General features: G+C 38.3%; 1 protein-coding gene across 2 annotated transcripts; it reads left to right on the top strand.

Annotated features, from left to right (window-relative positions):
* The first annotated feature begins 54,551 nt into the window (after positions 1 to 54,551).
* On the top strand, positions 54,552 to 70,636 carry LOC140256119 (phospholipid scramblase family member 5-like). 2 transcript variants are annotated; one of them, XM_072344404.1, is made up of 12 exons: positions 54,552 to 54,710; positions 56,133 to 56,267; positions 56,371 to 56,465; positions 59,360 to 59,945; positions 60,514 to 60,740; positions 62,603 to 62,754; positions 66,077 to 66,119; positions 66,840 to 67,060; positions 68,042 to 68,203; positions 69,044 to 69,205; positions 69,685 to 69,763; positions 69,850 to 70,636. In XM_072344404.1, exons 5-11 carry the CDS (start codon positions 60,728 to 60,730, stop codon positions 69,721 to 69,723), a joined length of 792 nt encoding a protein of 263 aa, XP_072200505.1. In that variant the 5' UTR covers positions 54,552 to 54,710; positions 56,133 to 56,267; positions 56,371 to 56,465; positions 59,360 to 59,945; positions 60,514 to 60,727; the 3' UTR covers positions 69,724 to 69,763; positions 69,850 to 70,636. The 2 variants fall into 2 exon arrangements, with proteins under 2 accessions (XP_072200505.1, XP_072200507.1); XM_072344406.1 differs by lacking the exons at positions 54,552 to 54,710; positions 56,133 to 56,267; positions 56,371 to 56,465; positions 59,360 to 59,945; positions 60,514 to 60,740 and adding an exon at positions 62,450 to 62,477.
* The last annotated feature ends 1,453 nt before the right edge of the window (positions 70,637 to 72,089 follow it).

Below are 72,089 nucleotides of genomic sequence, written 5' to 3'. Positions count from 1 at the left end.
AAACTTGTTTTGGTTCTTGCTAATTATGAAATGTGGGCTTAATGTGCGCCTCTAGAAGAATGCTATCCTTTGACAGGCTTATTTTACATATCTCTGCACTGTAAATTTTATTTCAGCCGTAGTCTGATCCTGTGTTGCACAAGACTCCTTCTGTGGAATGCAAAATAAAATAAATCTCAAATTCTGTTGCATTAAGAATTTGGATCACCTCAATAAATTCTGCTCATTGCTCTTATTGATGCTTCTTAGACTAAATATTACTGTGGGAGGAATGTGAACAGCCAATTGCTGGCTGTTCAGACTCACTAAGTGTAAGTGAATTTATAGAATTCTGGACCTTGGGAGATTTAGTCCCATGTACTTGAGGGATTTCAACAACAAAATCTTAGGCTTTTGATCCTGCTAGTATATGCTTATCTTAAATACACGAGTAATTCTACTGACTGATCTAGGACTGCTCAAGCCCCTAAAATTGATAGTATATTTGCAGGATTGTTGCCTGAATACAGGGGGAAATATTTTTATAGGGATTTTGTACTTCAGTTCAGAAGCATTATACTTGTAAGTCCTTGTGAATGAAACTAAGTCTCTATCACCAGGTTTATGGCACTGCTTCCCCTTACTGTTGCTATCATAAATAAAAAAAGAAAACAAACAAAAAACCCACAGATTAATATTGTTCCGTTGTGCATGTTTTACACATTCTTTCCTAAGAAAGTGTTTGCGATAAGCCGTTTTTTCTCTTTTTCCCATAAAAGTTTTTGTGACATGACTTCCAAATTTTAATGCTTAATATGATCTTTGAAAAGCAATAAACTCTAACAGACTTTAAACAAAGTGAGTGAATGAATTGCCAGAGAGTCTGTGGTTTGATCCCAGGAAATCCTGATTAATAGCCTTTAGTTTTAGTTAGACCACCCTGAATGCATTGTGAAAAACAGTTGACTCATTTTATGGCCATTTAGATTGGAATTTAACATACTAAATTTATAACATTTCTTTTAAAAACACTAGATGAAGACATAAGAATTTATATTTCTTCATATAAGACCATATGCCAAACACATTTCTTTGTCTATTTAATTCAGTCTTATAAATGTGTAATTTTGTGTATTTGCTAACCACAAAATCTATTTTTAATATAAAAGGCTTAATCCAAAAACAGTGCAGTTAATGTGAAAGTAATTGGGTTCAGAATATCTTCAGTGATTTTTATAGCTCAGGACTCCTGAATTTAAAAGTTGAACACTTTTGCACGTCTGTTTTAGAAACTCTGCCGATAACATCCTTGTTAGGACTTGGAAAAGTGTAAAATATTTTTGGACAATAATTAGACCATCTTTTTTCCTCTTTTATTTATTATGTAGTTTATATAAAGATTATTTTAAGAACACAAAAATCACATTATTTTCTTTTTTTAGTTGTAGTATTAACTAACGGAAATCTGTACTTACTGTTGGCCTGAATCTTGACTGTGTACTAGTCAAGGTTAAGGCTTAGTGCTAAATATCCTCCTTTTGTTTAAATGCCCTGGAGATCTTCAGTGCTGATCATCTTACGGAAAGTTAATTCCTTTGTAGGCTAGGTTTCCAGAAACTTGAATGGGTTGATCCTAGCACGCGTGTGAGAGAAGGTGATAAAATATGGGCCATGGTATGTAGGAGCTGTATAAAAAGCCTCTCTCTGTACGAAAGAGGTCTGTGGTGGTTATGTGCACATACTAAAAGGACTTTTAATAAGAAAAACAAAATTATGATTCTTATGGGGAGGTCACAGTATTAACAACAATGTGGATTGCTAGCGTCTTTTCTTTTGTATCTATGGTGCTGTGGTGGGAGGCTCATTATTGAAAAAATAATTTGCATATTGTACAAAATCTAACAAGTCATATTGAGTAAAAAGTAAACAAAGCATACACATAGAAACCTCTGATATGTTAAGAAGCAATGAATAGAATTTATTTGCACTGTCTTTGCAATGTGTTTGGGTATTCTTCTTTTCTGGAAAAAATAATTTTCTAAATAGAAACAGCAAACTCAATTTTGTACTTAAATGCTCTTAACATAGGAAAAGGAAACATATTTTAAAATTAGTGCTTATCACAGCATCACCATCCCCCCATCAAGCTTTCTACTCTAGAATAAAAAGGGAACAATTCTATTGTTTTCCTGGATTCACTTTGCTTGTAGTGATTGATGTAGAATTTTACTGCCATCCAATGGCAAGGACCTATTATAGCCTAAGTTAATGTCTAATGCTTTTTGATCAAATTGCAGTCTAGGGAATTTAACTTATGTACTACGCTTAGAACTTACATCAATACATCTCTGTTCGTTACACAGTGAGGAAGAAATATGACTACAGTTTCAATTTATTCAGTGTTTCCTAATTCAATTTAACTCTGAATTACTAATATTGTGGTACATAATTACCTAAATGAATAAATCAACCTAAGCTCCTTACTAAAAAGAACATTAGAATATAATATTAATTTTTGCATGTACCTTGTCATGTTAGTTTAAAAGATATCTTTCTCTAAATTAAGAGCATTTTCCAAGTCAGCAAACTATCCTTTTACTGAAGTACTATTCTCCATTTTACTTATTGTGTCTGGAGGCTGTACAATTGTTATTGCAGACTAAATAATTACTTTATGACTCTCAAATGTTTTTTTTTTTTTTTCTCTCTCTCCCCATTTGTTTTCTTTCTCTCATATACAAACAGAACTTAGAAATACAATTGAATAGAGAGTTGATAACCCCAGAATGTCTGGATTTAAATAGTTTTTCCTCTATGGGTTTCAGACACAGCTTCAGCCTGCAGTCCAGCCTAATGGTCACTTACAGTTCTAAAAAGCAGTCTAGTATTAATACATTTCATTCTTTTCAAGTATTTATTTGCAAGAGGAAACATTGCATGTATATTTAAAGGAAATAATCTTAAGGTTAGGGACAAGAATATAAAGTCAAGACTCCATCTTGTACTGTTAAGAAATATTTCAGTTATTTAGTCTGTTAAAGGAACTAGACCAACAATAACACAAAGGGGAAAAAATAAATTTAATGTGAAAGAGAAAAATTAAATAACATAGATGAATGAAACAGAAATATACTTCTACCTGGGAGGCTCCCAGTATCATCACTTCATTGGCTTTACTCTCCATTGTCTGCTATGGCCAACAGATACATTCCCAGTAGCTGAGCTGGAACATGTCCCAGACAAAAGCGTTTCGGACTACAACTACCTGTTGTCCTAAAGTATATTTCTTTTCAGATGTTTGCAAAATGTTTTTGTTTCTTGTGAAAATGCAACAAGTGTTCAGCATCACACCTTTTAGAAATACTTTTCAGATGTTTTGTTGAACTCTTGCTAATAATTTAACTCTTTTACAATTCTTTGGCTGCTGTCTTTGACCATTCCTATAGTCAGAAAGAATAATCTCACTACAGAACTTACTTGGAGGTACAAGAAGATAAAGAATGTAGGAGAAAGTCACTGAAGACTCAGAATTCTGTTGTATGTATTCATGCCTTAGAAAAATGCTACACTAAAGAAAACAACTGTGTAATTAGAACTTTTCTGTTATCATGGGAGATGTGTGGTTTCTGCATTATTTTGCAGTTAATATTAAGGCTTTACAGCTGCACTTGGAAAAAAACAAACTTGCTCTTCTCAGTATTGTCATATTGAACAATTACTTGCAAAATGAATTAAAATTTCTCTCTACTTTTCAGTTGAAAAATAAATTTTCATGTGATGTTGATGTTTTTGAGCTTAGAATTGGTTGAAAGAAAGTTGGTTTGTCATGATAACGTGACTTACAGATGTGTTCCCCTCAGATGCCAACTCGTAATTTAGGCTAATTTCAAAGACCATCAGCCTCAGTAAAGCAGTGTAGTTTAGTCCAGCACACATTCTTCCTAGGGAATAGCCATTTATTGTTAGCTAAGCTGCTAACTGGTTTTCTAAAATGTTTGTTTCCCTGTAGTTCTCAATCTTTTTGCAGCAGATGCTTATGCAAATTTATCCAGTGAATTTGGTTTTGTTTGTTTTTAAAGCTACACTACTCCTCTTTAACTTCACGCTTTAATGCTCCAAGTCAGTACAACTTTCACAGGGCAGATACTTTCTCCTGTGCCTCAAAATTCACTTGATTGATTTCTAGAAATGGATGGAGGGAAAAAAAGTAATTTCAAGCAATTCTTCCATGTTTTTAATAGTAGATGCTTTTCTTTGCCCCCTCTGGTCGTTGAAGGAAAGGTCTTTGTGACAGCTAATAAAGCTGCCCTGCATTTGTAGCCCTTGTTTTACTAGATGTGAGAAGAAATGATCTCTGTGTGGGTCTTGGTGACTTCAATGGGCTGCAGTCCTTAGGAAGTGGGGCATTCTGACCTGTTCTGCACACAGGTGTGCACAGAGCTGGGCAAGATGTACTTGGTCTGCTCCACTGCTCTGCCCAGCACAAGCAGAGCTGGTAGAACAGGGACTGTGGAGAATGCAGTACTCAGTGTTTGCCCTTTGCCCCCGCGTGTGAAATATGGTGTGTTTCCCACCCATGACTTCTGTTCAGGAGTGGAGCAATGGCTGTCTGGTGACACTAGGCCATGCACATGTCTGGGAGGACTTTGTGTTGACACAGCCCTCCTTTCACTCTCCCCATCCATTAAGGCATATTCAAACTATGCACCAAAATACCTGGGAAGCACACATCCCCAGAATTGCCACTGTAATTTCTGAATAAGCCACTCACAGGCGATGGACTTTTCCCGCATTTAATTTTCTCTGCACACATTTCTGTGCTCTGTATGCTCAGCAACAATCCCTTCTGTGAAGCTGCATTTCATTTCCTCTGACCACTAAAACAGTGATCTGCTTTTCTCTCCTGAAACACGTGCCATGCACAGATTTTAATTATTTAGTCATGATTTAGCATGCATGATATATGGGTATCATTATCAGTGGCTGCAATCTCTCTTCTCTTCTTTTGGCTATTTAACACGAGGAAGATGCTCTTTGTTATTAACATCTGTTCATCAGGGACACAGACCTTCTCAGCATTGCTAGCACCTTCTGTTTTTGTCAGGAGAGGGGAAAGTGATCAAGAGCCTCATCAGAGCCTAATTTGGCACTGATGTGTTTTCCTTTCTCTTAGCATAGCCTAGATCTAAATTGTCCCTTAAATTGCAGAAGCTTTTAAAATAGTGCTCAATAACTAGATCTGACTAGGCGTAGACAGAGATGGTACAGATACAAATGTAACATTATTTAAATGTTATGGTTGTGTGTGAGCTACAAGATGAAAAATAAGTTAATAAAAGATGTGGTAGAATTAGAAAATAAGATTAGTGAATTGCTTTAGCCGTGAAACCATCTTCTAGCTATGAAAAAATGGCTAATCTTATTTTTCCCCCACTAAGCTCATTCTGGTTTTTCCACAGCCCAGTGAAGGCGACACAGCAGAAATGTCCCCTGTACTTTACCTTGTTATTACAGCAGGCATTTTATTAAGCCTTTCAAGGCTGGATTTTAGGCTTGCAGTAAAACAAGGCTCTGGTTCTGCTCTGGCCTTCACAGTAAAGGTAAATGAAAAAGGGATTTCCACATAAGCATTCAATTCTGAGAGCTTTGCCAGTAGCCACCAAATGTAACAACGTTTGTGCTCCAGACCAGGATCTTATTTCTGCCTTAAAGAAAGCATCAAAATCTGATCATGTAGATAAAAGAGGAAACTTCTCATGAATATACTCTACTTGATTAAAACTCCAGCTCCCTATGGTTTAGACCTGGAAGACATTTTAATTATCTATCTAACATCTTGCTATTGCTGGAATTTTGACTGCAAATGTTTCTGACATAGTGTTTCATGGAGTATCCTTTCCTCATACTGTGCTTTTTTTATATTCCAGATGTACAGTAAACAACAAAAGCTTGTTTTATCTTTTATTCGCCATCAGATGAAAGTGAAAGATAACAACAACAACAAAAAAAAGCTTTTAAAGAATATATTTTAATCACAGATCCTGCATATAAACTAAAAGTCCTATAACAATCTCAGATATGCTTAACCAAATAGACTCCGGTTATACATGTATGAAAAATGTGAATGTTAACATTACTTCAAATAACATTAAAAAATATCAGCAAATGAGTGCCTTTGAATCATTCTCAAATTGCCAGGGAACAGTATTTAGATTTTTGAATGCAACTGCAATTTCTTTATCAGTTTTTGGCAAATTTCAGCCAAAAATGAGCAGCACCACAAAAAAAATTCTTGCAGTTAAAAAAAAACAAACATGAGTGTTTTGGTTCTGACTAATATGTGGGAGCAACTTAGTCACCAGTGTGACTTTCCAAGTGTAACTTTCTAAGAGTACTTTTCTACTGGTTACTATTCCCACTAAAAATACTTGTGAGAACCCGAGTGAAGCATCTGAAAAGTAGATATCAAACTCTTACAGTAAAGTGTCTTTAAAGCTGATGTCAGTGACCATATAAAGAGAGCTTTTAAAGCATGGTGTTACATGTATTTTGAATGAGAAAGATGAACTTGGTCAAACACGGTCTGTGCTGAATGTTTGTGCTAAAATTACCTTATCCTTATGCTCTAACAGCAGTGTAATGACTTAGTGAATCTAGAAAGTCATCAAAAGTTATTAAACCATATTAATGGGAAAAAGGCATATTTTTATTGTTTTCATTGTCAACTAATGTATGCCATAATTTTATTATTTTTGTTGCCAATCAATGTGTGCATGCTGATAACTATGAGAAATTATATCTACATCTACTGGCTGTTGCCTCTTTTCACTTGAGATGAAATGGATTTTGAAGGCCAAGTGGATAGATCTTAGTGAGCTAGATTGTGAATCATTTCTGCCTTGGATGCACCAACAGGTCAGAACTCAGGTGTGACATGACAAAAACTGCTCAGGAGTAGACAGTACAACTGTTTCCCTACTACATACATCTGCTAGAATCAACGTAGCTATATCTGTGCTCAGCTCCAGGATGTGTTGGAGCCATTCAGATCCAACAGACATCTTCTAAGTCCCAACTCAGGTTGTGCCCATTGAACTGAACACATAAAAACTCTTTTTCAGTAGATACCAGATTTCAGGATAGTTATTTCAGGCAGATATGCAGCAGTATAAATGTATGTACCTATTGAGGTCTAGGAATGACTTTGGTTTAATAAACCCTTGGAACTTAGGTGCTTAGAGCAATGATGTGGAGACCCCAAATAGCTTTGGAGGAGACAGCTTTAATACAACAAAGTTTTGGAGCTAATTAGCTAGTCAAACTGCATAAAGTCTGATTTCTTATGGAGAAGCTGTGAGAAACGTGTACCACTCCGGGTTTTAATTTTATAATCCTTTTCTTCTCTGGGCATTTGTATTAACTATAGTCAAGTTGCTCTTTCTCAGAGAATGAAGAGGTGACTCTGGCACACGCACACATGGCATGCAGCCCACCAGGAGCTGATGCTGAACTAATCAAATCAGCATGATCTAGGGTAAGGATATGTTTTTTAAATGTCTTACACATTCAAGTTTAGTTTGATCCATGCATGACAGCTCAGAAGTTATCTGCAACTATGCAAATTTTGTCAACTAGGGCAACATCATAAAGTATTCTGAATGACCATCTCTGTGCATTCATTTGCATGTAGAAGTCATCATGCAGTGTGGTGTTCTCTGACATGATAACAAATCATTGGGTTATCAGAACTCATTGCTCTCTCAGCACAACATCCTTAGGTCAGAAAGAGTGAATGCAGAGAAATTAATTTCAAAAGGCTTTTTTTCCAGGTGTGCATGAAGATTTGTACTAATAAAACAGCCAGCTATTGTAGCACTCAAAATTTCATTCACGCTTTTAATTCAATGTGCTCACTTCTGAATGAGGCTGAAGCAGGTACTTAGCTCTCAGCCTCTTAATTCCACCCACAGTTAATGGCAGCACTTACCCAGAAAGCTGAGTACTAGTGAGGACCAGCACCACCAATGCAGAGAGCTATAACTGCTACAGCCTGGGGTCACTCAACTGCTTGCTGGAAGAGAAGGTGTGGGGTAGCTCTTTGTTGGTCAGGAAACTGCTGATTAAGAGACTTGCGCTGGTTTGGCTTGCTCAGAGACAGGAGAGGTTGACTGGAAGTGGTAAATAGTTCATGTGAGCGCTATAGTCAGGAAGCCATATTGGATAATAGGAAAGCGGTGCTGTTTTAAAGAGTGATGGTAATGTTCAAGAGTCATTTCTGAGGGAGTTTTGGGTTAGTCTGTTGAGACAGCAATTTCTGTGGTTCCCAGCTTCTTTGGCATTAAGGACGCTGAGGTGGTCTGTCAGGCAGAATGAAGGTGATTCAGTGTGAATAAGAATAGATAAGTGTACCAGAATCTAGGTGGTTGATTCTTTGAAACAGAAATATCCAGAAGTGAAGGATTGTACATTATTGAATTACAGCCAACCATTTGAGAAAAATGAGGCAAAATGTTCCAAGTAGCTACTGTGAATATAGTAGTGATGTGGAAATGTAGACTTTAATTTAAGGAAGTACTTACTTTGGATGATACAAGAATAGTGAGTACGATGTAAATTGCTACCTTGTTCGACTCTAATTTCTGTACATTTACAGTATTTTAGTTAGGTGGACTGATTGAACTCTTGTGATGGGAGACTCATTTTCTGATGTTGGATGATGAAACTTGTCTGTTTTTTTGTTTTTTTTTTGTTTTTTTTTTTTTGTTTTTATTATTATTATTATTTAATATGAGTTATGAAGAATCCTAGAGTGTTGGTAAGAAAAGAAAAATGTGTGAAATGTGCACAGTAGTAGGACAAGTGTCCAGATACAGGCTTGCAAGTTTTTTCTCTCTCCTCTGGAAACAGCTTCCGGGCTTGAAAGTTAGTGCAGTTTCCATAACCACTGACAATCCAAGAATTCAGTACTTAGAAAAATGATTATCTATGCCATGAAGCTGCTCAAAAGGATAGAATGTCTCATGTGCCAACATGGGAAGTTTCCCTTGGGGTTCTATTGGGGCTAAATTTAAATGGATTTGAGTCTGGCTAATTCCAGGCCAGTTAGCATCAACTATACTGAACCTGGGAAATTGCCTCTTTCAGGAAGTGGACAGATTCATGCTAGAAAATCCCACTTGTATTCTGCTCCAGGGGCTGGGTATAAATCTTTAGTGTTCTCATTAATCTTTTAAGCTGGTGAACATAAACATCTGGAAGCTTGCACATTCAAAGTTCTGTAACAATGTCTCCAACTGGTTATTTCACTTCTTTTGTGTATAATAATGTCCCACTTCACTCTGTATGTATTATTCATATACACCTTAAATTTAATCACCAACCCACTAAAGTTAAAACTGCACTACACCTGAAATATAAACACCATCACATTGGATTTGAAGACGTATTATGGTTTATACATAATTACTGTCATGCTGAGGTTAGATTCTCTCTCTCTTTTTTTTTTTTTTAAATTAATTTATTTATTTTGTGAAGTCACAAAGGCTTTTCTGGCTTTTGGTGACTTTTCATACCTGAGAAACAAATCCAGCCTTTTGCAATTCTCTCTCCTCCTCACCCAGGGAAATTTTTCACATCTAGCCTTCTGGCTAGATGGTTTTGCTATGGATTGGATATGTAGGGACATGTAGCCTCCAACTGCAAGAATCACTCCGGGTGTCTTTTGTGTTCCCCAGCAGAAGCAATGGGAGACATTACGGGAACATCTCCAGCAATTAACCAGTGCAATGTCCTCCTTTCCCTAAGGCAGCTCGTCGTGGCTGGCAGTCTGTCTGCATTTGCTCCCTTGACAATTTGGTGATTTCAGAGGTGAATAAATACTCAAATATTGGCCAAGTATCCAAGTATTTCTACAGGCAGGTATTTTGTGTAGTTGGGATGTAGGCTATAATAGTGTTCCCATACAATAGTACAGCATATAGTGGTAGACAGGCAGTGTGCCTGTGTTTGCATGAAAAAGGGATTTTGTCAGAGTCAGAAACATCCCTACTAGAAGGGCACCATGTCACTAAAGCTGGTCTGCTATGTTGGGCTTTTTGTTTAATTACTTGATCTAATCTGGAAGTCTGTGGACCACTTAAAATTTTACCTGCTCTGAGTCTCAGATTTCCTCGGATATTTACTGTTATTTTTTTCCCTGTATGTTTTCTGAGCAGCATCATTCTTCTTTTTTTTTTTTCCCCTCTTGATTCTGTAGTCTGCTCATGCCACTGGCTGAGCATTAGCTTTGCTTTAGGATGGCTGTGAATGATATGGTTTATTACCAATACACGTATTACCCAGCCATCTTGAATTCTGAGGTTCCACCCTTACATTCTTTTCAAAGCAATGAATTGGGAAGACAATGCTCACAGGATTGTGCTGCTTGTACGTTTTGTCAGACCACCTAACATAACTTGAGAGAGGGAAAAAGGGCTCAAAGCTTCTTACCGGAGGTAATTGCTTTTAAGTCTCCTAAAACTACTTAGCAGCAATGTTTACTCAGTGCGAATCTAATGAGCATCAAATATATCTTCAACTGAAAAGTGTATCAAATATATCTTCAACTGAAAAGTGCTGTAAGTTTGTACTTGGAACATTTTTAAAGTCAGTTATTTTATGGAAATCAGAAACAAGTTGCACAATACAAAAAAAACACCCTAGAATGGGCTTATGTCTGTTACACATTAACATGTTGATGCTTGGTTCATTTTCCCAGTATTTTCTCATGCTTTATATGAAAGTAACGTGTACTCTTGGTGCTTTATACAAAAGCTGAACTTTTCTCTGACCTTTGCGGTACCTGAGGTCAACAGTGCATAAATGGAGTGAAAAAAATTTATTTGAATTTGTTGTCTCGCTATAATTAAAACCACTAATGTTGTTCTAATGCTGCCTTTGTTACGGGATTCACAGCGGTGAGTGCTACATCTCACCTTATGTTATCTTCAAGAAGCCTTTCATGCTTATGTATTTAATTATCTAGCTTTCTTTTAATGTATTTGTCAAGCAATCTTAAATATATTATTGCAATACCATATCTGCAATAGTATCTTCACATAAACAAATGTGCTTTTTAACTACAGCATTGAGAACTCCCTCTGGTTGGATTCCCAAACTGCTCTGCAGGTTGCTGGCTACAGCAGACTACCAAAACAAATCTCTTACCATGATCAAGGTCAGAGCCAGGTCAGTCATTCACAGAATATTACATTTCTTCTTGGAAGCAGGAAGCATTTGATATTTGATTTCCCTGTGCACCACTCTTTGATGGATTTTCCTTTTCTTTCCTGCAGAGGGAAGAATCTGTTATGTTAAAACTGTTATGTGTATTTACATATAGTGACTGATATATATTTAATACTGATAGTGTCCTGGAAAAGCATTAAGGAAATGCATCTTCTGGATCTGCAAAAGTACGTAGTAGGCTATTTTGCTGGAGGTGAAGGTAATTATTTATGGAAAAGTACATGCACATGAAGACAATGGTTGTACTGACTCATATTCACATTAGGTATCACAGAAAATAGTTAATTCCTAACTAAACTTCTCCAATGATCTATGAATGATCTAAGAGAGGAACACTGCTATCATTGTAGCTGACTGAGTTACATGTCTAATTTTGCAGGTTAACTTGCCAGGGTAAGACTTAAGACTTTCATTGTCTATGTATACATATATAGCTGTGGAAAACTAGCTGGCTAATGTTGGGGATTCAAAGTGAGTGATAGGGGTGTGCATCTCCAAAATCCTTGCATTCTAGAGTTTTGATAGCAAAAGTACCAAGAGGTTTACTAAACTTTTAAGAGTTCTCCTATGTTATATTGCATGAACTTCTCACATTTTTTTAGTTCATTGTTGAAATGCTTATTTTGCAGAGATTTGTGGTGTTGGATTTTTTTTTTTTTTCTTTTGCTTGTATTCATCTACTTCAATTTCACCCTCCCATGGATCTTAAATACCAGTACTGTCAGTAACTTTAGATGTAAGGAAAAACTGAACTTCTGAATAAGTTGTGGTACAAACTGCTTCTTTGATAAGAAAGGGTTTCTTGCTAGTGTTCTGCAGAATTTTCCAGTGCTGAAGTGGAGAAAAGCTTTAGTTTTACGAGATCATAGTAGAGTAAAAACCCAGTTAACTGAAATAGAATTGTTATGTGATGAGTTCAGTGCTACAGAAACCCAGAATTATATTATTTTAGGCTAAGCATTTTACAGAACTTAGTAATGATGAACAGTACTATAAGGAAGGTTGCATTCCTACTCCTGTGCAAGAGCTCTCCCTCAGGCTGCCATGGTCCTCTATGAAGAACCTCCATGCATGACCACTGATCAAAGGGGGGGCCAAGACTGAGGTCCCGTAAGCTCTAGAAAAACTGTGGACAGACTGTAGTGCATGTAATTCAATCAAGTGTAGATATATTTAATTTCACTTGCTGACCTGCATTTCGCTCAGGCATACCTGATGGTCAAAATATCTGAATACATAAAAATAAGTGCTGAACTTGAAGACTTCAAAACCTATGCTTACAAGAACATTACCAATATAGAGCTTGAAGAGTAACAAGACCATATTCACTTTAAATCTACTTCTTAAAATGTGTGTAAATGATTAAGCTGTGCTTCCAAGCCAGAGCAGGTGTGTCAGGTTTTCCCTTGTGAAGTTAAGGAAGTTTGGGTAATGTTATCTGGCTTGCAAATGCTCTGGAGTAGTAAAAAATTTGGAAGGTTAGATAATAATGCTTAAATGGAAATAACAGGAAAGATTTCTGTAATTGTACATGTTAATTTAGGGTATGCACTGCTTAATTTTGTACAGGTTAGCCCTTTAGCTAATGCAGTACTAGTTTATGTATGATAAGGAGGAAAAAAGGTTTTCCTTGTCTGGGTCAGGAATTACACTTAAAATGAAATAAAATAACTCAGATACCACAAAAAAGTTTTAAAACAGTGCAATAATATGCTTCTCTCTTTTCCTTTAAGTTTGTGAAACTTGATCTTTTCTGTTGTCCAGATTCTCCCTTTTAAGCATTTTCAGGGATTCAGTCACTTAAAAAATAAACACAGAAGCTTAGACAAATGTATTTTTTAACTTGAAGTTTCTTCTTTGTTATTGATTTGGTTTTCTTTTCCACTTGTGATTAGAAATGGCACATAGATGTGCCTGTATGAATGGCATATAGTTTGGGAAATATAGGTTGCTATTATTGCCAGTTTGTGGTAAGGAAATGCATATAGACACCATGCAAGGTAGTGAAGGTGGGAAGAGCATGGCACCAAAACAGTGGTAGGACTATTTTGTGAGTAGACCTATTAGGACCAGAGAGAAGACAACATGACCTGGAGAATTTGCTCCACAAGTGTTTTAATTTGCATGTTCACAAGAGCGCTATAAATACAACATTTTCCTATGAAACATCATCTCTTGACTTTTTTTTTTTTTTTTATCCTGGCTCAAAGCAAGGGTTAGTCAGGGTAGCAGCAAGTTGCATGGTCTCAGGAGGAGCTGTGGCACTCTGGTGATTAACACTTACCGTTCCCTGTTTCCTATTAGTCTGCTAGGGATTAACTAGATGCTACCTTGGTTTAGTATAAGTTGATGTGTTAGGAGCTGTATATATCTCTGCCTGGTTTTCCTGATCTGGTTTTGATATCCTTAATTGCGCAAATACAAATACCAAAGTTTCTACTAGCTCTATGAAGTTTGTAATCTTAAGGTAAATTGTACTTATTTTGGCATTTATCATGTTATTTACAAGAGATAAAAACATTAAGTAAATCCTCACACAAGGTGCACATGATGGGTGGTTAGCTTTCTTTTACTGTTGCTCATCACCTTTTAACTTCTTGTTGCTAAGCACTAAGATGGTAGAAGAGTGGAAACACCTTGGGATTTGTTTTTTTTAGGGTTCACAGCTTTTCTCTTTCCTTAGCCTCTGATGTCCTAAGATGATCCTTGGAAAAAATGTTGAAAAGCCTAATCAAGTAATTTCTTTGCAATCAGTTTTACAGTTTACTAATTGACCAAGAAATTGAAGTGGAATTCAGTGATGTCAGACAGCATCCACAGTTATTTTTGGACAGTAAGTCTAGTATTCAGCATGATGGCTGTCATTCTCATGGTTATGGCTGTAATCTTCATCACTTCCATTAAATCAAAACCTGACAAGGCACAGACTTATTTCTTTCAAGGAAAACTGTAGGTGCTGGATTTGTGCAACAAATACAGGGGCCTTTCATTCAAACAGCCTCCCTTACTGGAGAAAAAAAAAAAAAAAGCAACAAACCCCACAACCTCACACATGCACATAATGTACCTTTTTTTGGTTTCTTCTCTCCAATTATGCTAACAAGCTTCATGCTGAGAGAGGATTAGGGCTGATGGACAATCAAAGACAATGCTTCTTTCTTGGTAAAAAGGTGTGAAAAGATATAGGCACTAGAGCTGGAGCTATTAGGCATACCTGCAGGAGGCCATATGACTAAGTTAGACCAAGAGAGACTGAAGTATAGAAAATGCTTAGTCACTATTCTAAGCTCTTCAATGACATCTTTTAACACCTTTTGCTTCAAAAGGAAAAACCACAATGCAAATATTCCCCCGGCAGGTTCTGCTCAGTGTTTGCGGCTCAGCAGGGCTGCACGACACCTGACTGAGTAAAATTCCCAGTGGGAGACCCACACTCGCCCTGCCAGCAGGGCATGGGCACCTGCAGCAGCTCAGAAAGCAAAGCTGAAGATTAAAGAGGCAGGAAGGTCCTATGGAATAAGCCCTCTACCAATTTCCATAGTCTATAGTGTAAGAGGAGAGTATTAAAAGGTAAAATCAAAAGAAACGTTCACATCAGTTCTGTTGTGGTTTAAGCCAGCACGTGGCTGAGCACCACACAGTCATTTGCCCTCTCTCCCCCTCCTTCCCAATGGGATGAAGGAGAGAATCAAGAAAAATAAATTTAACTCGAGTGTTGAGATAAAATTATTTACTAAGATAAAGAAAAGGAAAGGGGTAATAGTTGTGATACACGCGCACACACACATATATGTAGAACTACATAACCAGTGATGCACAAGTAATTGCTCGCCACCCCTGAAAATTTGCATAGCTAGCCCCTGAGCAGCAGAAGAGAGGTCAACTCCCACCCACTTAAAAAGTCTTTCCACTTGATGTCACATGGTATGGAATATCCCTTTGGCTAGTTTAAATCAGCTGTTCTGTTTCCTTCTAGCTCCTTAGGCCCTTCCCTGAGAACTGCCTTGGCTCTGTACAGCACTGCTTAGCAGCAACTATAATTGCTGGTGTGTTACCAGCAATGTTTTTTCTCCCAGAACCAAAATGTAGGATCATACCAGACTCTCTGAAGAAAACAATTCTGTCCCCATTGGGATGAAGACAAGTTCCTATAACACTTCAACCGTACAGTTGCTGCTTTGAAGTGTTTTAAAGAAGAGCCAAAGCTAGATAATCAGGAAAGACAAAAACGCTTGTTCAATTGCATTACCAAGCAATTATTGCTTTTTGATTGAAATGCATCTATGCTCAGGCTGCTTTCGTCTTTTATTCAGCCTTTCCTGAAAATGATTTACTCTAGTTTCAGTGTGCAAGATTTAAAGATTGGATCAGTTTTATTTCTGCTTTGTAGCTTGTTGTTTATTCCTTCAAAATGTATTCCAAACTTTGTGAGTACTTCTTCCACAAAACCAAAATTGTATCTTGCCTGCTCTTTGACTATCTGGAGTATTGGTACTAGCCTGTGAAATACACTGGTCTCCAGTTGAACTAATCATAAAATTCTATGTAAACATCTCCCAGCATCATGGATATATATTAAGTTACATTCCACACAGACAATGTGAAATGCAAATATTGTAACTTAGAAATGGGTATCTAACACAAATGTTATTAATGTACCTCCCAAAGACTGCTCAGAGGCAAAGGTGACCACAGGGGCGGAGGTAGATGGTTACAGGCTGCCTTCTCTAACATCTGTGTAAATAGTGGAGTGGTGGCCCCTTGAAGTTACAGGGGCTGCAGTTTCAAATATTAAACTACAAAAAAGTCTGTCTGACTGTACTGAAGAAATTGCTTCTAGTATCTTTTTTTTTTTTTTTTTTTTTTCCCTTTTTGGCTGTTGGTATTAAGAAAAATATCTGTAGACCACCAAGGAAGAAGGGGGTAGGAAAAGGACATGGGCATTATGAATGTGGGGGTTTAATTGATACAGTAGTAGCTCATACTGTCTATTCCCTTTGTGGAGCTGTTTTTCTTCCACATGCTGATAACAGTAATCTAAAGAACTGTATTAACTCATAACTTTCCCTGCAAAAGTTTTCCAGAGAGAAACTTTTTCTATGGGGAAAAAACTTTCCCCAAAGCCACACATCTTATGATAAAACATGAGGGGAGTGTTTAGAATAAATTTTGTTGTTGAGGAGACTCAATTAATTGTTAAAAATAACCTTAAGATATTACAGTGTTTCTAGATGTTCAGACTTGAGACTTAACAATAGTCTACAGAAGCATGGGTAGGCAAGTAGTTTGCCATGAGAAATTAGGTCACTGAAGTCCTATGTTTCATTTGTTCTTCTGATTTTTCTTCTAAGACTTTCCTGAAAGGCAATCTTTGAATTAACCTATGCTTGTTTTCATGCCCAGTTTCATCTTCTGTTTCAAAACAGGTGTCAAGGTACCCATGTGAGAATGTAAATATGAGGGTATGTTACTATTTTTATCTTGCTATAGTGCTTGAAGGATGAATGTAAGGAAAATTCTTGAGTACAGAAATAGCCTGCCATGTGTGTAGAAAGATAAGGTAATGGAAATCACCAGTTTTAAATTTCAGCATTTCCTTTTCCTCTTCAGTGGATGGAAATTTTTGAACAGTATGAGGGTTTGATGACCAGTCCAAATCCACAAATATCAGTAATAAAAGTAGAAAATTTGAGTAGTTTTCTGCTGTAGTTAGTCATACTAGATTAATATCAATGCCAGCTGACTACAACTGCCACTGGATTATTGCATAAAAGCAAGTTTTTTGTTGTTTTTGTTGCTGTTGTTTTTTACACATCTGGGATGAGTTGTGGGACAGAGGATGGAACGTGCTTTACTTTGAGCCTGGATGGGAGTGGAGGTACCTACTGGGCAGCTCAGCTTTAGCACAAAAATATGCTTGAGCCCAGGCAGAACTGTGGAGTAGAAAGTCACAGAGCAGGCAGTGGAGCAGGCTGCTGCCTGAATTGCTGTCTGGAGTAAGTGCAGGGCGCTGGCAGCTGGTTTGTGTCACCCTCTTGGAGCAGGACTTGGGGGAGCAGTGTAAGTGCTGTGCTGCTATTGGATGCCTCTTCCCAGTGGCTTTCAAACACATGATGAGGGAATTTCTGCCTCCTCACTCATGGAGCAACTGCAGAAAGCTGGTGCTAGATAAACTGCTTTCAGCTGAAGTCAAAGCAGTATTTTCACATTAGTATACTACTTTATTGACAAGAATATAAGTATACTTTTTATTGTATTAGCATTTACAATTTCCCAACTTTATTTTAATTGGAAGTTAATGATGTATGTCTCTTCTTGTAACTAAATGAATATTTGAACTGCTGCAAGTTGCTTTAATAATTGTTCAGCTAATCATTTAAATTATCAAAGATCTTTACTTGTGCAGTGTCATATAAATGGTAAGAATTAAAAATTAATCAACTTGATTTACGTAACCAAAAGCTGCCATCTAATGGATATTTTTCAATAAGAAGACAGCAGTAATTATGCTGGAAAAAAAAAATATTCATTCCTGCAGTTTGAACGATTATAGCAATTTCCACCAGGGGATTTCGCAGTCAGGTTCCAGTTCTGGGCAACAGTGATTAATATAATGGTTATTAATGAGAATTCATTTTTGTACATCAAGGGGTGTTTGGGTGTCAGTGTTCCAAAAGCAGTGTGGTTAGCATATTAATTATAAAAGATAGCATTAGACTGGTGACTAAGTAACTATATTGATTTTTTTTTTTTTTCCTCGTTTTCTGTGATGTGAAAGGTCAATTAGATTTATAGAAACAATGGAGCCTTTCTCAGCAGGAACCATCGTTTCTCTGTGCTGACATCTCTTTAACCGTGTACAAAGTTCATTAAATGTGCAAAGGTAGTAATGTTAAAAAGAAGAAAGTGATTGGGTCAGAGGTCACAAGCCATGGCAAGATGACAGCCTCTTGTGGATTACGCCATGGGAGCTAAGTAATAGTGAGAATTGCCTTTCAGGTTGCCCACTGGGACCAAGGGGAATGAAGTCATAAGCAGCTAATACTATTGGGTTAATTAAAAGGAATATTGACAGTAGCTTTGTTTGTCTCAAGCTAAGTGTGATGCTGTTAACCAAGTATTTTACTGGGTTATGTAACATTAGTGAATTTGTCACCAACAGCAGACTACCAGATCTTAAAATCTACTGTGTTCCAGTAAGCAACTATTGAACCAAGTGTGTCTGACACTTGTGCAGTCTTCTGTTTCACCATCTACCTCTGTGTGATGCATTGTCAGATGCAACCTGTTCAAGTCATTTTCCTTTCCATTGAAGCCTGCTCTCCCAGGTGTTAACATCCAGGTGTTTTCACAAGAGGGTTATGACCAGCTAAAGCTCTCCCTGAGATATCGTGGCTTACTAAATATAACTGGATTGCCCACTGTCCTCCTGTTTGTTTACTCAAGCTTTAGTAAAGCTTTTATCATTTAGCTGCTGTCTCATTTAAAATCATGATTCAAAGCATGGAAAGTAAAACAAAAATAGCAGCCCTGAGGACAAGAAGTATTGTAATTTAGAACTTGATTTGATTTGTTATTATTCTAATGTTGGTAGAACAGCTGAGTAAAGCATTCTTGATCATCCTGGAGAAATTACTAGCTTTAACAGAACATCTGTGAAGATTTCAGAATTGTCACTTCTGCATGAAAATGACGGGTTTTCATACTATATGTTCACAAAATAGCCCTACATTTTTAGAAGTTTTCAAAGTGTTCATCTTTGCTGAAATGCTGAGAACGTTAATTATATGCTAGATGTAACTAATCTGCTTGTAGTCCTCATCTCAGAACATCAGGGTTTTTATTTTTCCATGCAAAAAAAAAAGAGAAAACTTGATGTGAAGTCTTCATGTAGCAATGTGTCTGATGGCTTCAAATTTTGTGTGATCATCTTTGTTTATTTCAAAATGAGCTCAGAGCTGGCAGTGCAGTGAAGATGTACAGGTAGACTTCAAAGCTGACTTTCTTCTTCCATTTTCTGTTCTGACGCTACCATCCCTTTGGTCTGTTTTGCACAAGTAATACAGCCTACATTATCCAACACTGTTAGCAGAAAATAGGAGCAGTAATTATATTTCTGCTTCTCTTGTATTTTGGCTGATAAACAGTGAAGATGAAATCACGCTTTGCATATATGAGACAGGAGTACTTATCAACCTTATTTGTATCATAGAAATGTTAAAGCATGTTTTATAGCTCTACTGCCAAATTGATATGAAATAGGAATTTTTACCTTCAAAAATGCTGCAACTGCAAGCTGGGGGGAGTGCTGGGAGTAGTAGGAGACTATTGTGCATCCAAAGATTATTAGAACTTCCTGGTTACGCTTCATAGGGATTGGATGACTTAAGCTGAAGAAAGAACAAATTTGACATCTGACAGCTCTCCTTCTAAACAGATGATATTGTCGACCTGTGCCGCTTCAATTAAATAGGTATACAGCTGTAGATAGCTTCGTTTTGGTACAGTTATACAGTTGGGAGAGTGCACATCCTGCACTTAAAGCTCAATTCATTAATGGCAATCATATCACTTCCTGCAGTTTCTCTTCTCTGATACCATTTTGTGTCGATTTATAGATTAAATTAAATCCTTCACTGGATTTAATGGAACTAAATTAGTGCATGGTCTTTCCTTCAGATCATGCATCAGGTGAGCATTGTCTTGCACACGTTTTTGCAAATGGTATTTTATAGGAATGCTCTATAATAAATGCCTTGTGCTATATGTGATTGTCCAAAGACTCTGATCTTAGACAAAGAGTCTAAGCTCTTCAGCATTACAGCACAACTCCCCTTCTGGTACAGAAATCCTGCCATTCACCCTCATGCAGGGACTGGGGCAGCATTGCCCAACATCTCACAGCTGAGCAGAATATTTTGGGGCAGAGCCCGTGTGTCCCACTGTAGCATCCTGCTTGCAAGTCACCTGTTCTTTTGTAAAATGCTGGTGCTATGCTGGTTGAAATAGGGCCAACAAACAATAAAATTTCCTCCTTCTATAAAAGCTGAATAATAATTTCTCAGCAGAGAACTCAGCAGATGTAAAAGAAGGTGAGATGGAAAAGCAGCTTCTGTTCCCATATACTGAGTCTCTGAGGTAAAGCAATATATGCATTTTCAGTGGATGAGCACTACACTCTAGAGAGAGAGCTTGACACTTGTATTCACATCTTTCACAGTTCTTATCTGCAAGTGATAACTTTTGACACCACTGTCTGTGTGTGAAGGGTACTGATAGCCAGAGTAATATGCAGTCACTGTCCTCATACTGCAAGGCTGGCACCTGAAGCATGGATAACCACTCTAATGAAATAGCTCCATGGGTTTGCACTCCAAGCTTATGTGATCTAATTTGAAGGCAAGTAAGTGGGTCATATCTAGTACCTAAGCATGAGCCCTCATCATTAGTGTACCTGTTATCCAGTGTTGTGTAGCATATCTGCAGGGGTGCAATCTTGCCTCTGGGCATCCCTGGTATTTGTGGTTACTGATTAGTTGCTGCCACTGGTGCTGCCACTGGTTCTTCCTGATGAATTCCACATGTGGAGGCTAGGGCCTGCTGTAATCTGATGTCATGATGCATTGGAAAGATACAACCAGTAGCTTCATCAGGAGCACTAATTTGTACGCTTTCCTTTACTGCTTTTTAAAGTTATGTTTGACCAGACGCCTGAAATTTATGTACAAAAGCAGCATTGCCTGATCTCCACCTGCAGCATGGGTTATACTTCAAAGCTGCTGCTGTTTACAAAGCATGCTTTGGTCTCTACAGTGGCTTTACACCTGAATATCAAGTTGGCTGAAAAAGCAATGGGGTGTAAAGGATTAGAAAATGAATCAGATTAATTTATCCCCTTTTTTATGGATCACAAAGTATATTCTCACTTTTTTTCCCCTGAAGTCATCAAAAGGTTTTGCAATAATGCATGCTAATTTGCTACAAAAAAAAAAAAAAAAAGAAAGAAAAGTATGTATGAGCTTGGTTGTGCACACTTCTGCATGCTGACACTATACTGGCACTTGGAGTACTTGGAGTCAGTCCCCCAGTTGTCCTATTGTGGTGGAGTGGTGGGAGAACATCAGCTGTGTTCCTGGCAAGTGAAATGCTTAAGTAAGTTGTGTTTAATTCTGATAAATACTTAATATCTGTAAGGGTGATGACTGATATCCCAGGGTAGCTTGCATTTCAGACCCTTTGCTGACCCTCAGTATCTATGTTGATTCTGAGAGGGAACATGGAGATCTTATGAGATTTCTGCTCCTCCCTGCCATAGTTTTGAAGTTCCTTTGGAACAGAACCTTTTATTTCCTAGTTCCCTGCTATGACATCTTGACCAGGTAAGCTGAAGTTATCACATAGTTTTTCTGGAGATTGTCTGCTGTAGATACCAAAGTTTTTAATCTTACTTCAAAGAGTGTTTTTGGAAAAAGTTGAGTTTGCAGATCAGCAGTAAGGTACAAAAGTCAGACAAAAGGGTCCCTTCCAACTCAAATGATTCTTTGATTGTAAGAAAATTTTGAAACAATCGCCTGCTATTTCAGACACCTGCTTTCCTATCTATGAATCTTTCTGTTGTCATTCAGGCTGATGTCACAGTTTCTCAGTCCACAAGTAACTGACTTATTTCAATGTTGTGAGAAATGAAGCAATTATACAAACCACCTACCCACTCTATTACATTGTCATGTGCTTGAGGACAAATGAACTCATTTATGTGGGGAAGTTGTGACATTGCAACAGATGTGAATGACTGGTTGTTATGTTTTCATTAAAAGATAATAGTGCAAGAATAGAAGAAAATTTAGTAAATATTTAAGCTTCTGTTTAAAAATGCTTTTCTGAGTATGGAGCTTGTGCACAATCATGTTTCATTATCCACGTTTTCTTACTGGAAGTGGTAGGATTAAAGAATGTGATTGAAGTTATTTCTGTGACTGACGGTCATAGGCCTCTCCGCCTCCTTCATAAAGCTATTTATTACCAACTGTTCATAGAGTCTTCAGTTGTAGCTTCTGGGTTTTATTGTTCCCAGACTTAGCATTGTTCTTAATTGTTCAATAGAATATGAACCGAAGTGTACTTTCTTTGAAAAGCAAACAGTCTAGTTATGTTATGCTCCAGTAAAAAAAAAAAAAAAAAAAAAAAAAAAAAAGCTGGATGCTATGGCTGTATTCAGTTTCAGAAAGAACTGTGAACCCTCTGTAATGTTGAGACAAAGTCCTGTTCTCTATACCTGCTGACTATCTAATTCTAGGTTTACTCTGCCAGTTTGTGTAACAGTTTGTGAAAGAAGAGTGGTGAAAATTACAAACAAACGAAAGCGCACAGAGCAGTAACAAGAAATGCCAGAAGTGTGCTTCTTTCTTTTGTCCACCTATATGAAGAGCAATGCCAGGAAATTCCAATTTTGAGCTTCTGAAATTTTAAAATACCTTATTTAAACTAAAATTCCTAAAAATTTACAATTGCTGCATCTAAATTTGAAAGTTAGAATGCTATCAATTACTTCCAGATAATTAAATCTAAATACTACAGAAAACCACCAGGCCATTCCCCTTAATTTGTTATCCTGACTCTGACCAAGGCTGGTATTTAAAAGAAATGGCTGAGTTATGGACTAAACTGCCCATAGGGACAATCTTTCCCTAACCCTCATTATTTAGTGTTGGCTTATATTCCACAGCATGGTGTTAAGTAACTAAGATACATCATCGCTGGTAGGGACATTCCAATTTTGAAAAGCAACTTATTTGGTATGTTTTTCAAAACTTATTTTAAATAAATGTGCATTTCTTAAATGGTAAAAAAAATATGAAAATCTGCAACGCGTTCCACTCAAATGTATATAGTAATGCAGCACAACAACTCCAAGGAAAGTAAACTTACTCTTATTAAAGTCAGGCCTCATCTAATAGCTTCAACATACTTCAGAGTGGAAAAAAGTTATGTACAAATGTCCTCAGTCTTCTAGAAAGGCTGTGACCTGCATGATATTTAAAGGTCCACAGGAGTATATAGGAATGAACACAGCAGTTGTTCCCTCATACTATGTTATTACAAAGAGAACTGGGGGTCAAATTGCATGAATGATAAATGGAAGGTGCTTGAAATGAGTTGGTTCTTTTTTGAACATTATACATTGACCTTGGCAGTTTTGACAATTACATCCATCATTTCTAAGAATCCATTCCAGAACACCCGTCTGTTCTCTAATGTGGCCAAGTAAACAGGATTTGTGAATATACGAATCAAAGATTGATCTCCTATGTCCATACACTGATTAACAGTTGGTTTCTTGGTGCAACTTTTTCATTCTATGAATTATGCAAAGATCATAATTCAACATGGCACACCTGTAGACAAGCATGTTGGAATGCTTTAATCTTCCCTCACAAGGTCTCAGTAGGATCGATACTTGGCTTCTGAATTTGATAAGTAAAATGGAATAAAACCCTTAAAAAGCATATTGTGCACAGCAAAAATGATGTTTTACTTTGGTGTTCCCCCTAGCAACTGAATGTGGTGAAGATAGAAGATGGGACAAACCAGGGTGGAAAAAGTTCATTTCTATTCATTTCTATTCATATTGAATATCAACATTTCCAGACTCCTAGAAAGTGAGAATAAGCTTTTATGTTAGGAGTTTACAGCTTATCCATTGCAGTCTGACCATGTAAACGTGTATTGTCACCCTAAACTGAATTACAAGGCATGCATATAGCATCAGTGTTTAATGGGAAGGTATTATTGATGAGTATATTTTTCTTTATTGGATCAGTTTGAAGCAATGGAGTCACTGACTCTGGAGGTGTTTGAGGAAATGGTAAATGTGGTGTCTAGGGGTGTGGGTTAGTGGGCAATATCAGTGGTAGGTGTGGTAGGCAGAGAGTTGGTCTATAGGATCTTAGAGGTCTTTTCAAACCTTTACGACTCCACAAACAGTAACACACCATTCCCTTGCCTACAATTTAGAGTAGCTAATACAGAGTTGCTACCAGTAATACAGGTTCCTTTCTTGGTTGTTTTGTTTGTTTGTTTGTTTTGTTTTTTGTTTTGTTTTGTATTCCATCTATCTTGACAGATTCTGGTATTTTACTTTTTTTCTATGCTTATAAGATGTGCCCTTAAGAAGGAAAAACAAAAACATAACAAAAGCCAACCAAACAAAAACCCCCACAACAACAGAACCTGCACCCAGATAACAAGGTTTGTAATTAATTTCACATAAAGGAAATGACAATTTACTATGATGACAATAAATATCATAGTGCAGTAATGATATATTTGTAAACCAGTCCCTCTAGCTGCCCATCAGTTTGATGCTTAGTATATGAGGAAAATGTGGAATTCAACTACATTTCAGTGGAAGCTGCATTCTTTCCTGCCTTTTTTATTTTGCTTTAAGGTATGATAGATGTTTAACTTCTTCAGACATTGTGTATATCTGGCTCCAATTTGCAGAGAGAAGCATTCTACTGCAAGTTATTTAAAATGTTAGTGTATCTTGTGGTCTTCTCATCAGTCTCTTTGGAAGCATCTAGTAAAATTGTAGGTCGTGAACATCTTAATGTGACTGTTGGTGGGTAAATCATCTTGTATGGTGTGGCCTTGCAACACACAGGATAAATTGCTGAGTCTATATTGTGAATCACTCTATATTGTGAACAGGTCTTCTATGTAAAATTGTTGTCTCCAACTGTGAGGAATAATACTAGATAAGCATAAGATTGTTTTTTCAAAAATTTCAAGGGCCTTTTCTCTTTTTTTTTTTTTTTTTTTTTTGGGTGGAGCACGGTGGGGGAAGGGAGCTGCCTCCCATATTATCTAGTCATATAGAGTTCTTTCATGCTGTGCCATGGAACAGGAGTATTCACTTTCACGTGTGGTTCTCGATTTCTTCTCTTGCTTCAGTTTCAAGACAAAATTGGTAATGTTTGTATTTAGGGGTCTAAAGTATATCACCAATTCCTGAGTGTATCAACAACTCAAACAGTGTATGCAGCCTACTATGAGCTAAAAATGAAAGTGAGTAGGAAAGTATGCAGACCAAACAGAAACATCTCCCTGCTCTAGCTTGTAATCTTGCAAGCTGTAAGGGTGATTTCATAATATACAGATGGTGGGAAGTAGCATCAATGGCGTTCTCTGGCACTTACTGATCATCTATAAAAAGGCTGAAATATTTGTGGGACAAAGAATAAGGGACTGCAGCAGTTGGTGCCATGGCTGCCTGCTTAATTCCTGTTGACACAGTCTGTAGCTCAGTGGTAGAGGGGTGGAGATTCTCTGACTGCTGGTCAGAATTGGAGGTGGGGGAGTCAGATTAATGGTTCTTGCTTGAGACATGAGCCTATTACAGGGGATTATTATTAGTGGAATTAGGCATCTTGGAACAGAACACAGCTCCATCAAATTGAGTGTCATGTGACAAGAAGAGGCATCTGCTGACACATTAAATGAAGGTCAGTGGAATTCCCTTGCATCTCTCTTGATAAAGGCAAGTTGGTCAAATCTGTGTTCTCTCCCTCCCTGGGACTGATGGAGGAATTGCTTCAACAGTCTGCTTGCAGCTGGCTATTTCAATCCTGAAAAAGTTCCAGTTGAGATGAGCTACGTTGTAGCTGTTTAGGGCAATTTGCTCTCCAACCTTGGGCAGAGCTTCTGAATTCAGACTATAAGGCTCTGGTTGGTGCACGAAGGATGTGCATGGAGCTCTCCTACCAGATAGGGTGCTTTGCTAATCAGTTAAATCTGCTTTAGCTGATCTTTTCATAGAACAGATGGCATCTCCCAGTTTGATGACTGCTTGGGGACATTGTAGGGAAGATGATTATCACCTGGGGCTGGTCATCCTTACGTGCTCTGTGTGCCCACCCTAAACTGTGTAGGTTCAAAAAGAATGGAGAAAATGCCCCCTAAACATGTGTCAAAGGGTGTTCTTAAACTGTAATTTAAGTACAGTCAGGCTATCTTAATCTTTAGATCTGAGTGCTTGTAGTTTTACCTAGACCACATTTCACATATATAATGAGTATATGCTTATGAGATTTAAGTAGTCTGTTTTAAATGGATTGCGCTTTATAGATATATTTTTTTCTTTTCCTGCATGGATCTAGACTAACTCAAACCTACTTATAGTTGCAAACATTATGCACATTAATCCTCTCTGCATAAATTAGGCCATGTGCCTTTCTGTACATCGAACACAGTCAATGCATCAGAGGGTGTTAAAGTAGTCAAAAACAACCTCCAAAGGCTGAGTAGAAGTATTATTTTTTTAATAAAGCTTAATAAAGTAAGCTTTATTAATATTACCTCTTCACTAATAATGAAGTATCTCTTGAAGTAAGGGCAACTCTGCACATCTGCAAGTGCAGAAGGATGCGATCTCTTAATATTTGTTTCCTGAATTAAATGCAGATCTACTCCAGTGAGAATCCTGGCCATGCTGGTGTGGTGCAGTACTGGTACATGCCAACCCAGGAGCAGTGGTTATTCAGCTTGGTGCAGTCTGGTAGTTTCATAGTTACACAGTTCTGGACTGGTGCAGATGGTGTGCATGGCTGGGGGAAGTGAAGCCCTGCTTCTGTGTCATGGTGTTTCAATTTTACATTAACACTTGCAGAGCCTTTTCCATTTGCGCTTTTTGCTTCTTCAGTAGCACTTTTTATCTCTTTCAGGAGAGTATTTAAGTACTTATTAAGAGGTAGAAATCTTATTTACTAATTAAAAATTATCAATTTAATGTTCCTTAATAAATGGGAACTGGGCTTGCAAAGAATGAGAGAAGCCTTAAGTATCTAATGCTGTTAACTGTTAAAAGTATATCTGGACTGATGTGGTAGTACATGCATGACTAAAGTAGTATTAGATCCATTTCGGAGTACAACTTGCTGAAGACCTTTGGTATCAAGCTCAGTGTGTATTGATAATTTCAGTATTTGGTGTCTGGGATTGTGTTTCCTATTAGCAATTTTAGTAATTTTGCCTGTGTGCACTCCAGCACCGAGTCAGTTGCCGGGCAGATGTCAGAATTACACAAAAAATGTATGTAACTTCTTTTTTGCTTTCTAAAGAACCAGTGACTTTGTACAGAAGTTGCAGGCCTGATTTCCCATTCAGTGTGTGTATATACTTTCTGCTTTTTAAAGTTGGTTGTCGTTTGTGTGCCTATATGGTAGCAGCTCAATACAGCATGAGGATGGTACTTTTTCTTCGGTATACATTACTTGTATATGCATAGGGCTGGATTTTGCTGAAACCTATGCATAACTGATTACTTTGTAGCTTTCACATTCCTTGGTAAGAGGCATAAAAATGAATGTGGAGTGTTGTTGTTTTTTTTTTAATGTCTAGAAGCTTAATGTGTGGAGACAATTTACTGTCGTGCGTACAACTATTGCAACATAAAGAAAATTCTTTGCCTAATAAATGGCATGCCTTACATTACAGATAATTTGATCTTCACCATGTTTCTTTTTAGAAAAGAATAGTTCTTTGTAACTTTACCCACTAGGAATTATCTATACATGTATAGCTGATATAGATGCTAATATATATTATATAACTATTGATTTCAAAGTATATAGCATATCAGGAGTCTAAATATATTTGAAGCGTAATAAGCAATGATTATTATGCCATAAAATATTTTCAGCAAACCCTGGATGTTTCACCTTGAGATGACAGCCTTCAAAATTGGTTATGGTATTGCTTAACAGATAGCAGTTCACTAGATAAAAATCCATGTAACATTATCCTAGATTAATAGATATTTTATTGCAATATTTAATCTCATTCTGTTTAAATCAGTTATTTCCTCTCAACATACACACAGTGCAGAAATTCCTGTTGGTGTTAGCCCCTCAGCTGCTGCAAGTTTGCATAGCTTAGCTAAGCTGGATGATGACATGAAATTAATAATTTAGTCAGAAACCGCTGTTGTAACAGTACATGCATGACTCTCAAAAACAAATTCCAAGCAGGTTTCCTCTTTCACTGAAGCAGTCAGTTACCATGGTGATGGGGAGTGTATAAAACTAGAAAAGACAGAACAATGCATAACTTCAAAGTACTCTCCTTCCCACCAAAAATGTCATTGCTCCCCATTCCCCAGCAGTTCTTACACATCAAATGCTGTATGCCAGGGACAGTCAAGATGTCCTACAAATGCCTGTGCACAAGCAGAGAGAACAGCCCTATCTTCTGTTAAACCAATTTTTTCTGTACCTGTCTTTTAAAATCTTCCAGTGTCTTAGAAAGACTTCAGCCAAAACCATCTATCTTTATTCAGAAATTAGAATTGCTGTTACCCGATGCTTGCTGAGTTACAATTTTAAATTGCTCATAGTAATAGAATGATTAATACAAAGATATCATAGTACAGGGTAAAAGAAAACAATCTAGTTTTTGTTTTGGTACTTTATCCATCTAACTATGTGATCTAAGCATTGGCAAAAATGTAGTGTTAATGATAGAACTATGTGGAATTAATACTTGATAATACATTTTCACATTGAGTTTAGGACCAGTTTATCTGTACTCTCACCAAGAATGACGTCAGAGGGGGAGCAACCAACGTGATGCAAGTCAGGGTAGAGATTGCCTCAGGAGAAGCTTTGAACAAATACATGAGGTCTGGAGCCTCACAACAAAGAAAGAAAAGTCTGTGGACAATGTGGATCCCTATAGGCAGTGGCAGACATGGAATTAGATTCCAATATAAAAGTAAGCCATGGGCTCTTGGAAAGGCTGTGTGAGTATGGAGTAGTTATGTTCCCTTCCACTTTGATTCCTACCAACAGTGGGAACAGATGGTGCATTACACCTCCTCCCCAAAAAGAACCATCATCTGTGCACCCACCCACTAATCTCAGCACTGCAAGAGAGGCAGGGACCTTGGAACAGAGCTCTTTCATGCTGATTCTGTGTTGCTTTATTTTCACTGAAATGATTTGCATAACACTAATGGAATAGATAGAGCTAAAAAAATAATCACGTTGTCTTAAGGAGAAGGAAGAAGGAGATGGAAAAGCATATTAAAGATGAATCCAGTTCTAGAAAATGAACTACTGAAGAAGGCAATACTCAAAACATTTTTGAAATATTGCTGTAGTAGAGTAACCGATGTATGAGAAAACACATCTTTATGAATCAAGCAAAATCCATTGAGGACGCTGTTTTATTACATGCATTCTTGAATGCCAAAGAAGTGAAAGCCATTCACCAGTTCCTCCATATAGAAGTACTTCCCAGACTCTAACAGGGTTATTAAGCTAGATGTACACTTCTGTCAACCTCATGAAATTATACTGGCCACAACATTGGCTAGGTTTGGAAGTAAGCTGAGTCAAGGGTCATTAAAATTGATGTGAATATACTGAAACAGCCTTCTGAGACTTGGATGTGTCACCAAGCGAGCACCTAGACCAATGCAAACAGAGGTGTTGTTTATGCATTGCAGCATTTGGGCAAAGTAAAAATGCTTTTGAAGAATCTTTCCTTTTCTGTGATGCCTAGAGTTGGCTTTATTTCTTTATTTAATACTTCAAAGGCCTGTATTACCCAGGACTGTCTTTGTTTTAAGGACATTCTTGCAGTTACTGCTTTTTCATTTGCATATGCATATCAGTGTTTTCTGGTCAACTTGTTCTCTGTTTGTGTGATACGAGGTAAAAACAAAACAAACAAAAAAGCAACATCAGAAGGTTAATAGAGCAATATACAGGAAATGCCTAGCAAATAATTAGCAAGTTAGTTTATTTTGGTTTATTTATTTTGACTTCATACAGCTGCAAAGTGAAAGTAAACATCAGAGAAACACTTGCCCTGTGTATGAAAATAAAGTGCATATTAGCAACTGGCTACTTAACAGGCAGAAAGCAAACTAATCATCGCCTTTGTTAATGCTTTCCTATTGTTTTCTTTAGCAAAGCTTGCTTAGCTGGATGTAAAAGATACCTCTGCACAATTTGGAGTTGTACAATGGGCGTAGAGCACCCTCTACTTTCTTTTGATCAAATAACACTCCTGGGCTTGTAGAGAAGGGTGTATAGGAGGAACATAGATGCTGTTTTTCTGCAGATTTTTGTGCTGAAATCAGAAGAAAGAATTTGTCTATAGGGTTCATTAACTGTTGGCCTCTGCTGGCAGTAACCCATGTTATATAGGCCACCATTGTGACATCCTCAAAAGAACTCCCTGAAGGAGGCAAAGTCTAGAAGGAGAATATCTACTCTGAAGTTTCCCACCTTCCCTGAACTATATCTGCTGAGCCACCCCAGGAGGGGAGAATGTGGCTTTGAAAAATAACACCTTTGTTATTCCAAGTGTTAGAGATGAAGCAGAGTTTTCAGATGGCCCCAAGGTTTTTGCACCCTTCACCAAACACAGATGGAAACTGGACTCTTTGAACTGCTTTGAAAATCTGTTACCATGCATTGCTGTGGGGCCTGTGAAGCAGCCATTGCTAACTTCTGTCTGCCTGCAATTTTTATGGCCATGTGATGACAAGGGATTAAATAGCTTCATTTTAGCAGCAGACAGCTTTTGAATGTAAAAATGAAAAACAAAATAAAACAAAAAGCCCAATAATTCTTTGCTCAAGGCAAAACTTTAATAGATATGGAGTTAACATTTCAATGAATGAGGTGAATTCTGAAGTAAAAATAAAAGCAGCTTAGAATTTAGAATTGTATCTTAGGTAATAGTTGCAAAACCTTTATAACATTAAGATCTTAGTACATTGGAATCCAGAAAATAAAGATTATGCCTTGTTCCCCAGTTTAGAAATGTATCGGAATTACAGTATATGATACCATGACTGTTTCTTGTGGTGTTTTATATTTAGTGCCTGTAATTTCCATGGAATTATAGAGGTGCAGAAAAATTGTCAATTCACATAATGAACGCTTCTTTGACTCATCTGAATTAATTGTGCTGTTGATGGCAAATAGCATAGTTTTCTGTAAGAAAATATGTCCTTTAAGATCTCTATTGCATCTTATTCATTATTCAGACCATCAGAAATGTATTTGCTTATTACAACTGCTCTTGGTTTATTGAAAGTGGTCTATTGAAAACTGTTTTTCTGCCATTGTTCAATATATTGAATTTAAATAGCAGTAGATTGTCTTGTATTTTCATCTTTTTTATTCCAGAAGTATTTAGTTAGTAAATAAAAAATAACCAATTTTTCATAGATATAAAGCAATTACTTTGTTTTACTAGTTTGCCCAATCTCAGATGCATCTGTCAGGAGAAACACCATGCTGCAAACTTCATCCACTTTTCATGAGTACTTTGGTTAAATTCAATAGCATGCAATACAGCTTCTACTGACTGACACACGCACCAGAACCTGTGCTGTGTTCTTATCTTTTTATCAATTATAGATGCATAACTCATGCACAGCAGCTTTGCTGGTGGAACAGCTTTGGAAGAGACAAAAGAATGATGTTTTCCGCAAGTTCTGCCTTTGTTGCCTTGGCACTGCAGTGGGCTTGGGAGCTTCCAGGATGAAGCTTCTCTGAAGTCTCTTGTCTCCAGGTACTCTTCTGGGTAAAGATCTCTTCATTAAGACATGAGGATTGGCTTTTCCTCAGCCAAGGTCCTCTTCAGAAGTTGGTTTAATGATCTGATGTTCTGTCTGAAAGGCGAATCTACCCAGGAAGGCTGCTACAGTGAGGCTGTGGAGTTCACCACAGATTTGCTCTGTATTCTGTCCACCTTAAATATATATTTGTGTGTGTGTATACGTATCTATATATATGCCTATGTAGGAAAAGAGTGTGTTCTGTGTATACCGCAACCCCATGAAGCATCAATCCTAAAATGAGATTTTATTCCAACTCAAGGATTTTTTAATTACAAGATGCATCATCTTATGTGAAATTGAGCTTACAACAGATATGTCATGTTTTAGAATTTCCTCATTAGTATTATTATTTTCTGCTTTATTTTTTATGATACTACACAAAAGAAAGCAGACTCAGTCTTACACCTTGTCCTTTTCCTGTCAGCATATGTGCAAAAGCAGTGTATGTGTATAGAGTAAGGATAGCTTCTATCTTCTATTCCTGAAGAAGGGATTTCTTGATAGATATGGAGAAAAACTTATCACGGAAGCGTGTTATTTTCACTTCCTAATGAATATAAGGACAGTTAAAGTTGTGAGATAGCCAGTAAAATGAAGTGTGAAGACCCAGGGTCAGTGTGAGCAATGATAAGCTTGTAACAAATCTGTAGTTCTTGGTGGCCATTAATCTTGCTGAAATTCCTTTATCCATTAATTGTAATGTTTCTTCCAGTTCAGTGAGTTTTGACCTTCAGCACAAATCATTTTATTTCTGTGGAAGGCTCAAGACTGTTTTAATATATAATCATAATTTTAAGCTAATACTGGAAACAGAAGGGAACATATTTTCTTTTCTAGAGGTTCTCTGAAAGTTAATAGAAAGGAATAAGTTTTCAGTACATTTTAAAGTAGAACTGTAACACTCATCAGAATTCTGATAAGTAATTTAAACACTAAATTAATTAAATTATATAGTTCTTCAAAGAAAGTTTTCTAGCTCACTTTTTTATTATCTCCATTAAGGGTAACATCACTTGTCACTAAAATCAATAAAAAGGCATAACTAAATATTTGGAATGAGGACAGATACACAGATAGTGACAACACCGTCTTACGAGAAACATTCTTAAGAGCTTGTTTTAAATGTGTAAAGTGGGTTTTGGTCAGACATTGCACCTTAGTGCTGATACCTTCTCAAGGAAAGCTAATAAAAAACTACTAAAGCATTTCAATCATTGTACATGGCCAAAGCCTTTTGTAATGATGAAAGACTAGTTCATAAGCTTTTCCTTTCTCTGAACTGCATGCATGTTAGTCCTGCCTGTCTTTGCAGCACAACTACATTGATCACATCTAAATACTGGATCAATTGATCTTTTCTTTCAGCAAATTACGCTCCTACCCTTCAAGCAGGAAAAGAAAGCTGGCATTTGGTTGGGTAACATTGCAGTTACTAAGTCTGCAGCATGCTCTGGGGCAGGGGAAGGCCTATGTTTCTCCTTGTTGGTTTTTCACTTGTAGCAGAATAATCTAAGATGCTTTGAAAGAGACTTTGGACTTATGAAAGGTCATCTTAAGGCAACATGGCTGGTATTAGGTGCAAGCTGCTGAGCCGGATGGCTTGACTACAAAGGGACAATTGGGGGAGGCTTAGTTTAATAAGCTAAAAGTATCTTATTAATGCACATAACTGCAATCCCTTCTCTCTTGTGAATATCTCATTCAGAGTAAATTGATTTTGGTTACTATCGCTTTGTTCTCCTCTTGGGCCTTGACACAAATAGGATCATACAAAGTACAACATGCCTTCAATTCTGTGTGCTGACCCTCAGTTCGCTCCTGAACTTTGAGTGTCTTCCTGTACTGGGGATGTGCTGCCTGTTTAAAGCAAATTGGTGTGCAAAGACCATTGCCTTCCACCTTCACCCTGGGGCAGGGACTGATTCTTCTCTTTGTGCTGTAAAGAAAGTTGTCCTGCTTCTTGGTTGTAGCAAGAAATTCAAGAGTAGCTTCATGGGATGTCCTTATTGCTTGGCTGGAGTGGTGCTCACATACCAGCCTTGTCAGTCAGCCACTGAGCAATATAATGCACAGTTAGTCATTTATCATAATTAATCTGCACAGCCTAGTCTGAATGCGTGGGGAAATTATATATAAATTGCACTTATATATATATATATATATAAATGTTTCACATATCTTAAAATGAAGGAAATATACGCTCATGAGTTTTTTTTGATTGAGGAATGTTGGGTGAGCAGAAGCTCAATCTGTTGTGTGTGTCCTTTTGTGGCCTTCATTTTTTCCATATTTTTGCATAGTGCAATTGTAGTTCAGTGTCTCATTTTTCACATTTTTGATATTGAATACTTAGTTATTCTTTTGATGCACTCTTCTCTTGGATCACGTTGGAGTGCTACATCCACAGCTGGTTAGAGCTGCTGAGCTCTCTGTTGTTCCACCATATTCAGCTTTATTTATTCACCTTGGAATCAGGGCCTGGAGTCTTTTTTTTGTTTTTAAGTATGAACATAATATGTAAATGTTCTGGCATATATTAATGCTAAAGGTCACCTGGCTGATTTTGTTCTTTCTTTGGATTGCAGCAACCATTTGAAGAATGTTAATTGATTGTAATTGTTTTAGTTAATCAATTTCAGGGTATTAGGAGCCTATTTTACATGCAGGAGTTGTTTACTTTCAAGCAGTTCACAGAAGTAGTGAAGACTATCCTAGGTCAATTGTTTCTTTGCTGCAGGAGATTGTTTTGTAGGTACAACAGTAGCTATGAGGGTAGTATGCCTCCTGATCTACAAGTTGAAGAAAAATGTTCTCTGTCAATAATTGCTAAAATGAGTTTAACACTTTAAGTTTACTCTGAGAAGAAGTCAAAGACATGGAGAGCATTAATGTGACTCTTCTGGATTCAATTTCTCTAATAATGATTTATTCTATTATTTATTTATTTATTTATTTTAATGAAAGAACAATAGAAATAGAGAAGAGGAACCCTCTCCACCTTGTTTCCTTTAACATTTAAGGCTGCTTCGCTGGTGCAAACATTGGTGGCTTACCAGATTTGAATCATCAGTCTTGTTCCTTGAGTAGAGATCTGCAGATTTCAAAATGCTTTCGTTGGAAATTCAAAAGATTTCTGCATTTAGCTGTGCAGGGCTGTCTATTTGCTTAGGACTATACATGAAAGATTTTGCAATACATTTGTGCAGTACAGCCAGGTAATAAACTCTAGGGGTGAATTTTTGATAAGCAAATTTAATCTGTTCCATCTGCTAGTCTAACATTTCTTGGGGTAGAGAAAAAGTATCTTTTCCTCCTCCACTGCATCTTCCCTGTCTGCAAGTCAAATAAGTACGTTGGCTGAGAGGAGACAAACTGAAGCATATTGAAAGTAGCATATATATGAAATTAAGTAGAGCTTTGTTGTAATTGGAAAGTGTCATGGCCTTTAGACGTCTTTGGCAGGTGAACATTTCCATCTATTAAAATTTCCATTTATTAAAGACACTTTTCCCATGAAAATAGGATGAACTTCTTGGTTTCTGTATTTTATTGATGAAGTCCACAGTGTAACCAAATGGTCTTTATGCCTCAAGCTGGAACTGTGTACCTTAGTTTATTTTTTTTATTTGTGCGAAGCTGACACTCAATTTAATTAAAATCAAATAAGCTGCAAAGCTGTTTTTTCCTTTCCCAAGTCTGTATATTCTGGTTTTCATTAATTGTTCTTTTTTTTCCCCATGACTTTTGTTATCTCTGTAGTGGCTTTCCAAATTGGCAAATGAATTAAACACCAAAATTCTGAAGGGAAACAGAAAAGCTTTCTAACAGAAAAGCTTTTAACAGAATAGTCACTGGCATGTTATTAGTAGAAAATGAGAAGGAAGGTAGTTAATGTGAATCCCAGATTTCTGGAAGAGAAAACCAGAAGTATCAATAGAATGAAATTACCCAGATAAAGTAGTCTTCAATGGTAGGCAGAATAGCATAAATATCATGAAAGGGGGGACTACAAATTAAAGGCAGTTAAGTGTGGATTTGACCGCACAACTGGAAATCCCACACACGAAAGTGGGGGAAGCTACAGAAAGGAGTGAAGTTTTCTTTAAGATAATGAGTAAAATTGAAAGTTATGCACTACTGTATGGTAAAAGAGAGGCTGCAGTGGGTATGTTTCCCAGGGCTTATGGATCCCTTGTGCCCCTTGGACTGCTGTGGCCACGAGGCCAAGTGGCTGGGCAGAAGCTAAGCCTAGAAGTGGACATTTTGAAGGAAGGAATGGCTGTACCTGGGGCACATCTCGGTCTTTTTATAGGAAAAATAATATTACCTTTTATGGGCAAAAAACAAACAACTGCTTCCAGTCTGCTAACTTCCAGAAACAAACAGGAGTTACAGCAAACCTCCAGTATGTTTCTTCTGAATTTGCCTGCCTCAAACAGTCTCAGGTGCCTGACTCATTTTATATACCTTTCTGTTTTTAAGACAGGCAGGAAATTCCAGAACAATATAATTGTCAGTATGATAAATGAGAAGGCAAAATACTCTTGAGCAATAGAGGACACCGGGTGTTATTATGGCCTATTGTTGCTATGAATAGAACCACCCAGACACCAATTAACATCTCATTGCTATGATTACTTGCCATAGTATCTATTCCACTAATCAAACTTGCACCTTTTTAGTCCATATTTTGATTTCAAAAAGTTATACTAAGAACAGATTACATTTATCTCAAATGCAAATAAATGTGAAGCTTAAGAAGCTAATTAAGTTTATAACCACTGAGAATAACATTAAAAAGAAAATTAAATTGCTTAGTTTGGAGGAAAACCTTTTAGGAAACATTTGTTGAATAAACATAAAAGAAATTCTCTTAATGTACTCTTATGCAAATAGCGTTCTGTTTATATTTTTCCATATGCCAATCATATGTAACTCATATAATTTTTCCTTCAGTAAGCATTCTTCTTTATAAGAATATTTGCTATCAAACACATAATGTGTAGTATGAGTGCTACATGAGAGCAATCTGCTCCAGATTCCCAAACTTTCTGAGAACAACTTCAGCTTTATAAAAATAACAGCATTAGAAATAGTTAGCAAATAATTGCTGAAGGCAAGGGGACAGAAATGATGTTGAAAGCACGTGAGATATGCCTTCTCTCATTTTTCTGGCTTTTATTTTTTTTTTAGTGGTCATAAAAGGTGCCAGATTGAAAGCCCTAGGGGAAGGAAATTGCTTTTTATGGATAGCACAAGTAGCAGTACCACGGTATTTCTTGGGCTGGGCTCCATCTTTTAAGTACTGTGATGTTGCTAGCCTAATAGCTTGCTGAAGTGCGTCTACCAGCTCTCTGAAGTCGGTGGGAAAACAAGGGTTGTTGAGCAGGATGGTGTTTTGGTAGGTTGTGCTGCTTCTGTGCCCCAGGACCTATGGCTGCTTTCTGCCGGGAGCTGTCCTGGCAGGCACATCTTTGGCAGCAGCTTGCTGCCCAGGGGACTTGGCTGAGCACCCAGTGCTGCTCTCGTTCCAAATGGATTAGCTGTTCTCAGGAAAGAAACTTCTGCTTACAAATCATTCCTCTACCTGGTTTGAGTACAAACAACTTTTGAAGGAGAAACAGTAATTCGTGCTCCAGAAAACAAAAACCTGGATTGTCTTGATTTTCCCTCGAAGAGCTCTTCTGTCGAGGGTATTGACTCTGCTTCTGTTGCTCCTGTTTCATATTTCTCACTGCAGATAAAATTAAAATACATGCAGTGTGCACCCTTTCTTTGCAGAGAGGAGCAAAGCAAGGCCTCTGTGTCTTCTTGTGAGAGTAAATCCCGGTAGGCTTGGATATGCTTGCTTTCTCGTCTCTATGTACTGGTTTAAGCAGCAGAGTTGGCCTCAAAGAGAGATGTCAGTACATCTGGCTTGTCTTATGAGGTCCGGGTGACCTGATGAGCTAGGAGGTAGTTCTACCCTCTGCTAGTAAAGTCTTCATTCTTGTGAGCTGGGCTCTGTGCACACTTGGAGGAGAATGTTGTGATGGTAGTGGTGATTATTGTGTCATTACAGAGGACTTGAAATTATTGTTTTGTTAATTCTTAACACATGACTTTAGCCTGCTGGTATTCAGATAGTATTCCTTTCACGGAAATGGTTTCAATTGCAAATAGAATATTTTATACTTTGAAATGAGCCCCCAAAGATCCACCACTATCTTTTTTTAAAGATTTGGACATGGAAGACCAATGTTGAGCTTGGACATAGATATATATATTTTATAAAACAGCTGACAGGTTTGCTGGATTAGTGTTTATAATACTTATTGACATCCCATGATACCTTTCCGTAGCTGAGCAGAGTTTAGATTGACTCTGGAGTATTAGTACTTGATGAAGGTAATCTGTTTCCTTGGCTGAAGCTAACAAACAAAGCAGTTAAATCCCCATTACAAATGGCTAAACAGGGACCCATTAAACTTCTTATAGGCCTGTCTCATTTCTATAGCCCCTGAAACATTTATAAAGGGCACTGTTAAAAATTTACAGAACCTTGAGATAGTTTCTTAAGCAAAGCTATTCTTTGAGTATTACCTGAAATATGTAGTCTTTCCTTAAAGAGTAAAATAGAAGTTGTTAAGAAAAACTTTTTCCCTGTATCCTTTAATCTGTGGTAACTGTTTTGGCTTTTAATGCTCTATTTTAGAAGTTTCAAAGAGAAATAAATCTTGCAGGTAGAAAAGACCAATTCATGCTTGAAGCTATCTTAGGAAGCAGTAGTTATTGTGATTGGTTATTGATAATCAAACTGTCTTTGTTAACATTGATTTCAATTATTACTTCCTCAATCACTCTTCATATGGAAGTTACTCTGGAAATTGTTGACAACAAATTTGTGATTAATATGGTAATACTGGATGCATCGTGTTAACGAGAATTCTCATATTAAAAAGTATAAGACTTTATTTTAATTATTTTGTTGGCATCAAACCATGAAAGCTACAAAGTTATTATTATTTTTTTTTTAGTGAATCAATCCCCACAGGCCTAAAAAAAAAAAAAGAAAAAGTGTGAATACTGTTTTTTGTTTTATTTTATTTTTTAATTATTCTGGTAAAAGACAACCCCAAACTGAAAATATATTTTCACTGTTTTAGTCAATGTTTTGTGATGACAATACCAGGTATTTTGTAAACCTCAAAAGAAATAAAACGCTTAGCACAGTGCTGAAGTGGGGAGGTTGAATCAGGCCTCCCAATGCATGTCAATAAAGAGGTGATAATTAGAGAGAGAAAAAGCTAAGCCTTCATTAGGCCCCAGATTATATGAGTTGCATGGGCAAACTGTCAAATTGAGCTCACCGGGGATGACAATATCTTGTGAGACAGCCTTAGCGTGTGGGGATAGTGGAATTTGTTTGTATAATGGGGATGTGGTACTGAGAAGGGGGGAGGGATAGCCAAGGATAGAATAGCACTATTGTCTGGTTTGGGTCATAACACTTTTATTCTGGTCATCCTTTCTAGGAGCTTAATCTTCTGTTCAACTATTTTAAAAAATAAATAACCAAGAGATTCTGTCTTTCTAAAGATGGGAGGTGATGCAGAAGGGTAGGGAATAATGAAACCTCACTGTGTATATATTTTCTCATTCCTGTGAATTTTGATAATTTCCAGATGGTGACTTGTAAGCATATTCATCAAACGCAAAGAATGGTTTTACAGACCACAATATGTATTCAAAGAAACCTCTAAAATGTTCAGAAACTTTGAATCTTTAGGAGCTGTTTTTCTCTCTACCCAACCACTGTTGTTGCAAGGAACAATAATAAAGAAGTGAATATGATAGCGTACCTTTTATTTACATGGGTCCTGAAAGTATAAGCTAAGCCATCTATAACATCTGCTCTGCTAAGGTCGAAGACCCAGCTGTATAAGCTTTGGGATTAAGTACTGTAGAATTTATATTTTGTACAGGATGTAGTTGGTGTTTTAAGTGATTTAAAGCAAGCTTTTCACAGAATTCAGGGATGCAGATAACACATGCTAGTCTGTTCCTTCTTGCGACATCGTGGTTGAAAAATAACAGATCTCTTTACCAGGTCCCTTAAGGAAGATGCTAAAAAGTCTGCACCTGATGCAAGCTGAGAGATTGAAGTTGCTGGTTCCCTTTGTAGTATATAATGGACCTAAATGTCCATCATCACTTAATAGAGTAATCTTCCAGTTGAACAGTTTCTACATGCTCATCTCCAGAATACAGACCAGTTCAAAATGCAGCCCTGTGCTGGATTCCTTTCTCTTCATTTTGTGCTGATCTCTGTCAATTACTCACTTGCCAAGCACAAGACACTCACAAATTATACAAGTCCTTACAGTGCTTATGACCATGACAAGTGCTTATGTGTTGCAGGTACTTGATCCAGCCTTTTATCCTTTCAAGTAGATAAGTCAGACAAAGTCATCAGAGAGAGGACAAAAAGTATAGGAAATTAGCATCAGCATCAATTAAAAAGATTTATTTTGACTTTCCTTGGCCTAGGAGAGTTAAATACCCTAGAATATTCTGACAGAATCATCCTTATGCTAAGCTGCTTGTGTTATTTTGACTTTTCTGAATATTTTTGGGTATGGTACAGCACAAAGAAACAAACACAGTAGTTTGCACCAGTTTGATCTTCTTTTATGTTGTCTAGCATCCTAGAGGATCCTCTTCTCATGTTGTGTTTACTTTCAGAAGCTTAGTGACCCCAAATACTTTTTTCTAGAAGTACTTTAAACTAGGAGAATATTTCTGTGAGAGCATCATAGCCTTGTAGACAGTCTACAATAATAAAAAAATGCACATCTTGAGAATGTGGCAGTTGTGTGTAAAATTAAAAGGTATAATCTCCTGTTCTCCCACAGACTTTGTGGCCTCTTGAGTTTTTCTCAAACATCAGCTTTCCATTCCAGAATTTGGAGAAAAGCCAGAAAAGTTCACCCATTTCTATATATCTCCTCAAGCGGGCACTTATAGATATCACCAGGTATGTCAGCTGTTATGTCGGGAAGTCTAAGCTTTAAGGCAATGGTGAAAACAGCAATGAAAATACAAACAAAATTTAGATACGGTACTGAGGGAGAGGAAGGGAAAAGGGCCCTCGCATACCACAGCTTTATTGTTCTGTCTGTTTAGCAGTTATGCCAGGTTGCCAGTATGACATACCAGAATGTTTCAATCATCAAATTATTATTGTTATTACCGAATAAAGAATTGTAAGAGCGTGGCTTGCACTGCTTCTTGAATTGTCATCATAACTGTGTATCTGATGAAGTGCTATTGGTTTTGTACATTCAGGGCCATAGTTACATGAACACTTCTGGGAGCCTGAGGCTGCCCATTGGAGCACTATTTTGGTACCAGTAGTAGTTTGAAATAAGCCACTAGAGTCCTCTGTGCATTCTTCTGCAAATCCAATTACCTACTAGCTGACTGAGAGAGCAATAACAGGCAGGAGACAATTTGTCTGAAGAAAAAGGCATAGAGAATGATGAGTGAAAGAGACTTGGATTTTAGAAATCAAGCAGAACTTTCAATCCATTTTTTTCAATTTCATGTCAGAAATGACTTTTCAGAAATCAGCTATTCGTAGTAATATGGTACAGTTACAATTATGCTTTTCAGAAAACCTTTGTACCTCCTAAATGGAATTTCACAAGAACTGACAGTGCTGTCCCAGAAGGGAGTTTCCTCCGTGTTTTTGCCTTCCTTTTCAGGAGGAGGAATCAACATTTCAGACTCCCCTCTTCCACCTTAGGTTAGGAGCTAGATTGAGAGTTCTTAATGTCTCTTGTGTTGTATCCTTTGAGCAGACAAAAACAGGTGTAATTGCTTTCTTTTTCCTAGGATACCAAAATTCTAGACCTAATTCAGAATAGGAATAGCTCTGGGTGGTCAGATTTCCTTCTTTGCCAGTGGGCCAGGTCTGGTCTGTATGCTGAATGAGGTGGACTAGTTAAGCCCCTCTGCCTTGTTCCCCAGGGAACACAGGCGCAGATGCCAGGTGCATTGGTGGTTTACAAACTGGTGCCAAGGACCCATGTTGTTGAGTGAGGGCTAGCACATGCTTACCCTGCCTTGAGCATCTTTCTGCACTTCAGGGTGTATTTTTCTGCCTTTTTTTTTTTTTTTTTCTTTTTTTTTTTCTTTTTTTTTTTTTTTTTTCTCTGCTGTTCAGTGCATGCTCTCTCACCATTACCTCAGTGCACAAGCAATTGATTTGTGTGGATGTGGTTAACTTTTTTTCTTTTGCCATTCTTTTCAGTTTTCTAGATATTTCAGAATCCTTCACAAGTAGAAGAAGAATTTCCATTTCCCAATACATGACTGCTGGTGCTGTGGAGAACTAGGGGCTTTTTCTGGTCATAAGATACCTGCTTGTTTGAGAAATGAGTATCTTTGGCAGTCTGCTAAAGATTGCTGCTTAAATCTATTACAAGGAAACACAATTTTCTGTAACTTAATTTCCTAAGCCTAATGAACCTAGTAAATTTCCTTTGATGTCTTCCCAAGTTAATATGTTAAATCTAATTTATTTGGCAAAAAATTGGACAAATTTCCTTGTAATTGAATTAACCTAGAAAAAAAAATGTATTGTTATGGTAATCTGTGACTAATAATTCCTGGGTTTGGTTCAATTCATTTGCTAGCTTGCAATTGCTATTTTTGTGAGCTGTAGTTTAAATAGAAGGAGTTGACTGATCCAAATATGTATTTGAAAAGTTTGATAGATGATCCTGAATTACTTCATTGCAATTTAATGTTGTAGAAGGTTTTCTGGCCGACATGATTATTTACATATTTATTAAATATCACTCATTGACTTTCTTGACATGTTACTGGTGTTTTGTGGACAACACTAATGATAGGATGATACATTTCCATCAGCACTAACGCATTCTTAGTGCAAAGTGAATTCCCTTTTTTTGGCTTAATTTTTAAGAAATAGAAGCTCTGAACAGTTCCATCAAAAGCTGAAGAGAAACCACAGCTGGGGGAAGGTCCTGGACAAGGTTCAGTGGCAAGACAAAATATGAGCTTGCATCCTTACTTTGACTTCTTTTGAAGTAGATATAAGAGGTTTTTTTTTTTTTCCTCCTGGAAGGCGATTCATATGGTCTTCATGCCAACAACAATGCTCCTCCTTTCCTGCTACTCATCTGTTATGTTTAGAGAAGCATAGTATGATGTAAGCAGTAGAACCAAACATCTGTCAAATATGTTCCATGGGCCAGTAATGAGTGCAAATCCATGTATAACCTTTAGAGATTTGTGCAGTTCTTCCTACCCTCCGATGTAGCTCACACTGGAGGAATCCTGATACCTCATGGTACTAAATGACTATGTATATCAAAAGAATAGGGCTGGTTTATTTTGTTTATACATTTCTGTCAATCTCAAAATTGCTCAGGACAAAGTTTATCTTTAAATTCACAGGCCAAAGATCTTCCTTATGTTCTTGTATTTTAAATTGACTCTTAGTGATATCCAGTAATATTTGTGAATGATCCAGGAGTTTGTTTTTCTGCTGTGAATGTTTACCCTGATGCTTATATCTTTTTCAGCACATCTGCAATTGCATGAAAAATAGTCAACAAGCTGCAATAGTAAGGTCAACAGTTTTAGTATTAAAATCAGTTTACAGTATGTTTGCTTGAAGAGCACATAAATTCAAAGAGGCAATAAGTATAAACAGAATAGCTGATTTCTTGGATGCACTCCAATATAATTATAGCTATTCACCCTTGTGACTATTTGTGTGTGTAGCTTAAAGCTATTTGCCTGCCCTAAGGTACAGTAGCAGTATTTTTATACATCTTCGTATCTGATTGAAATGCAAAATTCAGTAAACCTGGAAAGGATGCTAACAAGCTTGAAGAAATGCATGAGTAAAATGAACTGGCAGATTGACGGTGCGTTTTGGCATTTGTTGGCAGCACCGCCCAGTTCTTGGTGCAGGTACCTCTCATTCGCTTCGGTTTTGTAACCGAGATATCCCTAAAGGATTTGTCACCAAAATAGCGTATTTCTAATAGGCAATTATGAAAAAAAAAATAAAAAAAATCATCATCAATCACATTTATTGCAAACATCTCATAAAACAGTAAAACATTTATGCGGCTATGGAAGGCAAGTATGCTGCCATGTAATATACTAAGATTTGCGTATAAAGAACAGCAGGCAGCAAACAAGTATCTTTTCCTTTCTTATTCCATTTATATGAGCACCTTTGATGCAATGCATCTATTTAATTCATATCAAAACATTATAGCTGCAACACCTGAGTGATATTAACTGCCATTAGGTCTGGGAAGCCCACAACACGGAGGTGTCTGGTAATGCTGCTCTCTGCAGGTCGGGTCCATCAGGCGCATTGCACCTTGTCACAGCCTGTTTATCACCAAGCAGGCAGGGTTTTGTCTCAAGCTGATGTGCACCTGTCAGGGATTTTTCTCATATTTGCTCTCTCCCTCCCACAGTGTCACCAAGGATCATTCCTGTCAGGATTTTGTTTTCAGGATAATTCCAAGGCAGTTGGGACTCTGCATCATTTCCACGTGAATAAGAATAAAATGTAGTTGCTTGGAAAGACACAGCTCTAGATTTGGGGGTGGGGGAAGCTTACGGCAACTGACTGTCAATACCAGGATCCACTAATCTCCCCTGTAATCATGCGTGCCGTGTGCTCACAAACACTCAGAAATCATTTTCTTGAAACTTTTTTTAATAGCTCAGAGTGCGTCTACTGCAGGGCTGTATGATACAAAATGACTACTAAAATGTGAGGTTATTTGTGTGTCAGAGCTGGTAACAACTGTCTTTATCTGTTGTGGGGTTTTTTTTTTCCTGCAAGCCTCAAGGTAAAATGAAGCAGGCAAAAAAAGAGAAATGAATGACATCACATTGTATAAATCTGTGGGATTTTTTGACATTTGACTTTCAACTATCATTTTAAAAAATTCTGCCTTCTATTTACTTGTCAGAGATGGATTTAATTCTTATATGCTGCAAGGAATTCACCATGTTAAGATATTGATATAACAAATTGCTGAATGTTTTAGAGATTGATTCTTGCTGACCAAAATGGGCTTTCAGATTGGAAGCCTTTTTTTCTAGAAAACACCTGCTGAGATAGAAGTCTGACTGCTACACAAAAGAAATATATGGTTTGTTTAGTCTGCTTCTATCTAGCAATTTAAGGATGCTATCAAAAATTGCATTTTTTAATGAAAATTACCTAAGGATATGGCAAAGACCCTTGGTTAAAATGGACAGAGTAGCCAGTGCCAGGTGAGTATTAACGTACTGATTGGTTGTTACTGCTGTCAGTCTTGCTGCAAAATTATGACAGGCCACACAGCAGGGAGCAAATGATCATTAATACTTCATCCTCTGGGACACAATAGACTGCCATTCACTTGCATACAAATAAAATACATAATGCTTGTCAGGCAAGGTGACAGAAAAAAGTGCTTTCTCGAAATGACTTATACTACAGTGGGATGGGATCATTTAAGTTGTATTTTTATGTTGTACAGTGTATGATCTTGGCAGCGGAGTATTTGAATTTGTTCTATTCAAAAATATCCTTTAGTTCTATTTCCCAGTGTTTATTTCATTTGAAGACCACATGATTTTGAATACTATTCTCAGCTGTACAGTGGAAAGTTGAGAATACCTCTTGCAGGCAGCAATGTTTCTGTATTTAACTCAGTTCCGATTCCAAAGTTGCCAAATAGAACAGATATTTCCAAATTAGCTGTTCTAAACTTGAATAAGCTGCTTCCACAACAATTTCAGTAACAAAAAAAAAAAAAAAAAAAAAAAAGTGTTATGTTGTATTATACTCTTGGTAAGGTCAGAAGGAGGCTAGAATTTGAAGTATTTGCTTGTCCTGTGCTTCCAGTAATGCTGCTTCTGTTCTGGGAAGTGCACTGAAAGAAGATAATCACTGATTTATGAGGAGATTTTGCATGTTCTGCCTATAGCATTTTTTGTTTTGCTGTCTAGCAATGAATTATTAGGTGGTTACTGCACTGAAAGTTTTGTGCAAGCAAAAGACATAGGACTGTTTAACCAGGCAGTGTGAAGCCTGGTAATCTCACAGTATTGGCAAGGAGTTCCTTTAAATTTGCTGGAAAAACAAGTTCTCTCACGCACTTTCAATGTTTCAACCTGTTTTCCTGCTTTAGTACTTCCTGTAAGTCACTTAAGGCAAGCATTAAGTGGTATGTTTCAGAGTTAGCTTCTGCTTGAGGTTTTCTTCTCCTGGACGTGATGGCTGAAGTTTTGCTAACAATTGTTCTCTTTTGATGGAGATAAAAGAAAGAAATACTGGAAGTTTCACACAAATGCTTTGCAGATCTGTGCATGTTCTCTTGGATTTCTTCTCCTTCTATGTTCCTATTAGTGTTCAGTGTCACCTGTGTTAAGATGCAATATGACAAAGTACTGATGAATGATGAATGTTAGAACCTGAGAATCAAGCACAAGTGCCACTGAAAGTGATGGTGAGGAATCTCACAGTGTTGTGTAGAGAGGAAAAGTTAGATGTTATTGAATCCACAGGGTGGTGTTCTCAGTCCATAGTTGGGCAGGAAAGGAAAAGAAGAATAGAAAAAACACTTTTCATATCACTTGGGTAATTTCTCTAGATCCTGTTTTTGGGTTCAACTGTGAGAACGGAGCAGCAAAATTAAATAGTGGTCTGGAAAAAATAGGTGTTTTGCCTGCTAAGTACATGCATTGAGCACTTGTGGATTGTTGTGTTTCTGTTATTTAGAAACAGAAAAATGTTCAATAGTCTCAAACAGGAAGATAAATCTTTTGTTTGGGTAGAATGTTAACTTTTATGTGGACTTCTAAATACATTCTGATATTTAAAATCAAAGCCTATATTAAGGAGTAAGCTCCACAGTGCAAACTGTGAGACTGAGAGCAGACTGTCTGAATTTTGTGTGATATGTCATTAAATATCATAGTTTCCGTTGCTTGGAGTTTATGAAGTTCAGTGATGAAATGAGTCCTATTGCTGCTGGTTTGTGCATGCAGAAGCATGAAAGCTAGGACTGATGAGCTTGACTGGCACTGCAAAATCCCAAGAAAAATACTACTGTTAATGAGAATTGTGCCGATAACCACTGGCATAGTACGATGTCAATTCAATCCCTATGACTCTGTCAAACATTACAAAAAATAAATAAACCTCATCACTCAATAATAAATAACTGCTCAAGACACTTTAAAGAAAACTTTAAAATGCAATAGACTAAAATCCTCATCCTGGCTGAATCTTCCTCTCTCATCTGAGAGTTCAGGGCAGATAAACTGATTTACAGTAGTTGGGGAATTAGCTGGTTGTGAGTCAGACTGCAAAGTATGCAAAGGCTTTGGGAAATTCAGTCGAAACATGGATGGAAATGAATATGGGGGTTTCAGATGTTAAAACAAAGCACCTTTAAACTACTGCTTGAAAATCCTAAACTACCGCTGCATATGTTCCAGTAATTTGTTCAGCCATGCATTATGCTGTATTCACTGAACGAAGGAAACTTCTCATGAGAATGTTTGAAATGTCACTGAGGTTCAGTGTGGATCAGAGTGCAGGTGGCTCTACAAAGGCTTTGTGGAGAGGATGTGTTTATACAGTTGCTGCTGACGGATGGTATTGATTGGTTAGGCAACTAATAAAACAAGCCACTTCACTTTCATCTTTGTGGTTTCTGTTCCTTCAGTACATAGAAAAGTGGTTTTAATTATTCACATCATCCATTTTAATATATATATTTTTTTACTCTCATCCACCCACTGTCTTACAATCGAGTCATGTTCTTCTAATTATTGTATGCAACTTTCAAAAAGGGTGGGAAGACAGATAATGCATTTTTAAGAATAGGTACTTGTTGCAGCCTTGTTGTTAAGGTGAGCAGAAGTCTGCTCATGGTGAGGTCATTTGGGTAAGCTTTAGGATGGCAGCTCTGGAGAGCAACTCGAGTTTTGGTATCACTGTAGATTCTCAAGTGTTTAGAGTATTTGTGACCAGTATTTTCAGTCCCATGGTTCTATATCTAAAACTATTTCTCCCATAACATGGCATGTTTTTCAGTTTTCATACTGCTTGGGAGTTATGTACAGGAAGGTGAAGTCACTCAGTGTTGGGTTTTGCAATGTCTGGTTATCTTCAGAATAGAAGGATGTGATCCATACCAGAAAGGGTATTGGAGGCTTTGTTTTAATTGTCCATTCTCTCATGAGGTGATGGCTACTGAGGAAGAGATGTGATGTGTACATGTGCAAACCAGCAGAAAATGTCCTTTATTTGTATGTATTTTTTAGTAAAAAGGTGAATATATTCCTTCACTGTTTATGGATGAGAATATTATCGCTATTATTCTTGAAAAAAAACAATTTATGGGCTGATTTACACCTGTCAGCTTCAGTTAACGTTGATGCCTACCATCATCAGAACCTTCAGGTTTTAATCATCTTCACAGTCTTAGAAGTAGTAGAGCATGGACACAATGGCTAGGGCTGCTTGCTGGTTCTGTGGTACAGTGGGCTTAAGTCAGACTGTCTGATGGAAGAGCACTTAAAATCTTCTGAGGTTTTCATATTTTGTACGCATACAGTTCCCTGCTATCAATAAATAAATAATTAAATTTATTGGAGCACGGAGCCACAGCACAGTTAGTTTTTTTATAAATATTTTTCATAAATACAGGCTTTTCAAAGTTTTGAAGTCCTTGCTGCTCTCCACGTTTGTGAAAGACAAATGAGTGAAGCAAATAAATATGATAAGCCTGGTTGATAGCCCCAGGAAAAGGAAAAGCAAAAGATAAAGAGCATTTTGGTCTCTGAAATGACCCAGCAGAGCTGTGAAGAGATTTCTGGCAATGAGCATCTGAGATACATAACATAAAAATCTACAATTATACTCTGGTTCAGAATAAACATATGGTGTATGTTAGAGCTGCCTTTTTAAGCACCTTGGACTTTGTCTTATTAACCTGCTAATTATTGTTTCTAATACACCTTTTATCTGTAAGTTTAAATGCTAGGATAAGCCTTTCTGTCTGCTGTTCTCTTGCACAAGTAAGAAGAGAAAGCATAGATGAGAGTGTTCCTTACTCAACTGTTGGAAAGGATTGTTTGGAGAAAGCACTGCGGTGGTGACCCTTTCTTTTTTCTTTTTGAGATTCTCTCTTTTTTTTTTTTTTTTTTCCCCTTCAAGCTAATTTTAACTTTAAAACATCTGTGATTATTTTCTTTTTAAATGAGATTGGGCTGTATGGGGAAGGAAGGTGGGGAAATAAAGCCCCAAGGCTGAGAGGTGGGGGTCCCTCCCACTGCAATAGCTGCTGATGGGGTCACTGATGGATGGATGGCAGCGCAAGCTGCCTCAGCCTCCCCGTGACAAACATGGAAGCAAAAGGGCAAGAGTACCCCTTTTCAAAACCTTGTTTTGTGCTTCCTCCATATTTAACAGCTTAATCTTGGGTTTACTGGTAGCAGTTCAGTCTAAGTGCATATTCCTTTTATGCTTTTGTTTCCTCTGTAGCATCAGCCTGTCTTGCAGATGTAATAATTTGAGTGTGGAAGAAAGAACTGAGTTGATTGCGGAGGATGCATGCTCCCTATCCGCAGTAAAATAAACTAGGAACCCATGGAAATGAGGCATACAGTTTAAAATGAATTGGGACGATCACAATAATGTGTTTGAATGTGTCTCCCAAAGTTCATTAACTTAACGTAATATACAGCAGCAAGAATGACACCTATGATTACTCCAATTCAGATGATAGTTCTGTACTTTTCCGTGATGCAAGTTAATGCTGTGAGAACAATGAAACACCTCATGAATGCCACCCAGCTGCACAAGAGGCAAAGCGAGTCTACCAGCTTGTCCTAAACAGCATTGGGAATGACAAGGATATGGGCTGTTGTTGGGTGCTGTTAGGGCACAGCAACACCAGGGTGACGCACCTGTGATAACATTGCTCAACAAGTTCTTAAAACACGCTTTGGAAAACATGAAAATATAAACTCTTAAATGGAAGTAAAAGAATAAAGCAAATAGAATTAAATATACCACTAAGAGAAGGCTGTAAGCAAGAGAGGAGTGCTTACCATCCTGCTCAAAGGAAGTGCAGGATTAAAGCTGTGCCCTGTTTTGAGCTTACTGCTTATTAATAAAGAGTGGATGGGAACTGAAGAGATGAAGAGACTGTATTGTGAGACACCGCAGAGCACTGTGTGTGTGATGTTCTTTCTGAAGCCGTAATAACCATTTGATTTCTGACCCTGAGGTGAATTTTGTATACTCATATGCATGAAGGAGGTGAAGGGATGTGCACTGAGATATGCCCTTCTTTCCAAACGGTGTTTTTAGAAGTGACATAATTGAGGTATAAATAAAATAACAAAGAAGCCTTTTTCATATATATGTGATTATTTCAAGCTACCAACAGTTGTCTTCACATTCACTGGTATTTTAGAGTCCTGAATTTTAAATGGCACAGCTCTCCTTTACCATTTCCTGGAAAATGCACTCAATAGACAATGCATCTTAACGGAAATCAGGTCTATAAGAAATGGTCCTTAGAACTTTGCTCGAGTTCCCTGCTTGTCTCCTGTTTGTCCTATGACATCTGTGATAATACAGTGCCCTAAAATGGGCACTTGGCAATAGGCGAGTCCGTATCCTTTCCCCAAAATTAGAGAGGGGATCTAGTGTATGGTGGTTGCTTAAAGTGTCTGCCATTATGTGGGATGCCGAGAGGCCAACCCCTGCTGTTTTCCATTCAGATAAATAGGAAACCTATGGATAAATTACCACCTGCAGCGCGTGATAGCGGACATTGTAAGCAGCTGTCACCATAGCTCTGTAATTATGCAAGTATTCTTCCAATATTATACAATTAGATGGCCCCATCTCTCTTTCTTTCTCTTGATAATGTTTTTGTAGGTGTCAAGAGCACTGAACTCCCTGCTTTTTCAATCACTTAAGCCTCAGTGCAATACAACCAGCACTTTGGTGATGTCCTTAGCTGGTATACCAGAGGTTAACTTTTGCTGCATTTTCAGTACTGCATTGCATTTTTGCATTGTAAAGCAGATGGATATAATTGAAATAACTGTCGAAGAAGTTGCACCTTACCTTTGTGAGAGATATTGGTCAGTGTTGTCTGATAGAAGCATGCAGCTGGCTTTATCCTTGTTCAGCAGAAACTTCTTGGAAGCATTTTTGGCTGGAGCAGGTTGTGGGAGATGGACCAAAGAGTATTGGTGCCTTCTTTGTGTGTTTGAAGGGCTTTGAGCTAAAAGGATGGGAGAAGTGGCTGGTACAGCACAAAGCTGCTTTTTCCAAAGTTACAAAAGAGTTCAGTTCTCAGCTGGGGGAACCATCTTATTAGCAAATGGTTAGTTTGTTCTTTGAAGTGGTACAGGAAAGCATGTTTTACTACCGAATGCTTCTGCCTTTCTCATCATCATCTCCAGTCTCTTTCCTTAGAATGCCAGTCTATAATTAACGATGAGCTTATGAATAATAAAAACATGCATTTTCCCAAAGTTTGTTACTAAAAATGGCAGCTACTTCTATTTTTCCCCCACCTCTGCTGCCATGTTTCAATCTCATGCTTTTGATTTTGTCCATTTCTTCTGTGTTGTGTTTCTGCAAGTCTTTATTTGAACAGGAAGGTGTAGAAATTTCTTGAGGCTGCACAGAGTATAGATTTCCATCCTCAAGGGGTGGTCTTGTTTCTGCAAGGGTCTAAATATTTACTGTTAAATCAATCTACAGATCTGCTGAATTTTTTCCCCTATGTCCTTTAACCTATGGGAAGTCTGTTACATTAAATGTGGATTTGTTCTTCAGTTGAAATCAGCCTTTTCTATTAGGCTGAAGTCTAAGATGATTTTAGATTCAGCACCAATGTTAGTAATTAGTACTGTGGGGTTTTTTTGTTTATTTATTTGTTTTTTGTTTTGTTTTGTTTTTTACCTAACTTTGGGCTATGTCCCAAAGAATATTTCATCTGAAAGCCTTCCTTCTTGCTGCCTTAAAGAAAATGCCCATAAACAAAAGTCGTGAGACAATTCTGAAATTGCCTTTAATTCTGCTGTTTACAAGAGTCCCAAAAACTTGTCTCTGTAGAAGGCATGCAAAGATTATTAAACCAGGCTCCTGAAGCAGCTGTGCCGATTAACACATTAATCCTCCCTGCACACTGACATGGCACCCGGCTGTGTGCTGTACAGCCAGCTCAAGTGCAGGTTCAGAAAGGTTGTACTGAAAGCACTGATGATACTGGGCTGTGCTCAATGCTGGTTTCACAGATGTGGGAGTAGAGAACTGGGATAGTGATGTTCCAGATCACTGCTCGTGTAGGAACAAATGTGTGTCCCTGCATAAAGCCATCCAGAAGTATGTCCTGCTGTGAGTCCCTGCATTTTCTGATGCTGGTGGGTGTTCACACCTGATGGTCACAGAGAACCAAAGGGATGATAGCAAGGAAACCAAAAGCAATGTGCCTGGAGGTTTGACGGGGCTTTGGGCAGCCTGATCCAGTGTGACAACCCTGTCCTCACTAGTGGTGTGGAACTGGATGGTCTTTAAGGTCCCCTTCAACACAAGGCTCTGTGATTCTATGTTGCAAGCTGCAGGTTCTCTTGCTTGTGCTGTTCAAAGGCACATATAGATCAGGGTCATCCTGCTCCTTCCCACCACTGAAGGTGCTGCTTTATTCAAAGCAATGGTGAGGGAATACTCTCATGCTGTGACACTGCATTTCTTATCTCTTTCCATGAGTTAGACTCTGGCTTGCTTTGTACATTCACTCAGCATTGTGTTTTAGGGGACACTCATTACAGATTGATCTATATATGTTAGAATATGTAAATGGTTCTTAATTAAGTTGCAAATAATAAGAAAGAGTGGATATCTTGTGTTTTGGGAGTCCTCCTATCTTAAAAAGCAGATTAAATAGAGTATAATTTCTGCATTTATTTACTGAGTTTGTGCAAATAAGTATAGGGCATCTAGAATGATGAATCTGATGATAACAGAGCATCATCCCAAACTGATAAATTAGAAGAAACCACGGTAACATAATGCCCCCTATGGTTTACAAAAGCAGTATGTACAACAACAGTAAGAGGAATGCTTCCCTACTTACTAAGCTGAATCAGAGTTCCTCAGCTGCAGAGGAAAAACAGCTGTCTAGATTTTCCTAATAAAGGGATCAAATGCTGCTAATTTAGGAGCTCTGATTCTCCTCCTCCTTTTTGGAGACTAAAAGCAGTCGAGATAAAAAAAAGTAAGTGGTGGCACAGCCAGCAGCATCCGGGCAATGCATTTAGGTAATGGACAGGAGGGCTGATGGAGGAAAGCTGAATGCCTGCCCCAGAGCGAGGGTGCTCTGTAATTGAGTAAATGGCCACTTGATGGCAACATTTTACCACGCATAACTAAAGCCAGCAGAATTTGACAGTAGAAACTATAAACCTGACAAAAAAATCAGCACCAAAATGTTTCCTCAAGACTCAGCTAAAAAAGCTCCAGATATTCATAGAGCACTTCTTTATAACAGCTTCTGCAAATAAGACCTTTTAACCCACCATATCTTGTACATGTCACAGCTATGTGGTTTGTAAGTGTTCCCTTCCTAGACATCCTCATTTAGCAAGTTAGTATTTCCTTCAGCAAGACAGCCCCTTCAAGCAGAAGTATGTATACTGTTAATCACTTTGCAGCTTCAGCAGTAAGTTATGCAGAATGTAACATCCAAGCACAGACGTTTTGTTTCGCTCTTAAATTAGCTATTTTCTATTCAGTTTTTTTCCTTCTTCCCTACATCCAGTATAACTGCAAGTCTTTCACTTGCTCTATCAGTTTCTTTAGGATTCTGTGGTCTCAACAAGAGAAAAAGCAATGTTGGATCTGAGTGAGGGAGCAGACCCATCAGACTTGCTGTGGTCTGCATGGCAAGATTTTCTGACCTGTGTGACAGCAGCCTGAGTGGGAGCTGTGACCATTGCAAACAGAACAAGGCAGCTTACCAAAGACTGGATTGGATGAAATGGCTCCTGCCCACCTCTGAGCTGTGGGGGAGAAAGAAAGTTGCTGATCCTTGTATGATGGTGAACCAGCAGCAAAGAAGGCACACTCATGGCTGCTATGGTAAGGCATGGACAAACATATACTGTTTGCTGTCATCAGGGGGATGAACTGCACGTTGTGAGTCAGTTATTCAAATAAGGCGGTGATGTGGATGCAAAGATGTGTCTCCTACATCCAACATTTTAGGTTTGTGTTGTATTGCCTTGTGTTTTCAGACTTGATAACACCTTTCCTCCGTTGCAGTAACTACTGGAAAAGTTTGTGGTTTTTCAGGTAACTGTCTTTGCAGCCTGGGCGGGAGAGTAAAATGCAGGAACAAAGTGAACTTGCTGCATTGGCATTTTGTTAAAATGAGAAACCTGATTTTGGTTTTCTGCTTTTAAGCTGGATCCCAGGTAGCAAACTGTATGGAGACTGATTTAGTAGATAGTGCATTTGGAACTCAAAAAAAAAAAAAAATAAAAAATAAAAAAAAAAAATCACTTCTTTGACAGATTATGGCACGAATCCCCTGTCTTCCACTCGGTGCCAGTGCATGCTGGAGTAAGAACTGCCTACTCTTCCTCCCTTCTCCTGCAACACCTGCTATCTATTGGACAAGGACTGACTCTGACTGAATTTACTGCTAAATTTGCCACAGCTAAGGTTAAACAAAAGGTAAGTTGTTATTTTGGCTACTCATCCACTGGTGTATGTACAGTCACTATTTAAATTCCAGAAAAAGTTACATTCGGAAGGCTTGTGAAAAATGAAACAGTTTTCCTCCCGGTGATGGCAGGGATCTCAAACGAGTTGTGCTGTCAATGGGAGCACAAGAGGTTATCCAGTTTTCCATAATCTATAAAGCTTCTTCAGAATCATGTCATTAGCTTTCCTGTGGTAGCACGCAGCAGAGCTAATAATGCAATTATGGTTCATGTAGTTAAACTATGCTATTGATATTTTTCTTTCCCAGGAGGGCCTTCATTTCTAGCAATTCTAATCATCTTCATTGTACAGCTGTATGGATTCCACGTTTCACTATGAGGGAAATAAAATTGCAAATAAATACCAATCTTTCCTAATGTCTTCATAAATGCCAGATTTAGTAACCATTAACCAAATGTTAGAGTCTATAAGATGTATAATTCTTTGTCTAAAAAAATATAGAAGAAACCACATTTATATCTTAGTCACCAGAGTAAACTGTTCTGCTGGAGTAAGTGAGAGCAGAATTTCATCCAGTACTTAATTATTCTCTTTTTTTTTTTTTTGCTGTTATGATTCATTACATTTTCTGGTTTTTGGTATCCTAACTTTTCCCCTGTCTATTGTATTTAAAATGCAAGTATTAGAATAAATTAGTATGATTACTGTATGAAAATGGCACATGTATTTAAATGGAAGGGAAAACATTGTTCCCATTCTTGGAATGGGTAGTGTAGATTTCTATACTTCGACCTGAGATACAAAATGTGTGAGAGCTGGCACTGAAATTCATTCACTTATTTATTTAATTTAGGAAATAAGTGATGCCATCTGTGCTAATGCCCACTAGGAGCAGAAGCCTCAAAGCTGTGAGCTTGGAACCCTCACTCAAAACTACAGCAAGTATTGAGGATGTTCATTGCCCCTATGGTGTCAGTCTTCCATGGTTAAGACTGTCACAGGAAAAGAAAACATTAATGACAAACTTCTGAAAGACCTTCCCTATTTACTTGAGGCAAATTTTGTTTCTATTAACTATTAGGCTTCTTCTGAATAAACCATCAAAGTCATTGCAAAGTCTTTAGACAAGGCAAGCACCAGAAGAATTTGTGATTGCTGGAACAGAGAGGATCTGGGCAGTAACAGCTGCTGGCACTGCTAGTCAAGGTCCTGTGCAATTTTCCTTATTTTTCAGTTGCTGAACTTTGCTACAAATTCTATTAATGGTGCCTTTTTATCTTATATAGCAAATATTATAACTTCTGTTCTTCAGTAAAGTGGGGAAAATGTTCAGCCTGTCAGTTTGAAACCTATCTAAACAAAATGCTACTCAGATATACCGACTGGACAAGTTGTGCATAACTTCCTGCTGGCCTCTCTTGCTCTATTTAGTAACAGGTCATGGAATCAGTAAGATCACCTAGCCCAACCATCAGCCCAACACCACCGTGTCTGCTAACAACGCCCCTCAGTGCCATAGTGCTAGGTGAAAGAAACAGGATGTATGGGACAAACAGTTCTGAAATGGTGAGTATCCATTTCATCTGTGCAGAATTTTTTCTTACTTTGCTAACCTAAACCTTTGGCAGTTAGCTAATATTGTCTTCTCCCTTCTTGTTTCATGTAATAGAAATCTGAAAAGAGCTTCACAGTTATCTAAAGTACAGATTTGTCACTTCTGGCAACTGGAGAACAAATGGGAAAATTTGCTCTGATTTTCCACAGGTGAGTGAACTGTGATACAGAAAGACAGGAACATAAAACAGTTTAGGGTGAAAAAGATTCAGCTCTCCAAATCTAAATCTGATTTGAGCAGAAGAGTGGGTTAGCATGCATATGAAAGTGTGATCTGAGCAGTAGCATGGCAGCTTGGTGACCACTGAATGGCCCAGGTAACTTGAGGTGTAAAACAGAAGTTTGTGTCCCTAGAATTGTGTTTGGCACAGTGAGGCTAATGGGTAAGTGCTGTTTTGTGAGTTTGTTGAAAGAACTAAAGAAGGATTTTTTTAAATCCATGACTTTTTAGTTTTAATAGTAGGTAATAGTATTAGAAATAAAAATAGCTGTTGTCCCACAAGAAATATTTTCTTTGGTAAGCAAGCCGCTGTCATCCCTTCAATAGGCAGGGCCTATTGAAGAAAAGCAATGAATATAAAATCCAGAGGTTTTCACATTTCACATATGAGCAATAGTTTTGTTGTAGCATCTGGTAAAAAATATAAATGTTGCTACTAAATGTAGAAGAAAAATTGAGGGAGATCCTTAATTCCTTTTATTTTTTTACAGTATGAAAATCTCTATTAGAAATAAGTTCATCTGACACCTATTATTCTTTCAGTATTCTAATTAATGGAGCAGGATCGTGGGTTTATTAATTAAAATAAGATACCTCAGGGAAACTGAAATTAATTTTGATGTCCTGATAGAGTTACTGTTACGTCATTCAGTTTTGTGGATATCTCTTCCCTTTCTCTTCTTCTCTGTTCCCTCCTAAAGTGAAAAAGAAACACATTTGGCTTAGTTTGAATTTGGAATTAGAATGTTGAATGGTGACTTTCTGAAGATACAGCGAAGGTAATCTTAGAATGTATCATTTTAATTTTATTGATAATTTTACAATAAGCTGCACCCCTTGTGAGTCCCAGGTCTGTGCACCTAATGAACACTGAGCGTGCTCTAAAGGAGTTTGGTACAAGGTACCTTCAAGTCTTCCACACTACTCCTTCACTGACTTACTTTTGCTTAAATCACATCGGTCTGCTTAAATAAACCAACATCTTCATGGTCACGTTTCCTTAACCATGTTTAATGGGATTCAAACTGAAATATTTGGGTCTGGTGTTGAGCTCAGTCTTTTCCATATATTGGGTCAATATATGGGTATGGAAGCTACTTGTCAAGTTTCCAGTTGGTTGCTGTATTTGCTAGCATTTAGGTTTGGTGACTTGGACTCTGATCCATATCAGCATGTGCTGGGGGTAGCATTAAAATTTCTAATATGCATTTTCCAGTGCAGAATGTAATACTGTATAAAAATCTGCAAGTTGGAGCTAATTGCACAGTTTCGTCTGATTCTTGCACTCACACGGCATTTCTTCTTGTGCTAAAGGGTAATCTAAGAAAGGGATGAAAGGCCACATAATTTCCTATAAAAGTAGAAAATGACAATGTTAAGCATTAAAGCTGATGACGATAGGTATTTTAGTGAAAGGAAACTTCAAATGGAAATTGGCATTAGTTATCCCTTTTCCTAGCAGCCAGGAAGCTCTGGAATTGCTCATGAGGTACAGAGTGAACTGATGAGAGCAGGCCAGCACCCTGCAGTCTGCTGCTGGATGGCACAGCATGTCCTGACCTCCAGAAACAAACAGCTTTTTCTTATACTTTAAACTTTGCTGCTGTCTCCCGTTTTTCTCCTGGCACTTTGGCCTGGAATGTGTTGCAGGACGTACACCCAGAAGAAGGGAGCAGGCTCTGTTCCTGTTATTTAGTCTCCATGCAGTAGAGCAAATGTAGGCCGTGACCCCCAGCATCTTCAGTGTGGGGCAATGAGGCTGAGCTCATTGTCCTGGCAGAAATTGGGTGCTGCCATTCAGCTTGTGGAATTCCTTAACAGTCAGCTAGTATTCGTTGCATTAGTTGTCCCTTCCATGCTTGTAGTTTTTCCCTATGTGTTTTTAAATAGCACCAAAGGATGGCTGCATTTACGGATAAATATGATTAAGTCTTCTGTTCCTTCAGTCCTAAGTGATGCTGTCTTTAATCACAGCTGGAGTGGATTTTGACCAATATGTGGGTACTTAATAAAAAAATAAATAAACTGAGATTAAATAAAATAATTTTAATTGTAAAAACTTATCTCAATGCAAGGCTCATTTTCAGATCCTGCAGAAATCAATTGATACAATCTACTAAAATGATTGTTTCAGTCTAAAACAATAAGGTAGGAAGGGGGCATTGTGAAAGATATGGAAATCTATGAGAGAAATGGAAAAAAAAACAACATAGAAAATGTACATCAAGCCAAGTTTTATGTCTTCCTATTACCCACTTACTGCAATTTTGTGAATAATGCCAGGAAATGAGTTCTTTGGGGCAGAACCACTCCAGGGAAATGTTTATTTCATGAGCAGTGGAACACTGAAGCTTGGCTCCTTCCCACATCTGGACCTTCCCCTGCTACCACAGTGCTCCTGGAAGGAGCCCACACATGTCCACCAGCTCCACTCTCCTTCCCACTGTCCTCCTGCCCGCTGCCCAGGTTGGGGATCCTGCTGCAGGCACAGTGTGGGTGTGGGGATGGACCAGAGTGCTGTTTGTGGCTCTCAGAAAATGCTTTGTAAACATTTGAAACCTTTTCCTTCAGTATATATCTCTTAGTATGTGTTTTTTGTTTTGTATTGGGCACATTTCTCTTATTGCCCTCCTCTTGCTTTACACGTTGACAAAAGTACTGGAATGTTTTTGGAGTGGTTTTCTGAGATGCAAAGCAAACTTTTTTCCTCATTAAGGGTGGGTGACTGTCGTACCTGAGCTGCCTTTTGAAGTTTGTCATCCACCACTGTCAAAGTTAGGTTTATCATATTTACCTGGTGCTTTCTTCTCCCTTTCTTCTTCAGGGAGTTTGTTGGAGCTTTGTGCCTGCTCCCCGGTTAGATCTTCCACTCTGAAGAAGCACATCTTTGACAAGGAGAAAGAAGCAAAAACTTTCAGTCATTCCTAATCTTTATTTCCAGTGATGGGAAACTTCTTCCCAATCTGAAAGGATTTGATCAGTGCAGAGTTGTTCAGCAACCACATTGTCTGTGAGTAGGGCTGCACTGCTCGGTGGCTTCTCAGTGCCCAATGACAAGCTCTCATGCAGTTTTGCACAGTCAAATTTTCACATGTTCTACTGTGGGCTTTGCATTTACTAATATACTCAGTACAAATTGTGTTCCTTCTTGCGTGTATTCTTTCAGAGATCTGTATCTCCCTGATCTGCACTCTCCAGAGATAAATCTGCTCAGTGTGCTTCTGCGGGCTGCTCCAAAGTGGAAGGACCTGCAGGCAGCAGAGCAGAAATGCTCCCCAACACCTTGCCCTGCTCCTCCGTGCGCTCTGCTTAGGCTCTGCCATTTTGCAGCCATGCATCATATCTGTCTGCGGCTCACATGTGCATGATCTCCATGGCGACTTGGGCACTCGAGGTAGAAATATGAGCTGGTAAGTCAAGGTTACCCTCCCTCCTCCTGCTTTGCTCTCGGTGCAATGCGGGTAATTGTGCGTTACGTGTTGGCATGGACGGTGCTTGCCCGCAGCAGGACACAGGCAGCCCATTTCACTTCTCATGTCCATTCAAGCACTTCTCAGTGACCAGCAGTGGAGCCCAAGGGGTGTGGAGGGGTTGCATGGGGCAGCTTTCGGGGGTGATGTTCTGAGGAGGGAAGACTGAATCCCACAGGGAAGTGCAGGGAAAGAGCCCACACAGCTCATCCTCTTTCAAGCATGAAATGTGTTGAGTGGATGCCAGCAGTGGGGAGATGCAGGTAATCACCTCCTCTGTCCTTGCAGGGTACCTGCAGAAATGGAAACATAAATATTGAATTATAAAGGCAGAATTTGTATAGTCACAGAATACATACATACATTATAAAGTGGAGTTTGAGGTTTAATGTGTTCTGTTTCCCAGTGGGTACATCGAAGTTTTGCCTCTTTGTATGCACAAAACACTTCTTCCTCTTTCCATTGGTGCAAATGACTTGAAATGAATAATGTTTTTCTTGTTTGTTAGCATCATCTCCCCCTGTTGTCCATCGACATAAAATGCAGTGTTCTGGAACATGAGAAAGGCGATACGTTTCCTCCAGTTCTTTGTAAGCTGATATGAAGTAGACAGACACCTTCTGAAGTTTTGCGCATGCTGTGCTCTTTTTTTTCTTTGCTGCAACAAGAAAAGCCTTTTCTTTTAACCTGGCTTCCTTTGAAGAAGTAACTCAGGAAGCTTCATGGCCTCTCAAGGTAAGTGCATCTATAGTCTGTATTTTTAGATCGTGTTTACAGAAAACTACAGTCTCGTACATTTCCAGCAATCAGCAGTCTGATGAAATGAGAGTTTCAGGCTAAAACCACAGCAGCCAAAGCACGGTTATTTGGGCTTCTTTTAATTTTTCAGTATTCAAGAGGCTCCTAAGGAGACTAAAATCTATACTGGAGTGTTATTTGAATAAAGTGCATTACAAAACGTTTGTATCTGCATTCAGTCAGGAAATGGTGCTTGTATCTTTGTGCTTAAACCTGTCAGTATGGGAAGGGCACGTTCTGATCCAAGATTCACACAGATTTCGCACTTCTTTCCTATTCCACTCTGAAAATATGAAAATGCTTTTCACTTCCAAAACTGGCTAGAGTCATGCAGGAAAAATAAATATCTGAAGAATAAATGAAAGTAACCAGATTACTTCTTTTTGAGTTCATTTCTGTCACATATTGTCTTTGAGCTGCAGCACTTGGCTGTTCAGGGCTGTAGATAAACACGGGAGTATGCTGCTCTCACAAGCCATCAACCTTCATTTTTTTTTCCATGCAGTCAAATCCTAAAGCTAAGCAGAAGGACACAAATCTGCTTTTTCTTAGCACGAATGCAACCCCACAGGGATAGCCCTGGTGTGATGTACGGAGGCAGATGCTGGCCCAGGGAGCTCCAGCAATGTAATGCTTACTCCTTTATTCCCCCACCAAATACTTCAGACATTCAGTATTTACAGCACCAGAAGTTATGTAGCAGGAAACAGATTTTAGAGCATTGTTGTACTCTTGGAATATACATTTTTCCCTTAGGGGAAAAGTATACATTTTGCTTATATTTAGCCATATAAAAAGAGATCTGCTTCTGTATATTTTAATGCATAGTAATTAACAAGAGCAACAAAATAGTCAAGTTCTGTAATATAGTTTTTATAATGAAGGAACTTGGTAATATGCTTCTGTTAGGAACCAGTACCTCTGCAGATTGCTCACTGCATCTTGTCATAACTTTTAAGTTCTCCCACACTGTAAATGAAGTAGGAAGCAGCCATGAAAATAGACAAAGACTCAAAGTAGCTTAGGATGTCATCAATATTTAATGCATTTACTGTTTGATTTTTGTATAGCTTAAAATTTGACAGGTAGAACTGCAATTTGTTGTCTTTTTCCTTTTTATTAACACTAACACTAACACTCGGCCACTTCATGGCATTTCATGTAACAACAAGAGTTATAGCAGTAACAGAACCCTGTGAGGTAAAATGATGCAGAAGAGCATATAAAATATTTATCCACCAGTTATACATTTTTAAAAGCCAGATACAAATTCAAAGGGGTTTCTTCTTCCTCCCGTGGTCTCTGACTTTGAAGGAAAGCAGTGGCTGCAAAGGCAAATTAAGATCAAAATATGATTAAACGATGAATCAGCCACAGTGGGTTCAAATAAAGCTAAAGGACCTCAATTAAACCCACAACTGCAAAAGGCAGCTTCAGACCTAAACCCAAAATTCCTTCTGGAGCTCAGACCATGCTATGCCTGAATACTGTCACAAAGGAGATAAAAATGGTTTGGTGGCTGTTTGCTGCCAAGGTGTAGGGGCTCTGTTAATGTGAGGACTTGCCATAGATGTGCTGAGAGCTGCAGCTGGCACATGCTGCAAGAGCAGAGCCAGTGTTACTGCAGCGGTGGGAAGGTGCTGGCACTGAGACCAGCTGCAGCAGACAGCCAAGGTGCATCCAAGCTCAGACGCTGGTATAGGCACAGGCAGAATGTGACGCTGGTGTCTCAATTCTGCCGGCTGCTGTTTGGCCCTGATCATTACTATTATTTTTTTTTCTTCTTTTTTTCCCTGCAGAATCTCAAGGGCAAACAAACCCAGTCTTTAAGGACTACCTCCCTGGTTCTTTGGATCTGCCAGAGCAGGACAAGCCTACTGAGCCTGCAGGTCCATGGAAGCAAGCCTCAGACATGCATAACTTGCCACCAGGGCTGGAGTACCTGAACCAGGTCCAGAATCTTTCCCAATGCTAGAACTGTTCTGTTTCATCATGGACTCCTTTAATATTCAGGGGGTGGGAGTGTTTGGGGTTTTTTCTTGTGGAGGGGGGGAACTGGATATGGAGAGATTTTCTGATGTTTGACATTTACAATGAGATAAGGAATGTACAAATTATAAGCTCTTCCTTCATTGCTGCTATTCATTTCTGCAGAAATCCATTTGCTGTTCATGCAGCTCTCCTTGCCCTCAGACATGATTTTCTTCTTTTTAGGACTTTTTCTAGGTCATACTATGACACCTCTCATTGTCCCCCCAGTTTCCTTCCAACTCCTTAAGGGAAACCACTGCCAAACCCTGGCTGACCTCAGAACTCATCTGGTTGACTAAAACCAGCAGTGTGTGAGGGAATCACACTCCTCTCCCCGAGGAACATGGAGGTCTTTGGGGCAAATTCCTCATGCCCACAAGCTGAGAGGGAGAAGCAAGTTCTCAAGGAGATGACCAAGAGAAAGCCTGAGCAGCTGCAAACTTGGACCTCTGTTTTGGGATTCAAGGCAGAAAAGAGGCAGTGCCCAAAAAGTGCATTGCAGGGAAGGGGGAGCTGAGCAACTATGAGGCAGTGATTCTGATGCATCACTTGAGGGCTGTAGTTAAAAGATGCTTTTCTCTGGTTTTGTATAGAGGCAGAAATTGAATGCAATTTCTATTTGGAACCTAGGACAGTTAACAAAGCTGAGAGACCCTTCAGAAACCATCTTTCATGTGAAGTTATGATTTTCATTTCATGGAGCCCGTGCACAAAATGATATGTGTTGTCAATTACAGGAGCATTTGTTCACAGACTGTGGAGCTACATTTTTTAGTTGAAAAGTGATTGTGGTCGTCAATACTTGGCAGGTTACATATTCAGCTTTCTGCATGAATACGAATTACACCTTAACTTTATCTGTACAATGTGGGGAAGCAAATTCTGCTACTCCATTTTATGAAAGTTTTACATCTGACATAAAGTCCTCATTCTCAGCTCAATAACCATGTGTCTGTGCTGCAGCCCTTACTAATTATTCTCAGTTTGCTCTTGAGGTGACTCCTGTGAGGCTGCATTTGTGAGGGGAAGGCATCAGCCTGGCCCGCAGTGTCTCCTTTTCTGGCCAGAGAAAAGTCCTGGGAACCCACCATCTGTATTAGAACTTTCAGGCAGAACCACTCATACAGGTGACGGAAGGTATTTCTGGATGAACTGGAGATTTTTGATGGAGCATACCATGTATGCTTCTGGTTGTGTGTGTGTTATGGGTGCGGGTTCCCAACTGGAGCAGGCACAGAGAATTACCATCTAAAGGACACAGGGAATAGAAAACCTGCTTTAAAACAAGACTGCAAATTTTTCATTTTTAGATTAAAAAAATGCTATCAGAGCAGAAACTCTGACAGCTGTCACCCCTGGAGGAGAAAACAACCTGAGGGGAAAAAAAAAGGCATTTAATTTAGAGAATGATTTCAACAGAAGAAGGATTGTATCGAAAGTGGTTGTGAATAAATAGAAGATAACAAATAGAAATGAGGTTCTGGGATTATCTCCAGCAGGAGCAGGGAAGATAGATGGATAGATTTATTTGAGAAAGTTGAATATATTTCTTAATAAGGCCATAACATGCTTGCCTCTGAAAGCAGGATCCAGCCCCAGTGAATCTCATAGAGATCCCCACAGCCTTATGCTAAGCAGGAGCTCAAGGGCACAGCGTGTAGCACTGGATGAGAGGAACAGAAAACATCTGTCACTATGCAAATGCACACTGAAGTCATTTGGGCCGAGGAGTGATGTGTTTGGCTCTTTGAGGTGCTTCAGAGCCTGGTGATAAACTGCCTTTGCCCTGCTGAACCGAGACCTTGATTTCTGTAATCATCTCAAAAGTGACACTCTAAATAATTTTCTACAAAAATGGGTTACCCAAAAAATGTGATTACCCTCCAGATTATAGTTGTAGTTCTGGGAATTGTGTGGAGTCCATCACAAGAGTGGGGAACCTTTACCCAGAGCAGGAATAGATGGGGAAGAGACCGAAGAATTTTCCAAGCAGCTCAACGTTGTGTTGTTGTCCAGGCTTTACCAGTTTTGTAAGAAGCTTCTTAGTTTAGATTTGGTCAGAATTATGAGCTGTAAATGTAGTGCCCACAAAACTAAATGCTAAGATGTAGTTTTGCATAAGAAATTTTAGCACATTCCAGCTGGAGAGGACTGAGACCCATGAAAAGCAAAGGGCTTTCTGTGCTTTCAAATCCAAGCACAGAATTCCTTTAATCCACAAATGCCTCAATGAAAGATGCATCAGAATGGCTGCTTTGCAGCAACAAGGCAAAACAAGCAAGCCTAACAAATGGTGCTGCCTGTTGGCTAAACACTGCCTATGCTTTGTTCACAACAAACTGGTACGCAGTGCAAAATCACTCAAAGTTTTTAGCAGTTCAGTCTCATTATTTTTCCATCCTCCGTGGAAGCCGGTGTGGGGGAAAGAAATCCATATTAAAATCAATACTAAAATATTAAAATAGCCCTGCCATCTTTAACCTGTTTATTCATTTTTCATCAGCAGAGCTGTGCTAACTTCCCATGAGCTCCAAGGCTTCTCATATCTCATGAAATCTAAATGACAAACAGCAAAGCTTCTTGGGAGAAGATTTTTAAGTCCAAATATTTTTTATTATTTCAATTACTGGCATGCACATTTCAGAGATTAATGAAAGGGATCTGGAAGTTTCTCTATTACCAGCTTTTCTTTACTGTCTGAACTAGCTGCAGGAGATGGCTGGAACTGATAAATAGCTGCAACTGTTTGAATGTGTAGCAGGCAAGATTTGTCAATTGTGAAATATACATACGCTGGAGAGCTGTGACGTGCTGGTCTCAGATGTCTGTTGTGAGCTTTCTGTCTTCAGCTGTGAGTGATGGCAAAATTCATTGTCAGGCGTCTGATGCCCATCTGGAATTTAAGGAGAAGAAACCAGCAAAGCCTAAATTGTCACATAAAACATGCATTGAAAAGTCACATAACACTGGGAGGTAGGCTGAAATTAAGGTTTCTCAATACTTATGATTATTTTCCAAAGCAGAGCATGTTGGAGGGACTATAAGCACAGAAAAGCTGGGTGTCATGGCCATCTTTTCTCCTGCATTTGTAACCAACTGACAGGTGAGGATGGTTTCCAGCAGAGAGAGTTTCTCTGGGGAACTCAGGAAGGAAAGGAATGCAAATAGACTGGTGATCACCAGCAGCCCCAGACCTTCCCATACTCACCAGCTTATATTTTTGTTCTTTGTTTTTGGAACAGCTTGACCGGATCATTATTCATCAGCAGGTGGAGCTCCTTGAAGGTATGGTGTAACTCTTGTTGTGCTCTAACACTGCTGGTACACAGCTGTCTCTAAAGGGCTTCCAAACCCAGCTTCATGCTGACCTTCCATCAGGCCTCTGATGTGGTGTCAGTGTGGTGAGATGAAGAGAGGAAAGCTACAGTGCCCCAGACCTAAAATCCTTCCCTCAAAGTTACTAAAGATTTAATTTGACCATGGATTGGAAAGATGATTATTGTCTTAAACAATGATGAACGTGCTGCAAGTGAATAAAGTAAGGAAAGTCTGAAAGCATTATAGTTTCATTTACATGGTTCCTCAAAATTTCAGTTTCATGTTCAACAAGTTAAATACTTTAAAAATGTATTCCTCACATGTATTTCTCCTCTTTGAGAAGTTTTGTCCTGATTCTTGGGCACCTCTCTGAGTGAACGTTGTGTCACTGAAGTGGTATAGCCTTGTATCACTATTTTTCACAGAGTACAAAGTAAGAAAAGCCAAAACCAAAACTCAGCATATGAATTCTGTTTTGTGACATTATTATTTCATGATTATCATACATTTCCTTTATGTCACCATTTAAAAGTGATTTTTAAACAGTCTCTGTTCACAGATTTTATAGTATATGCAACAAAGAAGACAGGGGCTGTAATGCAGAGCAGAATTCAATGAGTCTTGGCAGAGGCGATCTCTAATCTAACCTTATGCTAAGGCAACTTCCAACTTGTTTTGCTTTATTAGCCATACTTGGCACAGAGACCTGCAGCAAATATGAGATAAAAAACCATTTGGGACAAAGAGTTTACTTTGCAGTGGAAGAAAATGGTTGCTTCGATCGTAACTTGTGTTCACCTATAAGGTCTTTCACCATAAGGATTGCTGATAACTCTGGCCGAGAGGTGATTACAGTGAACAGACCCTTGAGATGCAACAGCTGCTGGTTCCCTTGCTTCCTGCAAGAGGTGAGTGTTGCCTAATTGCATTTTGTTCGAGCATCTCACTGCATGTGCTCTGCATTAATTAAGCTTTGCATGACCTCAGTGAGGATGGCAGGAAGGAATTCCTAGACTGAGCTGCATGGAGGCAGCTTCTCTTCTTGCCTTGGCACTTGATGAGGCAACACCTCAAGTGAAAAAAGAATGTGAAGGCCTTCATTTAGAAGCAATTATTGATAAACAAGGCCCTTTTAGAAGTAACATTCCCAGCATGCATCTCATGGGCATCCAAAATAGAGCCCTACATCAGACAACACAGATCTCCTTCCATTTAGGTACGGCCCTGAACCACTGCTCACCCTGCTCAGGCCGACATCATTTAGTGCTGTGAGTGTGCATCACTAACTGCAAACACAGAGTGGGAAGGAGGGACTTTTCCTGGGGCTGGCAGTGCAGGCTGTGCTGGGAAGCAGCTCTCTGGGGAAGCTGGTGTATTGTGTCAGGGCTCCACCTCTTCAAGGCCATAGAAAATTGCAATAATCAGCTGCTTTGAGTGAAAAATGCAGATCTTATCAAGAATGTAATCTTTTCTCCTGATTTTTGAATTGTCATTCATAGGTATTATTTAAGGAAACTTTTTATAGGGAGACTTTCTACCTACTTTCTCAGTTCTGCATCCAGATTTTCAGAGGAGAGATTCCTGGGTAGCACAGTTACTGCATAAAATAGCCTATGGGATACTCACACATTAGAGGGTTTTTCTTGTTTTTCACCACAGTATAACTTTTATCAAATCCTTACATTTGATGTTAGGTGATAGTGGAGCCTTTGAGCACTGTATTTCAATGCACCATTAAACAGCCGTTAGATGTCCAGTTCGTGGTTTGGTAAAATTATATATAACTGCATGAAATAAATATTTTGTAATTATACAAATGACAAAGTATTATGGAAAAATTTGCCAATATAAAATTAGTTTATATGATTTTTTTCTGTTTTGTTTGCTAGTTAGAAGTTCAGTCCCCACCAGGTACAGTAGCTGGTTACGTTGTACAGAACTGGGACCCATTTCTGCCTAAGTTCACGATAAAGAATGAAAGTAAAGAAGATGTACTAAAAATAATTGGCCCATATGCAACTTGTGGCTGTTTTGAAGATGTTGACTTTGAGGTATGTTACTTATGAGTGTTAAGAATTCTACAGTTTTGCTAATTCTCAATCAAAAATCCTGACATTCTGCTCTTAATAATGTTATGTACATTACAATAATTTGGGAACAGAGTCACAACCACGTGCACTGGAGTTCCTGACTTCTACATGCAGATTCCTGCGGATATCTTCTGGATGGAACTGACAATTCTGCATCCATTTATCTTCATTTGTCAGGGGGAAAACAGAAGTAATTTGGAGGAGCCTTTTCGATATTTAGGGTATGAGAGAGAATGAGACTATTGAAGAAACCATGAACAGTTCTCTGATGTAAACAAAGCTTTTCCTCTTAGTTACATAATCATACGAGAACTTCTGTGTTTCTAGCCACATCAGACTGCTTCAGTAGGTAATGTTCCTAATTTTGTTACTGTGTGAGGAGTGGGGAGGTGGCTGTGTAATCAAGAGCATATTCATCAGTTGTAGGAGACACTGGACCACAGCAGTGCTGCTGCTGTGACTTGGAGCATATCTGAAACTGAAGACAGGGGAAAAAGAAAAAACCTTGTGAAAGAAGAGTGGTGTAAACTTTCATAATTGCTTCCCCCCGCTTTTCTGTCAGCTCTGAAGATTCTGACATCTCCAAATTTGCAAGAGAGACCCTTTCTTGTGTGCCTTTCCTAAAGGCAAATCTGACACTTGTAGAGCATTCCAATGACAAGAAGAAAAGAACAGCCTGACAACTATAGAGTACTCTGCATGTCAGGACAGTTATTATTTCTGTGGAGATATAATCAGTGAGTACTTGATTTATTTACACCTAGGCTTATTCCTGTTTTGTTTTGTTTTGTATTGGTGCAGGTAAAAGCTCTCAATGAAATGTCAACGATTGGCAAAATTTCCAAGTACTGGTCTGGATTTGTAAACAACGTCTTTACCAACACTGCTAACTTTGGGATCCAGGTCCCAGTAGATCTTGATGTGAAAATCAAGGCAGTGATGATTGGTGCCTGCTTTCTCATTGTAAGTATGAAACATCAAGAGGTCCCAAGAGCTGGACAGACAGGGACCAAAGAGGTCCTTGCTGTTGGCTGGGACTCTACAAAGGCACACATGCAATGAAAAGTCAAACCATTGCCTAAAAGAGATCTTGTGCTGCTCTTGACAACACTAACATGTTAATATTAGTATACAATGGTTTCAACAGTCCAGAATTTGTACATCACAATATATAAATAAAAGGACAAAACTATTTAAATTATTCACTGGTCTAAAATACCAGCAACCTATATATTTTGGATTTATTAGGTTAAAAGCATAACTCATGTTACTGAAGATTTTTGGATTTTCCTCTGGCATTCTTATTGCTCAGTGGCAGAATAATAGAAAATGATTGACTAATCTAATTATTTTATGTAACAAAAGCCTTACAAGCATGATTTCTGATATTAATTGTTGCATTTTTGTACCTTTGTTACCATTCACTATTTGTTTACTTGTAGGACTTAATGTTCTTTGAAAACTCTCTGGATGGCTTATAACAAGATGACAGAAACAATAAAATATGCAGAATGTGTTTCAGTAAGTAAAAATGAACATAAATTGATCTTCTTGCTTTGAAGACTTATATGTTAGATACTTCCTAATTCTTTTTCATTTTCTTCCAGAAATCTCTTGAGCTTTGGACATGATTTTGAACTGCACAAATCCTTGTTCCTTATAGGAAAAGAAAGGGAGTTAATGATGTTGTTTATTAAAATATGTGTCTTGTAAATAATAATTTCCCACTTACATTTTACATGCGTTGCAGCTAAACATATACTTTTCCCACAGAGCACTGTTCCAAAGGAACAGTGCTATTCTCTTCTTTCTCTTTTGATCTTCCTGCATGGGAAATCATGAAAGATTAGACGAAGGCTTGCAGCGTCACTGATGAAAGTCTCTGTTTAAAGAACCCTTTGATGCTCTGTGAGTGCTGGTACCAGTTACTAACCACATGAGGGTGTGTTGTGGGGGATTTGGTTTTGCTTTTTCATAATTTTAGAAGTCATTTTCTGATTTGTTATTTAATTAATAGTAACAAACTGAGTTTGAAAGCAACAAATATAAAGACATCACCCAATGGGAAGTTCAAGATGGTATCTATTTCAGCGAGTTGAAAGAAGGGAAGTGATGTTTGCTCGCAATTTATTTAATGGGGAATATTTATTTAATGAGCTGTGGTGAGAAATTAGGCTTCCAACAGTAGATGGGGGAACTTAAACACCATTCAGAAAATCTGGACTTTTGCTGCCTGCATTGAAGGCAGGAATTGTGGTTTGAAAGAAAGTCCCCTATGTGTACACGAATCACTTAACTTTTGAACTATCTAATGTGTTGAACGTATCTAATCTGTGCTTCTATTCACTCAAGAATTTCATTAAAAGGTTTTTTGGTTTTTGTTTTTCTCTTTGTAATATCTGGTGGTTGATAACTTTTCAGTCAGCCTTGCCTGAGGCCATTCGAGAGCAAACACCTCCTTGGGACACAATTATCTTTTCTCTTTGGCAAGCTCAGGTATTCTCTATGGTGAGACTGTGTTATAGGAGTTTTCTCTTTTTCAGATAAGTTTTACGTAACTGCTGACTCCTACAGTCACAGTATTTAATAATACTGCTTCTAAGCATTCATGCCAACACAGACTTTTAGGGACAACCTGAGGATTAGACCAGGCCAGCACAGATTCATAAAAGGCAGGTCCTGCTTCACCAACTTGATCTCCTCCTTTGATCAGGTGACCCACCTGGTAGATAAGGGAAAGAGTTTTGATGTATTCTACCCAGACTTCAGCAAAGCCTTTGACACTGTTTCCCATGGCATTCTCCTGCAGGAGCTGGCAGCCCATGGCCTGGACAGGTGTACTCTTCTCTGGGTAAAAAACTGGCTGTACAGCCAGGCCCAGAAAGTGGTGATGAATGGTGTTAAATTCAGCTGTTCCCCAGGAGTCAGTATTGGGGCCAGCCCTGTTTAATGTCCTTACTGATTATCTGGATGAGGGGCTTGAATATATCCTCAGTAAATTTGCAGATGACACTAAGCTGGGGGGAAGTGTTCATTTGCCCAAGGGTAGGAAGACCCTACAGAGGGAGCTGGGTAGGCTGGTTTGATGAACTGAGGCCAGCTTTCATTATATTCCTACAAGACATAAAAACATTTTGTTGCAAAGTATTTGCTGTACGAACTTATTTACACCTCTCTTAATAACTGAAACGAGTTCTTCAAGAAACAGAGAAGTACCATAAAATACAAGTGGAACAGTTTCCAAGGGGAGCACCTTACAGATCGCCTGGAATGCTGGATTTTGTAACACAAACTGGTAATTCAGTTCTTGTAAATATCCAAACACATCAACGGAAGGGAGAGGAGATGATGAATAATTCATGAAAATGAAAAAGAGCTAAATTTATCAGGTGATTAATTCTCGACAAATATTTAGACTAATTTTAATTTTATGTTCATGGGTATGAATTCAAACACAGTAAATCCAGGAAGCTGCAACTAACGTTCCCATAGTGAAATTAACTCAGGAACGTTTACAGATTTAAACAGTATGTTTTAGATTGTATACCACACTTAGGTGTTTATACAGATTTACATATGTCTTGAAAATAACTGCGGTTAACAAGCTCTGACAATCATCATTATTTGTTAACCGTTTCACTACCAGCTCTCGCTGTAATTCCTAGCAGCGGCTCGGGCTACAATCGGCAGAACAGAACTCTGTGGAGCACTGCTGTTTCCTTTCCCTCTGCACTAGTTATGAGCTTCGTGGGCAAGACGCTCCCTCCTGTGGAGATGTATGGTTTTGCAGAAGGGCCGAGGTGATGCCAATATTCTTTTCTCGTGAGTGTAATTCTATTGAATTCAG

This window comes from Excalfactoria chinensis, chromosome 9 (genome assembly GCF_039878825.1).
Source record: "Excalfactoria chinensis isolate bCotChi1 chromosome 9, bCotChi1.hap2, whole genome shotgun sequence".
NCBI lineage: Eukaryota > Metazoa > Chordata > Aves > Galliformes > Phasianidae > Excalfactoria > Excalfactoria chinensis.
The sequence above is the reverse complement of the archived record's forward strand: the minus strand, read 5'-3'. Positions and strand labels throughout refer to the sequence as shown.

Excerpts from the sequence above, each read along its gene's own strand:
- LOC140256119 (XM_072344404.1), top strand. Across the intron at positions 66,120-66,839 it reads GCAGGTGGAGCTCCTTGAAG|CCATACTTGGCACAGAGACC; the intron begins GTATGGTGTAAC and ends TTGCTTTATTAG. Across the intron at positions 67,061-68,041 it reads TCCCTTGCTTCCTGCAAGAG|TTAGAAGTTCAGTCCCCACC; the intron begins GTGAGTGTTGCC and ends TTTGTTTGCTAG.